This window comes from Arachis hypogaea, chromosome 9, assembly GCF_003086295.3.
Source record: "Arachis hypogaea cultivar Tifrunner chromosome 9, arahy.Tifrunner.gnm2.J5K5, whole genome shotgun sequence".
Taxonomy (NCBI): Eukaryota; Viridiplantae; Streptophyta; class Magnoliopsida; order Fabales; family Fabaceae; genus Arachis; species Arachis hypogaea.
In genome coordinates this window covers 67,552,153-67,624,241 of record NC_092044.1, presented here as the reverse complement: position 1 = coordinate 67,624,241, position 72,089 = coordinate 67,552,153, and the positions used below count along the sequence as shown (strand labels likewise).

General features: G+C 37.0%; 1 long non-coding RNA gene and 1 other non-coding gene across 51 annotated transcripts; both read left to right on the top strand.

The window, feature by feature from the left end:
- The first annotated feature begins 24,895 nt into the window (after positions 1-24,895).
- On the top strand, positions 24,896-30,471 carry LOC140175324 (uncharacterized). The gene is made up of 2 exons (XR_011865827.1): positions 24,896-27,322; positions 29,201-30,471. It is a non-coding gene; the product is annotated as an uncharacterized lncRNA (long non-coding RNA).
- A 4,509-nt stretch (positions 30,472-34,980) lies between these two features.
- On the top strand, positions 34,981-64,856 carry LOC112711013 (uncharacterized). Of its 50 annotated transcripts, none has more exons than XR_011865813.1 (20): positions 35,610-35,639; positions 35,790-35,936; positions 38,530-38,661; positions 39,479-39,548; positions 40,432-40,546; positions 41,359-41,433; positions 42,317-42,431; positions 43,244-43,318; positions 44,204-44,318; positions 45,131-45,205; positions 46,091-46,205; positions 47,018-47,092; positions 48,910-48,979; positions 49,854-49,967; positions 50,786-50,855; positions 51,709-51,822; positions 52,634-52,708; positions 55,254-55,589; positions 56,402-56,574; positions 58,945-64,856. It is a non-coding gene; the product is annotated as an uncharacterized protein (transcript). The 50 variants fall into 50 exon arrangements; XR_011865811.1 differs by having other exon boundaries at positions 39,474-39,548; XR_011865819.1 differs by lacking the exon at positions 35,610-35,639 and adding an exon at positions 37,593-37,667 and having other exon boundaries at positions 35,793-35,936; positions 38,548-38,661; positions 39,474-39,548.
- The last annotated feature ends 7,233 nt before the right edge of the window (positions 64,857-72,089 follow it).

The following is a 72,089-nucleotide window of genomic DNA, read 5'->3' as shown; positions in this document are numbered from 1 at the left end:
CCTTCATCCAAAAACATGTTAACACAATCCTCTAGCTACACCTTGTCTTAACCCGGTCAAATTCCATCATCAATCCATACTTCTCAACACCTTCACATACCAACTCCTACTCATGGAATCATCAAGCTCCAAGAGGTGAAAGGGCAAGGAACCGGTGGGGAGCATTCCTTTTGATGAAGGGAGATTCAAAACTGCATTCCATGAGCTCCAATTTGGATGGATAAAACACAATAAAATATTGCCAGAACTGACATTCTAGTTCAACAAGGATGAATATCCAAAGATTAGAGAGAAGATTGAACGAAGGAGCTGGCAAGAACTCACGAACCCAGTCACAAGGATAAATGCAAATCTCATCAAGGAGTTCTATGCCAATGCAGCTAGAGAAGATACTACCAAAGCCCCCACCCTCAAAAGTTATGTGAGAGAAACCGAGGTTAACTTCAGCCCCAACGCCATAATGAAAATGCTTCAATTGAGGCCAAGTCCCTTCGAGGAGCCCAGTTATCTATCAAGAATGAGCAGTGGCCCCGTCAATGACGAAATTGAAGAAATTGTGAATAACATATGTGTTGTGGGATCAGATTGGGTGAGATATTCAGATAGGAGACTACGGTTTAGTAGGAGAGGAGACCTCATTCCAGAAGCCAAGGGGTGGTTTGAGCTCGTGAGAAGATCTATCCTCCCAGCCTCAAACAATTCCGAGGTCAACATTGCTCGAGCTACTATGGTACATTGCATAATGATGGGTGGAGACATCAACGTACAGGAAATCATAGCTGAGGGAATGCAAGAGGCCACCGAGAAAAAGGATCCAAATGCTTGGCTTGGTTATCCCAGCACCATCCTTAGACTGTGTATAAAAGCCAAGGTAGTCTTCGAAGATAGCAATCCAATATGGATAAACCCTATAAGGTTAGTTACGCCACAGCGTATAACCTATGTGGCACCCGCCCAATAACAAAGAAGGCCTCAGAGAAGGAAAAAAACATCACAAGAAGAACCTCATCAAGAAGAACCTCATCAAGAAGAACCTCAAGAAGCAGAATACTAGCAAGAAGAGCAATATGATCCAACCAACATAAACCTGAATCACATTCAAGGAGCCATTGAGGATCTAGCCAGGAGATACATGGAGGGCCAAGAACAACAACTACATTTTCAATCCCAAAGGATGGATCGTCAAGAAGAATTACTCTCTAATTGGATGAATTAACAAGGGGAGTGGCATAAACAACAAATAGAGCAGCAACAGGAACATTACTCCCAGCTCACCCAAGCCATCAATCAAGTAACTGAAAGGCAAGATCTTCAAGATAAATACCTTCAAGAACTCAACCAACGTCAGTTAGCTCAGATGAAATCATTCAACGAGTTCAACGTGCTTAATGAAGGACAACAATTACACAGGGAAGAATTTAACATAAACACTCAGGCCAAGTTGACTTATGTGGCTGGGCATATACATAATTTGCAATCTGCCATCCCAAGGTATGATACAGTTCACAAAGACCTAACAGAACAAGAGGAGGGAAAGGTGAAACAATAGAAGGAAGCATTGAAGAGGAAGATGGAAGATGCTGGCTTCTGGAAAAAGTTGATCAGGAAGCGCAAAGAAAATGGGGATTTGAGCAATCAGGAAGGATCCAAAGACAAGGGAAACAAAGTGACATGAGCATCCCCATGAGTAAAAGGTGGTGGAGTTCCCTTTTCATTCTTTCTTTTTCAAGTTTAAATAAGGAAAATCATGTATGAAACAGAACATGCTTCCATAGTTGCTTAGGAATTTTCAATTCCGCCTTTAAGATTTCATTGCGTAGGTCTATGTCTGCTGGTCAAAGTTTCCGGTTTTCATCTTCATCCTGCTTAAATGTATGCTTGTCCTTTAAGCTAAATAAAACAAAATATTATGAAAAACCAGAGTGGAGTTCATCTTGTGTAGTAAGTTTTCAATGTTTGTGTTGTGGTAATTGTTTAGCTAAGTTGGTTCACTGATAAACCCCATTTTTAGGGTTTATCTTGTATTGAATTTAGAGTATTTTGATAACCTTTTGTCACATTTAGCCTATGAATTAGCATGGTTTTGTTATCTCTCCCATATTTATGCTTAAGTGTAAAAACATGCTTTTTAAGCCTTATTTTGATGAATTCTAATTTTTCCTTGATTCCATAAGATGCCTTGATGTGTTTGCTAGTAATTCCAGGATTGAAATAGGCTAGGCATAGATCAAAGGAAGCAAGGAAGGAAACATACAAGTGGAGAGAAGCATAAAAAGTCAAAGAAGAAAAGTCAGCCATGCACGCGCACGCGCACAAGGCGCCCGCGCGCACATTGCAGAATCGACCAGGGACGCGCACGCGTACCGTGCGCGCACGCGTCAATGACCGCACATGACTTCATTAAAGCAACACGTGCCTGGCGATTTGAGAGGGTTTCTGAACCCATTTTGGCACCAAATGCTGATAGAAAGGAATAAAAGGATCAAGGATTGAGGGGAAGGCAATCAATCTAGCATATAGCATAATTAGGATTAGTGAGATCTTCTCTCTAGAATTAGGATTAGGTTTAGGTTAATCTCTCTTCTTAGATCTAGGTTTAATTCATGCTTTGATTCACTTTTCATTTACCAATTCTTAATCTTCTCCTCCTCCTCTTTCTAGTTATGTGCTTTAATAATTGTAATTCTTCATTTTGTTTTGGATAGATTGTTGTTCCTTTGTTTTCTTTCAATAATGCAATTTGAGGTAATTCATGATAATTGTGATTTCCTTGATTGTTGTTGTTAATTCTTTGCAATAATTGTTGTTAGATTTTATTATTGTTCTCAATTTACTATGCTTTCCTTTTGTGCCTTCCAAGTGTTTGATGAAATGCTTGGTTGGATTTTAGTGTAGGTTTTGTTCCTCTTGGCCTAGGTAGAGTAATTAGTGACTCTTGAGATATCTAATTCCTTTGTTGATTGATAATTAGAAGTTGCTAATTGATTTGAATGCCTCTAAAGCTAGTCTTTCCTTTAGGAGTTGATTAGGACTTGAGGAATCAAATTGATTCATCCACTTGACTTTCCTCCATGGTTAGAGGTTAACTAAGTGGGAGCAATGGACAATTTTTCATCACAATTGAAGAGGATAACTAGGATAGGACTTCTAGTTCTCATATCTTGCCAAGAGCTTTGCTAGTTGTTAGTTTATTTTCTTTGCCATTTATATTTCTTGTCTAAAATCTTAAAAACCCCAAATATAACTCACAACCAATAACAAGACACTTCATTACAATTCCTAGGGAGAACGACCCGAGGTCCAATACTTCGGTTTATAAATTTTAGGGATTTGTGCTAGTGACAAATAACTTTTTGTATGAAAGGATTATTGTTTGGTTTAGAAACTATACTTTACAACGAGATTTCATTAGTGAAATTCTAAACCGTCAAAAATCCAATCATCAAAATGGCGCCGTTGCCGGGGATTTACAATGGTGTTATGTTATTGGTTATTGTACATATGTGCATAGTGTAAATAGTTTGTCTTCTGCTTGTTTACTAGATTTTGTTAGTTTTATTTTGTTTTTCCATAATGAATTCTCACTTTGGCTATGAGTTTGGTTCTAATTGTGTTGTAGGAAATGTGGACTTTAATGGCAACATGTACCAAGGATGGAACCAACAAAGATGGGAGGAGCCTCAAGGAATTGATCACTCCTATTGGCAACAACCTCCGGACACTTATAGGTATAATTTCCATCCTAATGCATGTCAATTTAACGGCTATGATGACTCTTTTTGTGACACTCAACAACCACCATCATATGCCTATGAATCTCATCCTCAACATGAACCTCAACCATTCTCACAAGCCTTTCCACATCAAGCACCTTCCTATAATCCATATCCACCATATGACCAATCACCCATACCACATCCTTGTGACCATTATGAGCAAGAACCTTTAGAACCACCACAACCCTATCAAGATTACTCCCAAGAACCACCTCAATACACACAATCTCCACAACCTTACCAAGAAGAATCAACACCTTCCCATTATGAACCCTCTCTCCAAAATAATGAACCTTCTTACTCACCCCAAGCCCCAATAGACGATCCTCTCACTTTGTTACTTCAAGGACAAGAAGCCATGAAGCGGGATACACTTGAGTTTGTGACCAATTTGACCAAGGTGGTGCATACTTTAGCCCACCAATGTTTGAAGACTCAAGGTACTTCCGTGACCACATGTGAAAGGTTAAAAGAAGAGCAAAGCATGAAGGAGAAATTGGAAAATCCGGTGGAGAAAGATGAGTCGAATTTTGTGCTGGAACAATTGGAGAAGCCTATGATCATTGAAGAGAAGGAAGAGGTGGTTGAAGATTTAGGAGATGTTGAAAGTCCATGGGAATGTAGCATTATGGAGAACTCTTCCAAGAAGCTTGATATTGATGTTGAAGAGGGTGCGCAACCTCCAAGGCATATCATAGTTGAAGACTTGGAAGAGGTTTATCAAGAGATGGATTCAATCATGGATGAATTTCTATCTACAATCGAATCCTCTCCCATTGGACATGGAGTTGAAATACCCTTGGTGAGCAATGAGAAAGAGAACTACCAAGAGGAAAACGTTGACATGGTGTATATCGAAATTGAAGAATATGAAGAGGTTGACCAAGAAATGGATTTATTCATCAATGAATTTCTATCCAAAATTGAATCACCTCCCATTAGGCAAGAAATCAAAGTTCTTGAAGACAACACCAAGCCACGTGAAAAAAGGGGAAAGGTTGAAATCGAGGAAGCTCGCAAAGAGGTGGAAATACACAAAGAAGAGCAAAAGGAAGTAGACCTTGCATTGTCTAAGTGTGGGGAGGTCTCCCTTCCCAAGTCACCATCCAACACAACATTCAAGTGGGTAAAACTCTTATCCCTAAGCTTTACTTTCTCACTTGAATATGGTTTAATTGAAAATGATGGTCAACTTAGAGCTCTTTGTGGAGTTAAAAGCATAAGAGAGTTGTGTAGTGGTTGCAAGTTAGGAATTAGGCTCATTAAGGTCAAAGCTTCAAGGTATAGGAACGATGATTGGAAGAATTCCACTCTACAAGGGTCTCAACGGAAGGCTTGGTATGTTAAAGAGAATTCTATATGTCAACCACCCGAAAAGAGAAAGTATGAAGATCAAATTGAAGACGGATGTGAGGATAAGATATGGGATCCCGGTTTGCTATGTGAAGACCAACTATGGGGACTCATATCTTGGGTAGAACTTTGCCCCAGCTTGATGAAAATGGTTGGAAATTCTGTCAACCAATTGAGAGGCAAGGATCCTTGGAGATTCAAGGATGAGTACAAACATAAGCCACCATGACAATAAGCGCCTCAACATGTCTAACTTAAGGACTTAAAAGTAAAAGTGCTAGGTGGGAGACACCCCACCATGGTAAACTCTTTCCATTCCCTTTTATTTTTGCTTAATAAGTGATTTGAGTTGCCATTGTAGGTAGATGTGTCATATAAATTTGTTGGTACAACTTAATTGTTAGCTAGTCACATGTATGTTGTGTTTAGTAGTAGATGAATAATATCAAATTGCATTTTTGTGAATTGTATGATGGTTGATTGAATAAAGAGTTGTGAGCAGTATGGGGAGCACCCAGCATAATTTTTCTGATAAAAAAAAAAGTAGAGAGGGGGTGGACGCGCGCGCACGATGTACGCGCACGCGTCCATGAGCGGATGCATCATCACCCACATCCCCGAGAGTTGGGCATCTCTTGGGCAAACACTATGCCCTGAGCCCAACATAATCCACGCTGACGCGCACTACGTGCGTGCGCGCCGATCATAAGAACAAGGACATGTACGCGGACGCGCACCTGCCGCGTCCGCGTCGATCTGCTGCTGCAACTTTTGAGCCAAGCCCCCAGAGAGTTATGCTGGATCTGGGCCAACTTTAAGCCGCTAGCCCAACTCAATCAGCGCGGACGCGCACTCGCCGCGTGCGCGCCCATATGCCTAAAGGAGGAATAGACGCGAGCGCACACATCGCGCTAGCGCGTCTTCCGACAAATTCTCAATATACGCGGACGCGCGCTCGCCGCGCGCGCATCGCTTATATGATGCCACTCCAGGCCTTTGGCCAGAGAGTTGGGCGTGCGTCAAGCCCACTCTAAGCCTCAAGCCCAACCCCATGTACGCGTGCGCACAATGTACGCGCACGCACCCTTGTATAGTTGCCAATCCACGCTTGCGCGCACTGCACGCTCACGCGTGGGTCCCTAGTTTCATCAATGTACGCGGACGCGCATGGTGCGCGCTCGCGTCGATTCAAAAATAGGATAACCCTAGTGCGCGAAGGACATTGCGCAGTCGCGCACTCTCTCTTCTCCCTCATCATCTTCTTCTTCTTCTCACCCTCAACCGCCGCTAACAGCAGTGCCGTCGCCACCGCCGCACGGCCAACCCCAACCTCCCTCTCTCACCATCAACCAACTCCCATTCGTCCTCTCTCTCTCTCACCCACTCACTCTGCCCTCTGCTCTCTCGCACGACCCACACGCCGCCGCAGCCGCCGCCATCTTCACTGCCATTGTCCACGACAGTGCAACTCGTTGCTTCTGTTGCTTCCTTTCCAGCCCCAATTCCCCTTTCCATTCTCAGTTCTTTCCAACTCTCAGGTTCCTGCTCAAAATCTGTTTGTTCTCATTTGTTTGATTCTGTTAGCTACTGTAATTTTCTGATAGTTAGTTAGAGATTGAATTTTGCATGTTAGGTTAGTTAGAAATAATTGCGGTTAGGTAGCTAGGACTAGATAGAGGACTCTAGGCCTGATAAGTGCTCCGTTTGTGTTCATATTCTGTTTGCTGACTTGTCTGATAAGTGCCACTTTTGAGTTGCTCTGTGTGCAATCTGTGTTGCCTGGATGCTATCTTATTGATGTTGTGATTAATTGATATTGTAATCATGCTAGTTGTGTTACGTTGCCATCTGGGAACGTCCAATTTTAAGCCGAGATGCTACCCAATTTTCAAGAAATTTAATTTCATTTTGGTCTTTATTATAATTTTGGGCTAATTCTCGTTACTTTTGACTTCTGGGATTGGCCTTGTACATTGTGAACATGAGCCACGACTCCTATTTTCTTTGAGCCTAAATGTCATCATGCCACTAATCCTCATTTTTCTTTTTAACTCACTAATTTCGTTAACCATTTAACTTCTACTCACGTTTAACTCTCTTTAACCATTCTTTCAAAGGTACGATGCTTTCATTGCTTAATGAATATGAGTTGTTGACTTTAGTGACCATCACATTGTATGCATTTTGTGAACCCTTTTGTTGGCAAGCTTTCTTTCGTCATAACACTAACTATCAATCTCACCTCTTACTCACTAACTTGTTTAATCTACTCATTTCAGTTCTCTTTACTCGATTCATTACCCATTCCTTTGAGTTGTGATGATGAACATGCCTATTCTTTAAAAGTGTATACTTTGTGGTTGTGTTGATTTCTTGGTTTATGTTTCCGTCTATGCTTATTTGCACACCAAGTTTTCAATACCTCATCTTACATCTTGAAGTTGCTCTTAATTGCTATATGCTACATGCTTTATTGCTTATATTCTCTCATATTTTTTTTTCAGGATGTCGGATAAAGGAAAAGCTATAGCCACCTCTTCCAAGAAAAGAAAACACTCTACACCCTCTATTCCCTCCATCTACAAGAATTATGCTAAGAATCCTCTGAATGACGAAGAAAAAAGAGAATCAGTTGTTACCTTCTACCGATCCAACCAAGTTCCCCAATCTTTACTGTGAGCTCCGCCTGTCCAAGTATCAGATGACGAAACTAAACACCGAGAAGAAACTTGTCCTTCCCAATAATGTGAGACGGTCAATTACTAGTCGGATCCTAGAGTTGGGTATGGATTTTGTTGACAGAGATTTGGGGGATATCAACATCTCTTGGGTGAAGGAATTTTATTGCAATTTCTTCCGTCCCACTTTGGATTCAGTTCAGTTGAGGGGTAGAGAGGTCATGATTACTGAGACTGCTATAGAGGAGGCATTGCAGTGCCGACATCTTCCTGATGGCACCTGCGCCCATCAGCAGGCTGAGTTGGCTATTCACAGCATGACCTTTGACTATGAGGCGCTTAGGCGCGTGATCGGTTTACCGGATGCTACATGGGTCATGGATGCGAACAATACTAAGCCTAAGGGGATGCTCTTTGCTCATCTGACTCGAGAGGTCAAGACTTGGCAGATGATATTTGCCCATTATGTCTTACCCACCACTCACTTCTCTGAGATCCCTATGGAGATGCTACTTTTGATTGGGTGTGTTATGGAGGGGAAGTAGGTCTATTTTCCTCGATTGATCCGACAGTGTATGTGGCGAGCACACATTCGTGGCCTACTTCCGTTCCCTACCTTGGTTACCAGCATGGCCGCCCTAGCTGAGGTCCCCTGGTTGGATGATGATGTGATACCACCACCCCCAGATGACGACGACAAGGAGGTTACTATTCCTTGGGGTGGTTGGGTGCACGAGAAACCCCCAGCTAGACGCCGTTCCAGGGCTAGAGCAGTAGTGGGGACAGCTGGACCATCAGCCTCTACAGCAGCAGCTCCATCTTCATCGACAGCCCCTCCTTCAGCACCTGAGCCTACCTACTTACTGGTCCAGCGTCTATTTCGGTTTTTAGAGCGCGAGAGGCTCCATGTCAGATGCCGACTGGATCGGATGGACCAGGCGCTCATCTCTCTTGGCGCTGAGTTACCTCCGCTTCCCGACTCTCTGGCCTTTGATGAGCAGGATCATCAAGAGGAGAATGCGGAGGCACCGACTCAGCAGGATGCCCCTCCAGCTGCTCCAGACACCACAGAGACACCACAGACCCATGCGGAGCCGGTCCCAGAGCCACAGCCAGAGCCTACCGTTGTACCTTCTACTGATCCTCCGGTTTAGCATCGAGGACGATGCTCGATCTTAAAGTGTGGGGAGGTCACCGGTAGCACCACCATTAGAGGACTGGTGAACATTTTGGCCACTTTCCTAGTTATCTTATTTTGCATACCTTTTTGTATATATTTGATGCATTTTGAGCTCATTTTAGATACTCTTGCTATTTTGGTTCGTTTTGGATACCTTTACTGCTTATTTTGGATTTTAGATATTTTGATGCTTGTGGATATCTTTAAATGTTTTAGATGATAGATTTCATACTTTTAGTTGGATTTTTCTTTATACATTTTTGCATATTTTTCTTTTTAGTTTGTGGTTGTGATTAGAAAACATACTTTGAATTGCAAAGACTTAGTCACCCTTTTTGCATAAGAAAGTGGTTTTAAGCGGAAAAGGAAAGGGTGAACTAAGGAAATTTTTTTTTTGAATTTTTCAATCACAACAATGCTTAGTCAAATATTAAGATTTTTGAAGAAATTTAATTATAGGGCACCAACCCAATTGATTGAAGAAAATTCTTGGTGAAACTTGCTTGAATTCATACCTTGTGAAGCATGTATTGAGCCTAGAACACAAGCTTGTGAGACTTGAGCCTATTGATGTGGTTACATTTTATAACCACTTATTTTCCATTCTTGTGTGAAATTGTTCTCTATCTATGATTGTGATCCTTGATTTGTTTGATTCTATATGTCCATTTATTTCTTGTACTCATGCATTTGTATGATTGAGGCCATTATTTCATTAGCCCACTTACCCAAATAGCCTACCTTTTACTCTCCATTGTTAGCCAATTTTGAGCATATGCTTAACCAGCTTATTCTCATTCTAGCACATTACAAGCCCAAGGCGGAAAACCAATGAAAGTCCCTTGTTTAGATCTTTGATTAGCCTAGGCTAGTGAGAGTGTTTATTATTCAAAGTTGGTGAGGCTTGGGAACATTGGATGGGATAAAAAGGGTAGTACACTTTCATATTTTAGAATTGGGAACATATTCATGTATTGATTGAATGTATAAGATCTTATGCATTGATGCTCTTGTATATAGGAAGAAAAAAATGAGAAAAACAAAAGAAAAAAATATATAGAAAATAAAAAAAAGAATAAAAGAAAAAGCAATAACAAGGGGACAAAATGCCCCAAAGCAAAGTGAAGCTCAATAAAGATCAATGCATAAGTGTTGTGAAATGAAAAGGAAATGCATGAGTATGTGGAAAAGTGAGGAATGGGTAGTTAGGTTAGAACTTAATTATATAGGATGTCATAGGTTAGGTGGGAAGTTTAAGCTTATCAAAGATTCAAATCTCGAGCTCACTTAACCATATATGCATCATACCTTGACCCTAACCCCATTACAACCTAAATGAAAGACCTCGTGATGAACGTATGCATGCATTGAATAAGTGTTGATTGTTAGAAGAAAATCAAATTTCGGTAAGCTTGATTAGAAGAGAATTGAGTGAATTAACCCTTAAACACTTGAGTGAATAGAGCGGATACACATCCGGTGAGGGTTCAAAAGTTTAATTACATGTATTCACCCATATTATCTATATTCTTGCAAGCTTGAATTTCTTTTTGATAATTCAATACAATTGTGGTTTGGACTTAACTCATATTGCCCTAACTATTGTGCTTACACATGTTCTCTTGGGAATTGATTTGTTTGAACTAAGCATTTGCATTTACTTTAGGTAGTTGCATTTAGATAGGACTCATATAGTTTACTTGCATTCAATAAATGTCACACCCCTTAGTTCCTTCTTATTTTAGCATGAGGACATGCTAAGGTCTAAATGTGGGGAGGTTGATAAACCCCCATTTTTAGGGTTTATCTTGTATTGAATTTAGAGTATTTTGATAACCTTTTGTCACATTTAGCCTATGAATTAGCATGGTTTTGTTATCTCTCCCATATTTATGCTTAAGTGTAAAAACATGCTTTTTAAGCCTTATTTTGATGAATTCTAATTTCTCCTTGATTCCATAAGATGCCTTGATGTGTTTGCTAGTAATTCCAGGATTGAAATAGGCTAGGCATGGATCAAAGAAAGCAAGGAAGGAAGCATACAAGTGGAGAGAAGCATAAAAAGTCAAAGAAGCAAAGTCAGCCATGCACGCGCACGCACACAAGGCGCCCGCGCGCACATTGCAGAATCGACCAGGGACGCGCATGCGTACTGTGCACGCACGCGTCGATGACCGCACATGACTTCATTAAAGCAACACGTGCCTGGCGATTTGAGAGGGTTTCTGAACCCATTTTGGCGCCAAATGCTGATAGAAAGGAATAAAAGGATCAAGGATTGAGGGGAAGGAAATCAATCTAGCATATAGCATAATTAGGATTAGTTTAGAGTTAGTTTTAGAGAGAGAAGCTCTCACTTCTCTCTAGAATTAGGATTAGGTTTAGGTTAATCTCTCTTCTTAGGTCTAGGTTTAATTCATGCTTTGATTCACTTTTCATTTACCAATTCTTAATCTTCTCCTCCTCCTCTTTCCAGTTATGTGCTTTAATAATTGTAATTCTTCATTTTATTTTGGATAGATTGTTGTTCCTTTGTTTTCTTTCAATAATGCAATTTGAGGTAATTCATGATAATTGTGATTTCCTTGATTGTTGTTGTTAATTCTTTGCAATAATTGTTGTTAGATTTTATTCTTGTTCTCAATTTACTATGCTTTCCTTTTGTGCCATCCAAGTGTTTGATGAAATGCTTGGTTGGATTTTAGTGTAGGTTTTGTTCCTCTTGGCCTAGGTAGAGTAATTAGTGACTCTTGAGTTATCTAATTCCTTTGTTGATTGATAATTAGAAGTTGCTAATTGATTTGAATGCCTCTAAAGCTAGTCTTTCCTTTAGGAGTTGATTAGGACTTGAGGAATCAAATTGATTCATCCACTTGACTTTCCTCCATGGTTAGAGGTTAACTAAGTGGGAGCAATGGACAATTTGTCATCACAATTGAGGAGGATAACTAGGATAGGACTTCTAGTTCTCATATCTTGCCAAGAGCTTTGCTAGTTGTTAGTTTATTTTCTTTGCCATTTATATTTCTTGTCTAAAATCATAAAAACCCCAAATATAACTCATAACCAATAACAAGACACTTCATTACAATTCCTAGGGAGAACGACCCGAGGTCCAATACTTCGGTTTATAAATTTTAGGGGTTTGTACTAGTGACAAAAAACTTTTTGTATGAAAGGATTATTGTTTGGTTTAGAAACTATACTTTACAACGAGATTTCATTAGTGAAATTCTAAACCGTCAAAAATCCAATCATCATTCACCAACAAGGTATACAGGCAACTAGATGTTCTGAATCATATGCTTGAAGTACATTCTATGAGACTAGCTAAACAACAAGATCCTAATAAGAAAAAGGAAAAGAATAGTGAGAGTTTGAAAAAGAAAGAAAAAGAATAAGAAATAAGGCTAGGCACCAAGGGTTTGAATCTTGAGGCATGTGGCTGTGGTGTTCTTGTGCAAAGGATCTGCTTGGATGAATAAGTTCTCAGGAGTGCTTCATCACTTGGTAACTTGGGTTAACTAACCTGGGATTATTAGTTGAAAATCCACTATCAAGAGCAACCTTGCTACAAAACACTTAGTAACCCAAAGAGGTGCTGGACACCAAGGCCTCAAGAAAAGAAAATAACAAACCATATGCCTGTGGTGTGCATGTATGGGGGAGAGAGACTTGAGGGAGTAGGTCCTTAGGGGTGTCTCAACACCTATCACCTTGAACCAACTGGTTCAAGAGTGTTGACTGAAAGCTTATCTTAAAGAGTTGCCCCCTCACAAAGCACTTAGCCTAAGAGAATGCAATAAACCCTGAAAAGAAAGGGGGGATCAATGAATAAGGATCTCATAGGATGCAATCGAGCAAGTATTCAAGAGCATGATGAGGACCTGAAAACCAGTAAAGGAATGAACCTAAGTTGCTATGCATGAAACCCCATAAACCAAGAACTTGACTTCTATAATAAGGACTTTTTTCTCTTGTTCTTTCATTCATCATTCTTATGCTTCAGTACTTGCTTAGGGACAATTGGTTTAAGAAAATTGTCGTGGTATAGAATTTCCTCAATTGAATGAATTCTCGTTGCAAGTATAGTTCTACACCAACAAACAATCCTCCCGATCAAAAATATTGGTTGTCACATGTACAAATCCCAATGAAAATTAACCGAAGTATTAAGACTCCGGGTCGTCTCACAAGGAATTGCAATGAAGTGCTTAATTATTGGCTATGGGGATCAAGGGGGGTTTGATTTCATATTGGGCAAGAAAATGTAAAAGCAAGAAAGTAAATGATACGAAAAGTAAATCAAACAAGCAATTAAAGGAAGCAATTAAAGAAAGAGAGACATTCATGGCAATGAATTGAGATCATAGGCTTTCTATCCTAGTCATGCATGATTAATTCATCTTATTTAGTCAACTCCAACAAATAGGGAGAAATTCAAACAAGATAATCAATCATATCACAATGATAAACAAGAATTTATCTCATTATGTCAACTCCAACAAATAGGGAAAAAGTCTAACGAGACTAGCTAATCTCAATCCAAAAGTCCTAATCGACTTACTAATTAAACTAGCAAAAGATTAGCATCAATGGAAATAATCTTCCATAACTCCTAATCAACTCACTAATTAAATTAGAAAAAGATTAGCGTCAATGGAAACAATACTAGCTAACAACTCTATATTACCAACATGAGTTGGGTTTTCATGACTCAAGATTGCCCAATCACTCTTTCCAAGCCAAGAATGCTCAAAATCTACTCTAACATCCTACCAAGCATTTTGTCAAACACTTGGTAGGCATAAAAGGAAAGCATAGTAAAATTGCAAGGAATGTAAATCTACACTACTCAATTGCAATGAATTAAACAACAACAAATCCAAATCAACAATAAAGGAACATAAATCATAAATTGCATTGAATTGAAAATAGAAGAACAAAAATGCATCAACATAAAGTAGAGGATTACATGAATGAGATACAAAATTAAAGAGAGAAAGAGTAGAGGAACAAGGAATTATAAAAGAAAAGTAAATCAAAGCATGAATTAAACTTAGATCTAAGATGGAAATTAACCTAACCTAATTCTAGAGAGAAGAGGGAGCTTCTCTCTCTATAAAACTAACTAAAGGCTCATGTTGGCTAAACTAATTGCTCCCCCTTGCTTGGACTTCAATTTTGCATGAAATACACTTAGAAACAAGTTGGAATTGGGCCTGGGCTGCTCAGAAATCGCCCCCAGCGATTTGCCTTTAAGTGGGCCAAGTAAGAGTATCGGCGCGCGCGCGCCATGTGCGCGTGCGTGTCGATTGGCAAATCCTCATCCGCGCGGAAGCGGTATGTACGCGTGCGCGTCCTTGTGGAAAACCACTTTTGCGCGTGCGCGCCTTGTACGCGTGCACGTCCATTAGTGCATTCTAAATCTTTGTTTCTTCATGCATTCTCCTCTTAGCATGCTTTCCTCTTCATTTCTTCCATCCAATACTTGCCTTATGGACCTGAAATTACTTAACAAACACATCAAAGCATCGAATGGGATTAAAGTGAATTAAAATCACCAATTTAAATCTAAAAAGCATGTTTTTACATTTAAGCACAATTCAAGGGAGAATTACAAAACCATGCTATTTCATTGAATAAATGTGGGAAAAAGTGGATAAATCCCCCAAAATAAGCACAAAATAAACCACGAAATCGGGAAAGAAGCAAGAAAAAAGCAAAGGGTATCACATTTATTCAATGCAAACTACTAAATGCAATCTATCTATATGCAATCTATCTACATGAATGCATCCACTTGGTCAAAACATGTCAATTTCCAAGAATACATATATAAGTATAAGGGCTAAAGCAATAGCAATCAAATCAACCCACAATTGAATTGAATCATTGAAAGATTTTACAAACTTGCAAGAAAAGATGATTAAGGGTGGAAACATGTACTTGAGCAATCGAACCCTCACCAGACGTGTATCCGCTCTAGGCACTCAAGTGTATAGGGTTGATTCACTCAATTCTCCCCTAATCATGCTTTCCAAGATTTGTTTTTTATCTAACAATCAACAATTACTTTATGCATGCATACAAATATCATGAGGACTTTTCCATAGGTTGTAATGGGGCTAGGGTCAAGGTAGGATGCATATGGTTAAGTGAGCTAGAAATTTGAATCTTTTATTAACTTAAACTTCCTACCTAACCTATGACAACCTATACAATTCTAAACAAACCTAACTACCCATTCTTCACTTTTTCACAAACTCATGCATTCCTTCTTGATCACCACACATATGCATTGATTATTATTGAACTTCACTTTGGGGCATTTTGTCCCCTTTTTATTGCAATTCTTTTTCTTTCTTTTTCTATATTAAATTTTTTTTCATCAAGTATATATACAAGTACCAATGCATATGGTTTCACATTTGATTAATACATGAGTATGTACCCAATTCCCAAGATTTTTCAACAAAGATGTAAACACACTTTTATCTCTACCCAATGTCCCCAACTCTCCCAAACTTGAATGATAAGCACTCTCACTAGCTTAAGCTAATCAAAGATCCAAACAAGGGACATTTATTGTTTTTCACTTAAGGCTTGTAATGTGCTAACATTAAGAACAAATGGGTTAGGCATAAGCTCAAAATTGGTTAACAATGGAAGATAAAAGGTAGGCTATTTGGGTAAGTGAGCTATTTGAACAATGGCCTCAATCATATAAATGCATGTATACACAAATAATGGACATAAAGAATCAAACAAATTAAAGATTACAATCATATGAAGAGAACAATGCACACAAGAATGAAAATAAGTGGCTATATGATGTAACCACATAATTAGGCTCAAATCTCACATGCTTGTGTTCTTAGCTCAAAAACATAATCCATAATTGTATAATTCAAGCAAGTTCTTAAAAAAAAATTTTTTTTCAATCAATTGGGGTGCCCTATAGATAAAATTCTTGGAAAATATCATGATTTTGGCTAAGCTTAATATATACATATGCAAAACAAGAAAATGCAACTAAAAATCCTAAAATGAAATGCAAAAGTGTTGGGATTGGAGACTTGTTACCCAAAAACGCCAACTGGTCGGACAACCTCCCCACACTTAAAAGTTTGCACCGTCCTCGGTGCATCCAAAGATGAGCAAGGGGGTACGGCGACTCTCCTAGTTGCTACCTTTAGCTGGTAGGTCAACCGGTTGCTGCGTGTTCTTCCTTCCGCTTCCATTTTTTCTTATGGTGCATCAATCATGAAAAACAAAATAAACACCGTAAGATGAGAAAATACAAAAGCTAGGAAGCGTACATTGTTGGAATGAGGTAAGAACCACTAGAATGGAGTGAGTGAATTAGTGTGGCATTGATGAAAAATAGGTGTGTGGGTTCTAAAATTGCGCGCGGTTTGGAACACACACACACACACTAGTATATATAAAAATATAAAAAAATTATGTCACAATTACACAAAAGAAAACATGCACTTCACTCATTCTAGTGTGCTTGAGATACTTTAAAAGACTTGTAGGCTTAAAACAACCCAACAAGTAATGAAGAAGCATAAAAGCATTCAAGCAAAAAAATCAAGCAATTGTGAAATTGGATAATGAATGGACATTGATTGATGTATAAGTAAACTTGGTGAACAAAATGGTAATAAGAGCTCACACAACAATCAATGACATATATTGAAGTTGTTGCAACACCTAAGTGACATAGAGGTGGACACATGAGTGCTATGGGCCTTAGAGAAAAGAATATAAAAGTGAAAATCAATCACATAGCCAGCAGGGCCCACAAAGCTTGGAAAGCTCAAAAATATGTTACTAGGTAAGCTTTCGATCCAATTTTTCAACCGCACAATTTCAATGCATGAAATAGGTGATATGAGTACAGGTAAATCATAAACAAGTATCGCCTAAAAAAAATGCAATGATAATGTACAATTGCCTAACAATGGATGATGAATTCATGGCGGCCAGAACATGCAATTCAAGAAGTTAAGATACATGAAGGCAATGTAACATGTACTTGGTATTCACAAATGTTAAACATGAAAATCCAAAACCAAGTAATAAATTGTAACCTCAACAAAGGAATCCAACAATGGCAATAACATAATGATGTTAAACTAACATCCTATCAGTAATAAGCAGCATTAAATAGTAAGCAAGATTAGTAATCTAATATTTATAATGGAAAACAAAAATTAAACTAACTAACTAACTAAAAGAAATGGTGTTACATGATGTTTAGTAGTGTTGGATGATGATTGGAGGGTGGAAAGAAAAGAAGGGAAGAGAGAAGAAGGAAAGAGGAGAAGAAAAGAAGGTAGGTGAAACAGGGCAATCCACGCGTGCACGCACTGTGCGCGCACGCGCGGATGGACGAAAGGGGAGGGGGTGCGAAGGCGCCAGGTGCGCTCACGCATGGGTATGGAAATGTGAAGGGGCGCGGGCGCGCACTATGTGCGTCCGCGCTGGTTTAGGCACAGAGTTGGCCCGGAGTTGGCACAACTCTCGGGTCCTTAGCCTGGAGGTGGAACTTCTAGATCCATGCGTACGCGTACATGGCGCGTGCGCGTGGATGGTCGAGAATTCATAAGGCACGCGTACACGTGCATGGCACATACGCGTGGGTTGGTGCTCTGTTTTTCAAAATTTTTCTATGTTCTTGCACCAAACCAAGCATTCCAAACCTCCAAACAACTACCAAAACATCATAAAACCTTATTTAACCTACTAGACTCCCAAACAAACTTAACAAATCAATCAAAACATGAAATTAAATCTAAATTACCAATATTTACAAGAAGAAAAGGGAAAGACGTTACCATGGTGGGGTGTCTCCCACCTAGCATTTTTGTTTATTGTCCTTAAGTTGAACTTATGGGGAGCTTCCATCAAGGTTAATAACTCCAAGCTTTGATGGAGTTCTTCACAAACCATAGGCTCCCAAAATTGGTCTTCCTTGTGCGATCCGGGATCCCACACTTTGTTTTCACACCCGTCTTGAAGTTGACTCTCATTATTAGCCCATCCGGGTGGTGAGCAAGGTAAATTCTCTATAAAGTGACCAACAATCCTCCTAGACTCAGCTAGGTGAGCACTACTCCAACCTTTATATCTCATTTTTGATGCATCAACCATAATGAGCCTTGATTTGCAACGCCAACCACGAAACATCTTTCTTTTATGCTTCATCCCACAAAGCATCCTAAGTTGGCCATCCGTTTCAAGCAAACCATATTCAAGTGGGATAATAAAGCTAATAGAAATGAGTTTCACCCACTCAAATGAAGGTGTAGATGGCAACCTAGAAAAAGGTGATTCCAAGGGTCTTGACAAGGCGTATTCAATTCCCATACTCCTTTTTCTAAGGACTTCCACCTCTCCACAAGATCTCTTAATTTCAATTCTTTGTTCAACAATTTTATCTAAACATTTTCCCTTACACAAATCATAAATGGGAGGATGAGAGAGATTTACCTCCACATTGCTATCAAATCCAATGGGGGAAGGTTCTTCATGTTCAAAGGATTCTTCACCACTAAGGGAACTCAATGCTTGCTCTATCCCATCCAAGGCTTCATAAGGGGTATGTGACGTTAGGATTTTTGCCAGTAAAGAATTTCATAAAAACAGTCGCGTTGTAGATATAGTCTCTAAACCGACAGAAATCCCTTCGTACAAACGTTTTGGTTGTCACAAGTAACAAACCCCTAAATAAATTGATAACCGAAGTATTTAAACCTCGGGTCGTCTTCTCAAGGAATTGCAGGGAGGTATGTTCTTATTATTGGCTATGAAAAAGGTAAAATTTGGGGTTTTGGAAGTAAGGTGCGAATATGTTATATGATAAGTAAAATAAAGTAATACTAATAAAATCTCTTGGCAAGGTATAAGAACTGGAGGTCCTATCCCAGTTATCCTTATCAATTGTGATGAGAATTGGATTCTTCTCCCACTTTGTTAACCTCTAACTATGAAGGTAAGTTAAGTGGATGAATTCCAATTTTCAATCAACAATGAGTTTAATAACTCTAGAGTCACCAATTATTTAACCAAAGCCAAAAGGAAAGAAAATTGAAACTGCTGGAATAAAAATGCCTTCAGATGGGAGGCAATAATCATGTAAATAAAAGAAAGTAATATTAAACTGAAATACCTCAAATTATAATAAATAGATCATTCAAATCTTAACATGAAAAGTTCATAAGCCAATTGGGCAATATAAATCAAATACAAATAAAAGTATTAGAGTAAATAAAAATAAAAGAGAAACATAAATAGGAACATTGAACCTAGATCGAGAGTCACTCTTAAAAACTAAGAGAAGTCCTAAATCCTAATCCTAGAGAGAGGAGAGAACCTCTCTCTCTAAAAACTACATCTAAAACATGAAAAGTGAATTATGAGTGCATGATTATGAATGGATGCATTCCCCCACTTTATAGCCTCTAATCTGTGTCCTCTGGGTCGAAAACTGGGTAAGAAACAGTTCAGAAATCACTTCCAGCACTTTCTTGTCCGTACAGGTCACGGAAAAGTGACGCGGCCGCATGGCTCATGCGGCCGCGCGGGTTGCGTTCCTGCCAGGTCACGCGTCCGCGTGACTCACGCGTTCGTGTCGTCTAGCGTCGGGGAAGCTATGGCAAATTATATATCAAATCGAAGCCCCGGACGTTAGCTTTCCAACGCAACTGGAACTGCATCATTTGGACCTTTGTAGCTAAAGTTATAGCCATTTGAGTGCGAAGAGGTCAGGCTGGACAGCTTAGCAATTTCTCCAACTTATTGTATTCCTTCCATTTTTGCATGCTTCCTTTCCATCCTCTGAGCCATTCCTGCCTTATAATCTCTGAAAACACTTAACACACATATCAAGGCATCTAATGGTAATAAGAGAGGATTAATAATAAACAAATATAAGATCAAAGAAGCATGTTTTCAATCAAAGCACATAATTAGGAAGGCAAATGTAAAACATGCAAATAGTATGAATAAGTCGGTAAAGAGTTGATAAAATCCACTCAATTGAGCACAAAATAAACCATGAAATAGTGGTTTATCAACCTCCCCACACTTAAACAATAGCATGTTCTCATGCTAAGCTCAAGAGAAACTATAAAGAGATGAAGAGGAATGATAGAATGTATGAGATGCAACCTATGAATGCAACTAAATGCAAAATGCTTCTACCTACTTGGTTAAAAGCAAATAAATCCCCAAGAATAAATATGAACTGGATTTCACTAATTCAAATCATAAAAATGAAGTACAAATAGACTTGTAGAAGAAAATAACTCATGAAAGCCAGGAACAAAGAATCGAGCATCGAACCCTCACTTAGTAGTGTATATCACTCTAATCACTCAAGTGTTTTAGGTTCGATTCTCTCAATTCTCTACTAACCTTGCTTTCTAAGGCTTGCTCTTCATCTAATAATCAACATAAATTTAATGCATAAATACACATATCAAGAGGTCTTTTAAGGGTTGTAATGGGGTTAGGGTCAAGGTAGGGTTGTATTTGGCCAAGTGGACTAAAATCTGAATCCTTAATTAACTTAAACTTTCCCACCTAACTTAAACAATCCATGTAATTACAATACAACATCTAACCATCCATTAACCATGTTTTCCACATATTCATGCATTCTAATTTCAAGTATAACTCATATGCATTGCTTTCACCGCTTACCTTGGGGCATTTTGTCCCCTTTTATTATTTGCTCTTTTTCTTTTCTTTTTCTCCTTTATTTTACTTTTTTTTTCTTTTTTTTTTCAATGCATATGATTAAAGTATTGAATGCATGAACATATTCTCAACATTCTTTCACATTTTCAGAAAATTCTAACATACTCAATTCTCAAACCAATTGTTTCCAAACCAACTTTTCCCACACTTAATTTATGAGCACTCTCACTAGTCTAAGCTAACTAAGGATTCAAATTAAGGATATTATTGTTTTCCGCTTAGAGTTAATGATGTGCTAAAGTAAAGAACAAAGGGGTAAAATAGGCTCAAATTGGTTTGCAAAGGATAATGAAAGGTAAGGCCATGTGGGTATGTAAGCTAAGTGAAACAAAGGCCTCAATCATATAAGTGCATGCATACATCAAATTATGGAAATATAGAATTAAGCAAGACAAAGATCACAATTTTAGAGAGAAAAATACACACTAAAACAAAATTTTTGGTTGATAAAATGCAACCAATTCAAATAGGCTCAAAAATCTCACAAGTTTTGTGTGTTCGAGTTCTAAACCATGTTCCAGTATAATATCTCTTCAAACAAGTGTAACATTAAATTTTATTCAAATTAGTGAAATTTTCTAAAAGGTTTCTTGAAAAAGAAAATATTACTTTAACCAAGTGGTAAAATATGCACAAAAATCAAACAAACATGCAAATGCAACAATGAACAAATAAATAAAATAAAATATTGGTGTTGAGTCAAGAAGTAACTAACCCATGGAGATCGGTATCGACCTCCCCATACTTAAAGATTTCACCGTCCTCGGTGCATGCTGAGATGTGCAGGTGGACGGGTTGCTCCAACTGACGCTTGTAGATGGAGGCGCCTTAGTTGGAGATCTCTTGGTTCCTTTCCTTGCTGGTGTCTTGTCAATGGCCTTCTCTTTTCCTTTCTTGGTACCCATGCCTAAGGAAGAAGAAAAAGGAAGAGTGTGAAATATAGAAAACTAAGACCAGAAGGGAGGAAATTCCAAGTGATAAAGAATGCCAAAGGAAAGATGATAGTCCATCTACATGGTAGCTACAACATGTAGGGAAGACAACAATAAAGAGCAATTCAAAATAATTAGATGCAAGAGGGTAAAAACATGCAAATAAGAGGCATGAGAGGCATAGCTCAAGCATCAAGTAATAAATGTGCCAAATTAAAGAGCACGTGTAATGATGACAATTGTGAATGATAATCCCAAATACATTGGGTGTGCAAGTTAAAATAGGGATGAAAATAATGTAATCCAAATGTATATGAGAGCCATAAGTAAATGTCAATTGTCAAATCTCTTCTCCAAGTAGCCACGTGCTCAAATAAAATAAGGCACTTATCCAAATAAAACTCCAACACCAATGAGAATAATGCAATGAATGAAATATGCAAATAAATGAAGTAAAATAAAATGAGAGGGGAAAAAGGAGGAGAAGAAAAAAGAAAGTGAGAAAGGAAAGAGAAGGAAGAAATTAGGATTAGAAAAGAGAAGATAAGAAAATTGGCACTAATCTGGATAGGTTGTGCGACGCTGGCGACGCGGTCGCGTGGGTGACGCGGTCGCGTGGAGCGCGATAAGGTTGGGTGACGCGGACGCGTGGGGCACGCGATCGCGTGACTCGATTTGTGCTAGTGGCGCGAGTGCAGGAGTCAGAGAAAGAAAGAAACATTACCTGTGGCTTTATACAAACCCACGACTGGGTTCACGTTTTGATAGAGTCAGAGGAAAATCGAAGTTGAAACCGCAACCGCCAAAGAAATTGGACTTGGTTGAGACTTTTAAACATCCTTTGGAAAATGGGATGGGGCTGTTTGATTAAATTAAATTATTTTAATTCTGCAGGAGAAAGAATCACGCAGTGATGATGCTATTGCTAACTCTAAAGCACAATGATGATGGAGAAGCTCTTGGATTAGAGACACCAAAAACATTGACACATGCCTTATTTATTGGAACAAAAGGCATGTATATAATAATTTCAAAACAGAAATTTCAAACTGACATTTAAGTATTTGACGAAATATGATTTTCCAAGAAGAAATGTTATTTTAATAGTTTAAAATTTAACAATTAATAACTAAAACTCAATTATCTAAATTATCTTTTAAAATTTCGTTAGTATTTAATAATTAAAGATAACTTAGATAAATTATTTGTTGCTTAGTTACCAAGTTACTTTTAATTGTCAAAATGGCTAAACCCTCTTAGTCCTACGAAACACCTCTGCTGTCTTCATTGCCTCTGTTGAGAACCCAATTGCCTCTTAGTCCTACTTATTTTATTTAAAATGCAACCTTTTCATAAGCAAGGTTCCAATTTTGGCCATAAAAAAGAGGTCTACAATCAGAAGAAATTTACATGCTCTGCGATATGGCAAATTCTTCATATAAATTCCAAAATATTAATGAAATGGAATTAACACTAAGTAATAAATATCAGCATGGTATATAAATCAGTTCATTGGGATCCAGAGGAACAAGCAACAAATGAAAGAGATCACAACAGCATATCAAACCTCTATTTATTATTTGTTTTCATCCTAATCTACGCATACATTTATTTTTCCACAAAATCAAACCTCGGCAGAAGACTCACCTCTAAAGAAGAAAAACTATCATTACGAAGTTGATCTTTGAGTCTTCCATCCTGCAAAAGAATATGATCTTTACAGTAAACAATCAAGAAGTACAATATAATTGATCAATTTATAAAATTCATTACTAAGGTAATATGTCATTCCGAACAAAATGCTAAATAAATTTTGCTAACTAAAAGTGGCAATATCAGATGATTGTCAATTACCAAATTACATTCTCAAAATCAGCACGCGATTTAATAGGATCCATATATTTGCTACAAAAGAAAAATGAAGTACATAGTAGATATCGTAAGAGAACATAAAATTAGAGAAAAAAACTATAGAGATTGGAATATTAAACAAAACAGAGGGTATTAGACAATATTAAAAATCTTGGAATCATCATCATCAAGGAGTCACCAAATGAAATTGATTTGCTTTTACAGTGAGATCAAAACTGAACTATATAACTAGTAATTCAATAGAAATGAGACTTGGAAATGAATTTGCACTAACTTCATCTTCATGTGGCCATATGTCTTTTAACTTTTTCATTCTCCTCAATTGGATCTCCTCTAACTGAGGAAAGATACAAACATGTTTTGATGTAATAAAAAGTCATTCAATAAGAGTCAGTTAATAATGATGAACATTAGCAAATAAAATGCATTGATACATGGCTAACTAGATCAGTGAGTAAATAAAATTATAATAAAAATCTATTACAAACTTTATCATCATCCTACATACTTGTGACTACTCATTGTTATTTCCTTCGGTGATGAGTAACTTTTCTAATAAAGAAAGATTATATATAGAGATGCTTTTCAATTTATTGAGATTGCAAGCCACAGACAATCAACATAAATATGTCAAGTTCCGACAATCTTCCAGAGTTAACTTTATTAAGTTCTGAAACCAACCATTTGAAGGTGGATTGCTCCATATCTTGTGAATCTTGATTGAAAATAACTTTAAGATTTCCATGTTTGGAATTTTGACCTGTAGGAAAGAACAACACACAAACCTTGTTACTTTATTTGGAATCATAGGTCTTAAAATGATAAATACATATTATTTTAAGTTGGAAGAAAGCTATACATTTTCATTAAAGAGAGAAAATGAAGTTGTACCATTCTGCTCATCCGTTGCTGGGACAATTTTCCTGCTAAAAAACAAGGTATTTTGGGAAGATTTGTTGAATGAACCTTGCCACCGCATAAGAATATTTACAAGTACAATGAAATCTCAATCATCTACATAATAGCAATCAACTTTCACAACTCACAAGAACATGAATTTCTTCTCTAAAAATCCCTAATAGAACTCGCTCATAAATCACTGCAAGCCATCAAAATGCGTAAAACCCTCAATATAAAGAAATAAACGAGAAAGGAATAAGAGGCATAACCTGCTAACATAGAAGATAGTGGCATGACGACGGCAGAGGAGAGACAGAGATAAGCCACAAAACGCAAACACACAAATTCTATTTATCATTTGAGGCATTTCCAGAATCAATCAATAGGCATGCCATCATATCATAGAGAACAATCTAATCAATAATCACACTTACTAAAACAACTGAATGAAAAATAGAAAACATAAAGATTGAAAAATAGAAAATCACTAAAGTTTGAAAGAAAAAAATAAGAAACAAAAGATCAATTTGAAGGGAATCGAAGATAACACATTTTCTAGTAGGCGAATTAGATCAGAGAATGAAGAAATCAAAAATAGAGATAAAAAAACCTGAAAACAGATTTGATTTGAGAGGAAGAGCGTTTTTATTTACCTCTTTAAAAGACCCTAAGCTTCTTCCTCCGTGAGCTTGCCTCAATGCAAACAATGAAAAGCGATAATTAGAAAAAGAATTCGAAAAGTCAAAGAGAGAGAGAGAGAGAGAGAGTAGTGGATGAATGTGTGAACCTGGCCTCCATTCATAACTCCAGCGGGCGACGGTCGATGGAGGAAACTTGGCGGCAACGGAGGCAAGTAGATGAATGGTGGTGGCGATGGAATCATGATTCTAGGGTTTCAGACTCTCCCTTATTCTCTCTCTCTCTCTCTCTCTCTCTCTCTCTCTCTCTCTCTCTCTCTCTCTCTCTCTCTCTCTCTCTCGAATAACTCTTTCATTCTTTTATGTTTGATATGGACTTTGTAAATATTTGCTTAGGTTGGGTTTTTTATAATTAATTGGGTTGAAAGGTGAAAACAAACTGTGGGAGTTTTTGTTAACTCTTTAAAAAAATTTGTTACAAATAAAATATATTGTGGAGGTTTTAACAACTCTCACTAAAAAACTTCCACAAACAAATAAGAATTTTTTAGTGATTTATTTTTATTGCAATTTAATATGATTTTATTTTCATGCACACTAAGTGATGTTTGATAAAATGCTTGGCTTAGTTTTTGCCTAGTTTTTCCTCACTCTTGGCTTAGAATTGAGGACTTTGGTGACCCTTGAGTCAATAATGTCCATTCTTGATTGATATATTAGGGTAGTTAGTTGATTTGGTTTCCACTAACTCTAAGTTTCCCATTAAGAGAGTTGGCTAGAACTTGTGGATTGAGATCAATTATGCCTATTTTCCTTATCCTCGATGTTAAGGTTGATTAAGTTGGATTAACTCTTCATAATCATCATATGTTTATGTTCAATGGCTAGGATAGGTAACTTTAACTCTCAATCCTTGTCAAGAGGTTTCTAGCATTTGAATTTCCATTCCTTTTGCTATATTGTCTTGAGTTTAATTGCCTTTGATATATAGTTATTGCATGCTTATTTAATTTCTTGCTATTTACATTTCTTGTCTCTTGCAATTTCAAACCCCCATTCCCCTATTGCCAATAATTGAGCATTTAATTACAACTTCTAGGGAAGATGACTTGGGAATTGAAACTCCCATTATTTTGTGTTGAATTGTGACAAATCTTTATTCTAAACTTTGATTGAGAGGATCCATTGTTGGTTTGGACTATACTTGCAATGGAAGTTAATTTTGTCAAAAATTCAAATTGGTATAATCCTCTCTATCAAGTTTTTGGCGCCGTTGCCAGAGAGTTGCAATGTGTGCTTATTTTTGGCTATTGTGCATATGTGAATATAGTGAATAACTTATTTTTTATTGATTAGTTGCTTGCTTTCGTTAGTTGTTAGGATTTGTTTTAGTTTCTCTTATTTGCTTTTGTTTTAATTTCCTATTTGCTCTATGAATTCTCACCCCTTTGGCTTGGAGTTTGGTTGTTATGATGTTGTTGGAAGTGAAAACCTCAATGATAAAATGCATCTTGGATTGTGGGATCAATTGAGTGAGGAGCCACATGCTTCTAGGTAACCCTCTTGGTAAGAACCTCCTCTACATCCTTATAGCTACTATCCACCTCTGGATGCATACCAATACCAATCAAACCCTCAACATTATGGTCAACCTTACTCATAAGCCACATCACACTATCACCAAATACCTCCATATGAGACAAACCTATACTCGCCATACCATCAACCTTATGTGCCTCATGAATAACCTTATGAACCACACTTAGAACTACCACAATTCCAACACCAATACCCCACACCACCTCAATACTCTTATCAATATCAAGCATCTTCTACATATGAGGACCTTTCCCCATATGATGAAAGTTCTTTTTGCCCACAACCTTCAATGGAGGAAGCCTTCCAATTCTTCTTTCAAGAGCAAGAATAGTACCAGAAGAGGCAGGACAACATTATGGCTACCTTAGCCGGAGCCCTATCCCACTTAGCCTCACTACACTCTTCCAACAATTCAATCACTTCCATGGATGAAAGTAAAGAATCAACTTTAATTGAAGCTTGTGGAGTGGAAGAGGGCTTGGAACTACAAGGGAAAGAAGAGGAATTATAGCATAAGTTGCAAGAGGAGGAGGTTGAGATCAAGGAATTAGAAGAAGTAGTTGAAGAATTTGAAGAGGTGGAGATTATACAAGAAGCACTCTCACCTCCTTCATTTAAGTGGGTAACATCCTTAACCTTGAGCTTCATCATTCCACTTGAATATGGTTTGATTGAAAATGATAGTCAACTTAGAAATATTTGTGGATTGGAAAATAAAGGAAAATTAGGTAGTGGTTGGAAACATGATCCTAGGTTCATAGAAGTTGAATCTTTGAAGTTTTGTTTTAATGGTTGGTGTAATTCTCAAGTAAGTAGATCATGGAGGATGTTTGGATGCTTGAGTGAGAGCTCTAGATGCTTGCCACCTGTATGGAATCATATGAGTCAACAAGAAGATCGGGTGCGCAAGATTTGGAAACCCAGAGGACATTGGAGAAACAAACATTGGTGGGGATTCAATAGGAAGAATTCAAGCACAAGCCACCATAGCTAAGGCTCTCCCAATTGTCTAACTAAGACAATAAATGAAAGTACTAGGTGGGAGACACCCCACCATTGTAACACCTTTCTAACCCCCTCTTTGTATATAGTTTTAATTCATTGCATTTTGTTTCTTATAGATAGCTTAGGTTTAGTTTAATTTCAAGCTTAGTTTGATTAAGATTTTTTTTGATCATTTGACTTTGAGAAATAATATGTTTGGGGCTGAAATATTGTTGAGCTAAGCTTTAGTACCTTAGAATTTGAGAAAACAATTTTAGGAAAAACAAGGCATCGTGCGTGCGCACACACTTGTGCGTACGTACACAATTTCTATATTTCGCGCTCTGTGCGTGCGCAACCCCCTGTGCATGCGCACACTAGCTTGTGTGTCTTCTATTGGGAGCGCTCGCACAGGTGCCAGCACGTGATCTCATTAATGCAATTCACTGGCAGCATTTTTTGGGCCTTTAGAACCCAATCCAACTCATTTCTGAAGCTATTTTAACCCTAATTCAAGAGGAGGCAAGGGGAGGGAAATTAGGTTTAGCTTAGTATCAGGTTGTAGGTCATATTCTAGAGAGAGAAGCTCCCCCTTCTCTCTAGAAATTAGGGTTATTAGTTTAATTTCCTTGTAATTTGTCTTTTAAATTCTTGTTTTCATCTAGTTTCTTCTACCTTTATTTGTTTTATTGTCTTAATTTTCTTAGTTTATCTTGTTATTTTCTCAATTTTGCCACTATTATGTATTTGAATCCTTTGTTAATTTTAATTTCATTTAATGCAATTTATATTTTCATGTTATTATTGCTCTCTTTAATTGTTGGCTTTTAATTTCTTGCATTTGGTAGCTTTAGAATTTGTTTTTATTGCAATTTAATATGATTTTATTTTTATGCACACCAAGTGATGTTTAATGAAATGCTTAGCCTAGTTTTTGCCTAGTTTTTCATCACTCTTGGCTTGGAATTGGGGTCTTTGGTGACCCTTGAGTCATTGATGTCCATTCTTGATTGATATATTAGGGTAGTTAGCTGATTTGGTTTCCGTTAACTCTAAGTCTTCCATTATGAGAGATGGCTAGGACTTGTGGATTGAGATCAATTATGTCTATTTGACTTATCCTCGATGTTAGGGTTGTCTAAGTAGGATTAACTCTTCATAATCATCATATGTTTGTGGTCAATGGCTAGGATAGGTAACCTTCACTCTCAATCCTTGCCAAGAGGTTTCTAGCATTTGAATTTCCATTCCTTTTGCTATATTGCCTTGAGTTTAATTGGCTTTGACATATAGTTATTGCATGCTTATTTAAATTCTTGCTATTTACATTTCTTGTCTCTTGCAATTTCAAACCCACATTCCTCTATAGCCCATAATTGAGCATTTAATTGCAACTCCTAGGGAAGATAACTCGGGAATTAAAACTCCCGGTTATTTTATGTTGAATTGTGACAAATCTTTATTCTAAACTTTGATTTAGAGGATTCATTGCCGGTTTAGTCTATACTTGCAACAGAAGTTAATTTTGTCAAAATTCCAAATTGGCATAATCCTCTCTATCAGCCGGCTCAATAGATATCTGGCAGATAGGTCGAACGACCCAAGGAAGCAAAGAAGGAAAGAGGCAGAGGGATGACAAGAATGCCCTCCTCACACCCCGGAGCGGCACATCCATATGATTGATGGAGGATTCGTAGCGTGAAGAATGACAAAATCCTCACGGAGATAGATCTAGGAAGCTTAGTTAACATTCTGTTCAAACCCGCTTTCGACAAGCTCGGGCTAGAAACAAAAGACCTAAAAGCATACCCTGACAGCTTGTTCGGATTTGGAGACACCCCAATCTGACCTCTTGGATATATCTCGTTATACACCACCTTTGGAAAGGGTACACAGTCAAGGACCTTAAGCATTGACTACATCGTAGTCGACATAAACTCAGCCTACAATGCTTTAATAGGTTGGACAACCCTAAACCGGTAATGAATCCACATTTCATGATATTTATTTGCTCTATTTGGGTGGATTTCATCAACTTTTCTTGAACTTATCCATTGAAATAGCATAGTTTCATGATTTCTTCCTAAATTGTGCTTGAAAGTGAAAACATGCTTTTTAGGCCTTTTAATTGTTAAATTTTTTTCACTTTAATACTATACGGTACCTTGATGTATTTGTTAAGTGATTTCAGGTTTCCAAGGCAAGTATGGGTTGAAGAAGTGAGAAAAAGAGCTTGCAAAAGAGAAGAAACCATGAGGAAATGGAGTTTGGAAGATTCAGCAGCCGTGCGTATGCATAGTGATGCGTGCATACGCTCAAGTGTAAGCTCATGGCAATGCGTACGCGTGAGGATAAATTTTGCCAGGTGACGTGTATACGCTACCCACACGTACGCGTGACCCTTGTCACGTGAGCTCATTAAATGCAAATTGCTGGGGGCTAATTATGGGCCTCCAAAACCCAGTTCAACTCATATCTGAAGCTAGTTCATGCCAAAGTGAAGAGGAATGAAGTGGGGAGCAATTAAGTTTAGCTTAGTATAATATTGTAGGTCATTCTAGAGAGAGAAGCTCCCCATTCTCTCTAGAAATTAGGGTTATTGGTTTAATTTATTTGTAATCTCTCCTTTTAATTCTTGTTTTCATCTAGTTTCTTTTACCTTTCTTTGTTCTATTGTCTTAATTTATTTAGTTTATCTTATCATTTTCTCAATTTTGCCAGTTTTATGTATTTGCACTCTTTGTTAATTTTTTAATTTCTATTAATGCAATTTATGTTTTATGCTCATTTAATGCTTGTTTGAGTGATTGTCATTTTTTTCTTGTTTTTGGTAGTTAGATTTTTTTAATGCAATTTAATATTATTTTGTTTTCATGCACACCAAGTGTTTGATAAAATGCTTGGCTTAGTATTTACCTAGTTTTTTCTTCACTCTTGGCTTGGAATTGAGGAATTTGGTGACCCTTGAGTCATTGATGTCCATTCTCGATTGATATATTAGAGTAGTTAGTTGATTTTGTTTCCACTAACTCTAAGTCTTCCATTAATAGAGTTGACTAGGACTTGTGGATTGAAATTAACTATGCCTATTTGACTTATCCTCGATATAGGGTTGACTAAGTAGGATTAACTCTCCATAATCATCATGTGTTTGTGGTCAATGGCTATGATAGGTAACCTTAGCTTTCAATCGTTGCCAAGAGGTTTCTTAGCACTTGAATTTTCCTTTCTCTTGATCAATTGCCTTTGATTGCTTTTGATATTTAGTTATTATTTGCTCATTTACTTTCTTGCTATTTATATTTCTTGCTTCTCTTGCCATCAGCCCCAATTCCCTCATAGCCAATAACTGAGCATTTCATTGAAACTCCTAGGAAAGACGACCCGAGACTTAAAACTCTCGGTTTATATTTGTTTTGAATTGTGACATCTTTGGAATTAAAATTTGATTTGAGCATTACTTGTCGGTTTGTAACTATACTTGCAACGAAGTTATTTCCTCTAACCGACAAGAAAACTCAAAGCCAATGGTTTTTCTTTAACAAATTTTTGTCGCCGTTGCCGGGGAGTTGCAATGTGTGCTTATTGTTGGCTATTGTGCATATGTGAACGTTGCCGGGGAGTTGCAATGTGTGCTTATTGTTGGCTATTATGCATATGTGAATATTGTGAATAGCTTGTTTTTAGTTGATTAGTTGCTTGCTTTTGTTAGTTGTTAGGAGTTTATTTTAGTTTCTCTTAGTAGCTTTTGCTTTTAGGGTAATGTACTAAATTGGTCCCCTATGTTTGGGTGTAATTATGTTTTAGTCCTTAAGGTTTAAAGTGTCCTATTTGAATCCAAAAAAGTTTCATTTAGCATCAATTTAGTCCCACAGTGAGGTCAAACTTAAACAATTAACGGAATGTCCTACATAACAACAGTACAAGAACAAAATTGATAATCTAGAGAACAAGTACAAGTTCCAGAGGCACAAAATCAACCGTTGATGCATCAATATATTTATTTATTATTTTTCTTATAATATAAATAAAATATTTTTTATAGAACTAAAGAGAATGATAAATAAATGTATTGATGCATCAACGGTTAATTTTGTACCTCTGGAGCTTGTACTTGTTCTCCAGATTATCGATTTTGTTCTCGTACTGTTGTTATGTAGGACATTCCGTTAATTTTTTAACTTTGACCTCACTGTGGGACTAAATTGATGCAAAATGAAACTTTTTTGGATTCAAATAGAACACTTTAAACCTTAAGGATTAAAACAGAATTACGCCCAAACATAGGAGATCAATTTAGTACTTTATCCTTGTTTTTATTTCCTCTTTGCTGTATGAATTCTCACCCTTTTGGCTTGGAGTTTGGTTGTTATGGTGTTGTAGGAATTGAGAACCTCAATGATAGAATGCATCATGAATTGTTGGATCAATTAAGTGAGGAGCTATATGCTTCTAGGCAACCTCTTGGCAAAACCCTCCTCCATACCCTTATAGCTACTATCCACCTCCTGATGCATACAAATACTAATCAAACCCTCAACATTATGATCAACCTTACTCACAAGCCACATCACACTATTACCAAACACCTCCACATGAGCCTATCCTTTACCCACTATACCATCAATCTTTTGTATCTCATAAACAACCTTATGAACCACACTTAGAGCTACCACAATTCCAATGCCAGTACCCCATACTACCTCAATCCTCTCATCAATACCAACCACCTTCAACATATGAGGTCCTCCTTTCACATGATGAGCCTCCTTTTTTCCCATAACCTTCCACAGAGGAAGCATTCCAATTTTTCCTTCAAGAGCAAGAAGAGTACCAAAAGAGGCAAGATAATATCATGGCTACCTTAGCCAGAGCCCTATCCCATTTAGCTTCACTATAATCTTCCAACAATTCAAGCACTTCCATAGATTAAAGTAAAGAATCAACTCCAATTGAAGCATGTGGATTGGAAGAGAGCTTGGAACAATAAGGGGGAGAAGAGGAAATGAAGCATGAGTTATAAATGGAGAAGGTTGAATTGAAGGAATTAGAAGAAGCGGTTTAAGAAATTGAAGAGGTGGGGTCATTCAAGAAGAGAAAGAGGAATTGAAACTCACATTGCCAAAGATATTTGAAGTCTTTTCTCCTAAGTCACTATCTCCTCCTTCATTTAAGTGGGTAACATCCTTAACCTTGAGCTTCATTATTCCGCTTGAGTATGGTTTGATTGAAAATGATTGTCAACTTAGGAATATTTGTGGATTGGGAAATAAAGGAGAATTAGGTAGTGGTTAGGAACATGATCCTAGGTTCATAGGAGTTAAATCATTGAATTTTGCTTTAATGGTTGGTGTAATTCTCAAGTAAGTAGATCTTGGAAGTTGTTTGAATGCTTGAGTAGGAGTTCTAGATGCATGCCACTTGGATGGAATCACATGGATCAACAAGTTTGGGTGCGCAAGATTTGGGATTCCAGAGACTTTTGGAGATGCAAACATAGGTGGGGATTCGAGAAAGAATTCAAGCACAAGCCACCATAGCCAATGCTCTCCCAATTGTCTAACTTAAAGACAATAAATAAAAGTGCTAGGTGGGAGATACCCCACCATGGTAACACCTTTCTAACCCTCTCTTTGTATGTATAGTTTTAATTCATTGCATTTTATTTCTTGTAGATAGCTTATGTTTAGTTTAATTTCAAGCTTAGTTAGGTTAAACTTTTAGTTTGGATAATGTAGTTGTGCAACGTTGGATATTTTGCGATTAAAATCGTTTTGTTGAGCTCCTATGGGCATGCACCCAGCTGTGCGTACGCACATCCCTTTGCACAGCCCCTATTCAAAGCTCTTGCACGCCTTGTGCATGGGTGACCCTTTGTATTTTGTGCTCTGTGCGTGCACACATGCTTGTGTGTACGCACACAACCCTCTTTTCGCACACCCTGTGCGTGCGCACAGACCTGTGCGCGTCTGTGCGCGCGCACACCAGCTTCTACCCCTTCTGCTAGGAGCATTCGCACGCCTCGTGCGTATGCACAGTTGTCGAATTTTGATGTTTCTTTTTCTTAAAAAAAAAAAACAGCTTTCTGTGTGTGCGCACAATACATGTGCACACGCACATTTCACCCCCCTCTCTAAAAAAACTCTCTATCGTGCATTCGTACACATGTGTGCGCGCACACGCCAAATTTCACCTTCTGCCCGAGGATCTCGCACAAGCTTATGCGCGCGCACACCCCTGTTTCTCGTGCGTACGCACACCTATGTTTTCTCACCACCTTACTTCTTTTCTTCTCTTATCTCTATTTCTTCTCTTCTTTTCGCTTCCCCTCTCTCCTTTCTCTTTTCCAACCACCGTCATCACTATAATTCACCACCCACCATACTCACCTTTAGTTAGTGAGTTAGTTAGTTAGTGTTTAGTTAGTTAGTTAGTTATTGCATTAGTTAGTTTAATTTTCTGTTTTGGTGTTAAGTGTTGGATGATTAAATTGATTGGTTAAATTTGTTGAGGTATTGCTGCTGAATTATTGATATTGTTATTGCTAGTTATTGTTAGATATCTTCATTGAGGTCATACATTGTTGCCTGATATTGTGTTCTTCATGTTTAATTTTGTGCATACCAAGTACTCATAACATTGCCTTTGAGAATGCTTTTGGATTTCCAAATTGCATGTTTTGGCCACCATGTGATTTGATTTCATTATCTATAGATAGGCAATTTGGTCTTAGTTGATGCATTTTTTGTTAGGTGATGCTTGTTTATGGTTGATTTTTATTTAAGTCACCTATTTGATGCATTAACATTAAGAATTGTGAAATTGGATCATAAGCTTACCTAATGACACTTTTTAAGCTTTTTAAACTTTGTGGACTATGCTTGCCATGTTTTCTACTTCATGTCAATTAGGTGTTGCAAACAAAATTTCTTCTATCATCCAATTCACAATTCCTTTCATTACAAGAAAAAAGGCCTGTTGGTACACTTTTTTCTTGCCACACTTTTAAAGCGTGTCCAAAAGTGGTCTATGGCCACGCTTTTGCAAGGGTGGCCACTGAATTGTGATTTTGCCACGCTTTTTTTCCACGCTTGAAAAGCGTGGCCATAGAGAGAAATCAGCACGCTTTTACAAGGGTGCCCACTTACATGAAAATTGGCCACGTTTTTTTACTGCCACACTTGAAAAGCATGGTGACAGAGGGCAAGGGGCACGCTTTTACGAGGGTGCCACTAATTAAAAATTTGGCCACCTTTTTTGTCACGTTTAAAAGCATGGCGATAGAGGGCAACCGGCACGCTTGTAAAGCGTGCCCATATTTTGTATATTTTGACACCCCACAAAAAAAACATACCGATAAAATTCCCTCCCCCAAAATTTAGTTTTCCACCCAATTTTTTTCCACACTTAACATTTTTTTCCTTAGCTTTCAATTTTAACCCAAACAACATCACACACTAATTTTAACCCTAAAAGTGATCCAGTCACAAAAAAAACCCTAAAAGTTACCCACGCCGTCATCATCCTCAAACAACATCTCCATCTTCATGGTTCATTACCCAAGCCTTTCCTCTAACCCAGACCTTCGCACCCATGGCTTTCCTCTAACCCTCTCTCTGTCGAACCCTAAATGTAAAATCACCCTCCCCACACTGGAACCCTAACACCCTAAGCCTCTTCTCTCGCTCTCTTATTTGCCTTTCTGTGTTCTCTTCCGTCACTCTCTTCTCTCCCTTGCACACGCCAGAACCGCCGTCGCACAGAATCCCCTTCGCACATGCCATCGCAGACTCGCACTTCTAGAGTGTGTTCCTCGTCATGTCGTCTCTATCCCGTAAACGTCTGCGTCTGCATCCTGCTCTCCCGTCCTGTGACCATCACTGTCCTCCCCGTCCCGTGAACGTTGCTGTCCTCCCCGTCCCATGAATGCCGCTGTCATTCTTCCTGATTCCTGGGTTTGTGAAATTCTCCTTTTAACTACTCTATTTTTTAAATCTTCTAGACCTCTCTTCTCTCTGTTAATCTTCTATTTGTTCTGGTTCTTTTATTAAATTGGTTTCCCTGTGTTTAATTTGCTATTAATCTTCTATTTGTTCCCCAACCAGTCACTCATCCCTCGCGCCGTTGGCTTTGGTGGCGCCATTTTGCTGTGCGTAGCTTTGGCCTACTTCATCTTTGACCGCCGTTGGACGAAGAAGAAATCGATTATGAAGAAAAGCAGAGGAGTGGTTGCTCTTCAAATTATCCAAGAGGTACGAATCCTACTATTTTTTAGGGTTTTAATTTATCATATTCATATTTGAAGTCTGAATAAATAAAATATTTAGATAAATTCATAGTTTGTTACAAATTACACTAAAAGAAAAAAGCCCTGTCTTCAGTGGGATTTGCATGGAAAACTATCAAGTCACTACTGGTATATGAATTATACTAATTTCTTATATTGGAGTATATGAAATTTATTTCAACTTGGATAATGAGATTCATTCACTGGTATTCTTTTAATCTTAGTATATGAATTATACTTTATTATGACACGCATGCATTTGTTCGAATAGTACAGATACTTGATACAAGGTTTGAGTGATATGATCGTTTGTTATTTTGTTTGGTTATGATGTAAATTCCTTATTGAAATGGTTTCTGTTTTTTGTGTTTAATTTTTTTTGGTAAAGAAATACTAAATGGGGGTTTCTTGAGGGTGTGAGTGTGTCTGGTGCACCGTCACCTAGAACGGTCTTGGTGCAGCAGTGTATCCTTTATGTGTTGGAAGTTCTATGCAACTATGATGCTATCAGTCTACTAAAATTAAGGTCTCTTCTATAGTGGCTAACATTTACTAATAGACTTTAAAAAATAAAGAGGTGAGTCTTACTTTAATCTATCTCTACTTTAGATAACAATGTGTTTTTCGAAATTTATGCATCCTCAAAAATCAAATTGCTTATGTATAAAAATGAATTAAAATGCACTGTTCTTTTAATATGTATTCTTGCTATATGCTAATACGAAACACCCCTTTTCAAGGTTTTTCCCTTTCTTTTTTTTGAAAAATCCATTTTGTCCATATTGTTAAAGTTCCGGAGTTACTGTGTTTATGACTTAATATAATAAAAATGTATTAAGTAAACACACTAAAGTTTAGTTAATATATTGGTTACTATGAACCTTTCATTTCTATGCATATACAAATTAGACAAATTAAACCAAGGTTTTCTAAACTATAATTGGAAGTTTCTAACCAAGTAATTTGGATGATCATTGAAAGTACAAAACAAAGAACGAATAGGACTCGAGAACTTGTACAGGAAACAGGGTTTTCAACCTTAGCATGATGGGGTTTGAGTGGTCATTTTTAAATAGGAGTCTTGATTTTCAGTGGTCATTTTTAAATTGGAGTCTAGATTGAGTGTTCAGTCTTACAGCAACTTTGGAAAACTCTAACTGCAAAATACTAAAGTTGAGATAGCTGAGTTGTTCCTTTCATAATTTTAGTTGTAGGTCATGGATTGAGGCCAGGCATTTTTTACAATTTAAAATGTGTTATCTCAGGTGTCTAAGGAGGTGCTCCTTCAAGGAATACTTAAACAAGATCTATATGTTTTTGAGAACGTGTATATACCTAGACAGATTAATGAATTCAAAGTGTTTCAATCTTTTCTTGCTATGTATAAATCTAATTTAGAACTTGGCATAGAAGATTAGGACATCCATCACTTATTATTTTTGAGATTATTCTTAGACACTGTAATATATTAAAATAAAACTGAGTTTGATTCTGTTGTGTGTGAAGCTTGTGCAAAAGGCAAAATGCATACCTTACCTTTCTCTTTGTCTAATATTGTTTTTATTTCTCCTCTTGAATTAATTTACATTGATGAATAGATTCCAGTCCTAATTTTTTCCAGATCAGAATTACTATTCAAGCAAAAGCAAATTAAGGGATCTCCTTGACAGCTCGAATAGCGTGCTTAGCTTTGGGAGTAAATTTGTCTTTTATGGTTTGATTTTTAGAAGAATGTCAATTACTTGAAGGAATTATGTTACCATTGTTGCTTGTTTTTGTTGTTCGTTATAATTTTTTAGTTTTAAACCAAAAGAAATATAGGACAGCTTTCTAATTAAACAAGTTAGCAGTTTCCTCCATTTTCTTTCTTTCTTTCTTGATAATAATATATGTAAGGTTATCAAAGCAAAATTTGCATCACCCTTCAGTGTTTCTACTTTCTTTCTTAAATTAGGCACTGCATTTTCTTTATTAATGCTATGTGTTTGCTGTGTTGGAAATGATGAGGTTAAACAAATTTGATGCTAATAAAAATGATGGGGTTAAACAAATTTGCTATGTGAGAATTGAAATTCTGCTACGTACGAAGTCGGGTTTACTAATTCTATTCTTTTGCTGTTGTTGTGGCCTGTTAATTTTGTTCTTTTGCTGTTGTTGTGGCCTGTTATTTCTCACTTGTGACTGATTTTTATTATTTGATCGAGCATGAGGCTGCTCATTTTTGTTGAAATCTTTTCACTAGTTAACTACATTATTTTTTAGGTTACAGTCGCTATCTAACCATAAAGCCAAATTTACTAATCAGAAAATAATAGAATACACCCAGTTAATTTGATTTCAGTCTTGTTACCACAGATCACGGTCTTTTGTGGCTCAGATGTGTGTAGATTTTAGAAATTTTTTTGTTTAATATGATTATAATGATCATGATCATCGACACCGCTCCAGACTAATGCTACGTCTTTATTTTCAATTTTTTAAACCCCTTTAAATTGTCTGTTTATATTTTGTTTTTTGATTCGTTCTCTTTGCCTAACTAGTGTAATTAACTAGTGCAGGATCTACTGCCTTTACAGGGTTGAAGTGTCTAGCACGAATTGCAAATGGGATTGCAGGATTACCAGTTTTATCAGTTAAAGACTTAAAGGGATTTCCTGTATTGTCTGTTGTCCCAGCTGCAAAGTAAAAAAGTATGTTAGTATGTTACCCTCTACATAATAGAGTTAGATAAAATTAAATATAGTGAAGGGTCACGTTGAGAATATTAGGGTCAATTACATTTGGAACCCTGCTAGAGAATGAGGCCACTGAGGGTGTTTGTTTGGTATTCATGACAGTTGTTCCGGGTAGAATATATGCCATTGGATTAGAAGAAGAATTGATGTAGTGAATGAGTTTCAAGACATTGTGATAGGACACTTGAGTGGAAGGAATGAAGTGAGCGTCACTTGATAGATCATTCCCAAGTAGTTCGTTGTTTCCTAGGATGAAACCAACACCACCAGCACTTTCAACTTCTAATCCCTTTCTTATTCTTCCTCCTTCCCCTCTCATGCACACAACTATCTTCCCCTTGGCCTTGTTACGATCTAGGCTGTTGTCCAAACAGAACTTGGATATATCATTATACAAAACTAGTATTTACTTTTTTCTACCATTGTTTGCCATGTCATATACTAATCAATATATACAACAGTAAAATTGAAAACTGTTTGTTTGCTTGAACTGAATCTTGTGTTTGCTTGATTGCAACTGAATCTTATTAGTGTTGATTTAATTCTATTTTTTTTAATACAGGCTTTTAATCCATCACTTATTATTTTTGAGATTATTCTTAGACACTGTAATATATTAAATTAAAACTGAGTTTGATTCCTTTTTGTGTGAAGCTTGTGCAAAAGGCAAAATGCATACCTTACCTTTCTCTTTGTCTAATATTGTTTTATTTCTCCTCTTGAATTAATTTACATTGATGAATGGATTCCTATCCAATTTTTTCCAGATCAGAATTACTATTCAAGCAAAAGCAAATTGAGGGATCTCCTTGACAGCTCGAATAGCGTGCTTAGCTTTGGGAGTAAGTTCGTCTTTTCTGGTTTGATTTTTAGAAGAATGTCAATTACTTGAAGGAATTATGTTACCATTGTTGCTTGTTTTTGTTGTTCGTTATAATTTTTTATTTTTAAAACAAAAGAAATATAGGGCAGCTTTATAATTAAACAAGTTAGCAGTTTCCTCCATTTTCTTTCTTTCTTTCTTGATAATAATATATGTAAGGTTATCAAAGCAAAATTTGACATCACCCTTCAGTGTTTCTACTTTCTTTCTTAAATTAGGCACTGCCATTTTCTTTATTAATGCTATTGTGTTTGCTGTGTTGGAAATGATGAGGTTAAACAAATTTGATGCTAATAAAAATGATGGGGTTAAACAAATTTGCTATGTGATAATTGAAATTCTGCTACGTACGAAGTCGGGCTTACTAATTCTGTTCTTTGCTGTTGTTGTGGCCTGTTAATTCTGTTCTTTTGCTGTTGTTGTGGCCTGTTATTTCTCTCATGCTGACTGACTTTTATTACTTGAACGAGCATGAGGCTGCTCATTTTTGTTGAAATCTTTTCACTAGTTAACTACTTTATTTTTTGGGTTACAGTCGCTATCTAACCATAAAGCCAAATTTAGTAATCAGAAAATAATAGAATACACCCAGTTAATTTGATTTCAGTCTTGTTATCACAGATCACATCTTTTGCGGCTCAGATATGTGTAGATTTTAGAAAGTTTTTTTGTTTAATCTGATTATAATGATCATGATCATCGACACCGCTCCAGACTAATGCTACGTCTTTATTTTCAATTTTTTAAACCCCTTTAAATTGTCTGTTTATGTTCTGTTTTTTGATTCGTTCTCTTTGCCTAACTAGTGTAATTAACTAGTCAAGGATCTGCTTCCTTTACAGGGTTGAAGTGTCCAGCACCAATTACAAAATGGGATTGCAGGATTACCAATTTTATCACTTAAAGACTTAAAGGAATTTCTTGTGTTGTCTGTTGTCCCGGTTGTAAAGTAAAAAAGTATGTTAGTATGTTACCCTCTACATAATAGAGTTAGATAAAATTAAATATAGTGAAGGGTCACCTTGAGAATATTAGGGTCAATTACATTTGGACCCCTGCTAGAGAATGAGGCCACTGAGGGTGTTTGTTTGGTATTCATGGCAGTTGTTCCGGGTAGAATATATGCCATTGGATTAGAAGAAGAATTGATGTAGTGAATGAGTTTCAAGAAATTGTGATAGGACACTTGAGTGGAAGGAATGAAGTGAGCGTCACTTGATAGATCATTCCCAAGTAGTTCATTGTTTCCTAGGATGAAACCAACACCACCAGCTCTTTTAACTTCTAATCCCTTTCTTATTCTTCCTCCTTCCCCGCTCATGCACACAACTATCTTCCCCTTGGCCTTGTTACGATCTAGGCTGTTGTCCAAACAGAACCTGCATATATCATTACACAAAACTAGTATTTACTTTTTTCTACCTTTGTTTGCCATGTCATATACCAATCAATATATACAACAGTAAAATTGAAAACTGTTTGTTTGCTTGAACTGAATCTTGTGTTTGCTTGGTTGCAATTGAATCTTATTAGTGTTGATTTAATTCTATTTTTTTAATACAGGCTTTTAATCCATCAATAATTATTTTTGAGATTATTCTTAGACACTGTAATATATTAAAATAAAACTGAGTTTGATTCTGTTGTGTTTGAAGCTTGTGCAAAAGGCAAAATGCATACCTTACCTTTCTCTTTGTCTAATATTGTTTTTATTTCTCCTCTTGAATTAATTTACATTGATGAATGGATTCCTGTCCAATTTTTTCCAGATCAGAATTACTATTCAAGGAAAAGCAAATTGAGGGATCTCCTTGACAGCTCGAATAGCGTGCTTAGCTTTGGGAGTAAGTTTGTCTTTTCTGGTTTGATTTTTAGAAGAATGTCAATTACTTGAAGGAATTATGTTACCATTGTTGCTTGTTTTTGTTGTTCGTTATAAATTTTTATTTTTAAAACAAAAGAAATATAGGGCAGCTTTATAATTAAACAAGTTAGCAGTTTCCTCCATTTTCTTTCTTTCTTTCTTGATAATAATATATGTAAGGTTATCAAAGCAAAATTTGACATCACCCTTCAGTGTTTCTACTTTCTTTCTTAAATTAGGCACTGCCATTTCTTTATTAATGCTATTGTGTTTGCTGTGTTGGAAATGATGAGGTTAAACAAATTTGATGCTAATAAAAATGATGGGGTTAAACAAATTTGCTATGTGATAATTGAAATTCTGCTACGTACGAAGTCGGGCTTACTAATTCTGTTCTTTGCTGTTGTTGTGGCCTGTTAATTCTGTTCTTTTGCTGTTGTTGTGGCCTGTTATTTCTCTCATGCTGACTGACTTTTATTACTTGAACGAGCATGAGGCTGCTCATTTTTGTTGAAATCTTTTCACTAGTTAACTACTTTATTTTTTGGGTTACAGTCGCTATCTAACCATAAAGCCAAATTTAGTAATCAGAAAATAATAGAATACACCCAGTTAATTTGATTTCAGTCTTGTTATCACAGATCACAATCTTTTGCGGCTCAGATATGTGTAGATTTTAGAAAGTTTTTTTGTTTAATCTGATTATAATGATCATGATCATCGACACCGCTCCAGACTAATGCTACGCCTTTATTTTCAATTTTTTAAACCCCTTTAAATTGTCTGTTTATGTTCTGTTTTTTGATTCGTTCTCTTTGCCTAACTAGTGTAATTAACTAGTCAAGGATCTGCTTCCTTTACAGGGTTGAAGTGTCCAGCACCAATTACAAAATGGGATTGCAGGATTACCAATTTTATCGCTTAAAGACTTAAAGGAATTTCTTGTGTTGTCTGTTGTCCCGGTTGTAAAGTAAAAAAGTATGTTAGTATGTTACCCTCTACATAATAGAGTTAGATAAAATTAAATATAGTGAAGGGTCACCTTGAGAATATTAGGGTCAATTACATTTGGACCCCTGCTAGAGAATGAGGCCACTGAGGGTGTTTGTTTGGTATTCATGGCAGTTGTTCCGGGTAGAATATATGCCATTGGATTAGAAGAAGAATTGATGTAGTGAATGAGTTTCAAGAAATTGTGATAGGACACTTGAGTGGAAGGAATGAAGTGAGCGTCACTTGATAGATCATTCCCAAGTAGTTCATTGTTTCCTAGGATGAAACCAACACCACCAGCTCTTTTAACTTCTAATCCCTTTCTTATTCTTCCTCCTTCCCCGCTCATGCACACAACTATCTTCCCCTTGGCCTTGTTACGATCTAGGCTGTTGTCCAAACAGAACCTGCATATATCATTACACAAAACTAGTATTTACTTTTTTCTACCTTTGTTTGCCATGTCATATACCAATCAATATATACAACAGTAAAATTGAAAACTGTTTGTTTGCTTGAACTGAATCTTGTGTTTGCTTGGTTGCAATTGAATCTTATTAGTGTTGATTTAATTCTATTTTTTTAATACAGGCTTTTAATCCATCAATAATTATTTTTGAGATTATTCTTAGACACTGTAATATATTAAAATAAAACTGAGTTTGATTCTGTTGTGTTTGAAGCTTGTGCAAAAGGCAAAATGCATACCTTACCTTTCTCTTTGTCTAATATTGTTTTTATTTCTCCTCTTGAATTAATTTACATTGATGAATGGATTCCTGTCCAATTTTTTCCAGATCAGAATTACTATTCAAGGAAAAGCAAATTGAGGGATCTCCTTGACAGCTCGAATAGCGTGCTTAGCTTTGGGAGTAAGTTTGTCTTTTCTGGTTTGATTTTTAGAAGAATGTCAATTACTTGAAGGAATTATGTTACCATTGTTGCTTGTTTTTGTTGTTCGTTATAAATTTTTATTTTTAAAACAAAAGAAATATAGGGCAGCTTTATAATTAAACAAGTTAGCAGTTTCCTCCATTTTCTTTCTTTCTTTCTTGATAATAATATATGTAAGGTTATCAAAGCAAAATTTGACATCACCCTTCAGTGTTTCTACTTTCTTTCTTAAATTAGGCACTGCCATTTTCTTTATTAATGCTATTGTGTTTGCTGTGTTGGAAATGATGAGGTTAAACAAATTTGATGCTAATAAAAATGATGGGGTTAAACAAATTTGCTATGTGATAATTGAAATTCTGCTACGTACGAAGTCGGGCTTACTAATTCTGTTCTTTTGCTGTTGTTGTGGCCTGTTAATTCTGTTCTTTTGCTGTTGTTGTGGCCTGTTATTTCTCTCATGCTGACTGACTTTTATTACTTGAACGAGCATGAGGCTGCTCATTTTTGTTGAAATCTTTTCACTAGTTAACTACTTTATTTTTTGGGTTACAGTCGCTATCTAACCATAAAGCCAAATTTAGTAATCAGAAAATAATAGAATACACCCAGTTAATTTGATTTCAGTCTTGTTATCACAGATCACAATCTTTTGCGGCTCAGATATGTGTAGATTTTAGAAAGTTTTTTTGTTTAATCTGATTATAATGATCATGATCATCGACACCGCTCCAGACTAATGCTACGCCTTTATTTTCAATTTTTTAAACCCCTTTAAATTGTCTGTTTATGTTCTGTTTTTTGATTCGTTCTCTTTGCCTAACTAGTGTAATTAACTAGTCAAGGATCTGCTTCCTTTACAGGGTTGAAGTGTCCAGCACCAATTACAAAATGGGATTGCAGGATTACCAATTTTATCGCTTAAAGACTTAAAGGAATTTCTTGTGTTGTCTGTTGTCCCGGTTGTAAAGTAAAAAAGTATGTTAGTATGTTACCCTCTACATAATAGAGTTAGATAAAATTAAATATAGTGAAGGGTCACCTTGAGAATATTAGGGTCAATTACATTTGGACCCCTGCTAGAGAATGAGGCCACTGAGGGTGTTTGTTTGGTATTCATGGCAGTTGTTCCGGGTAGAATATATGCCATTGGATTAGAAGAAGAATTGATGTAGTGAATGAGTTTCAAGAAATTGTGATAGGACACTTGAGTGGAAGGAATGAAGTGAGCGTCACTTGATAGATCATTCCCAAGTAGTTCATTGTTTCCTAGGATGAAACCAACACCACCAGCTCTTTTAACTTCTAATCCCTTTCTTATTCTTCCTCCTTCCCCGCTCATGCACACAACTATCTTCCCCTTGGCCTTGTTACGATCTAGGCTGTTGTCCAAACAGAACCTGCATATATCATTACACAAAACTAGTATTTACTTTTTTCTACCTTTGTTTGCCATGTCATATACCAATCAATATATACAACAGTAAAATTGAAAACTGTTTGTTTGCTTGAACTGAATCTTGTGTTTGCTTGGTTGCAATTGAATCTTATTAGTGTTGATTTAATTCTATTTTTTTAATACAGGCTTTTAATCCATCAATAATTATTTTTGAGATTATTCTTAGACACTGTAATATATTAAAATAAAACTGAGTTTGATTCTGTTGTGTTTGAAGCTTGTGCAAAAGGCAAAATGCATACCTTACCTTTCTCTTTGTCTAATATTGTTTTTATTTCTCCTCTTGAATTAATTTACATTGATGAATGGATTCCTGTCCAATTTTTTCCAGATCAGAATTACTATTCAAGGAAAAGCAAATTGAGGGATCTCCTTGACAGCTCGAATAGCGTGCTTAGCTTTGGGAGTAAGTTTGTCTTTTCTGGTTTGATTTTTAGAAGAATGTCAATTACTTGAAGGAATTATGTTACCATTGTTGCTTGTTTTTGTTGTTCGTTATAAATTTTTATTTTTAAAACAAAAGAAATATAGGGCAGCTTTATAATTAAACAAGTTAGCAGTTTCCTCCATTTTCTTTCTTTCTTTCTTGATAATAATATATGTAAGGTTATCAAAGCAAAATTTGACATCACCCTTCAGTGTTTCTACTTTCTTTCTTAAATTAGGCACTGCCATTTTCTTTATTAATGCTATTGTGTTTGCTGTGTTGGAAATGATGAGGTTAAACAAATTTGATGCTAATAAAAATGATGGGGTTAAACAAATTTGCTATGTGATAATTGAAATTCTGCTACGTACGAAGTCGGGCTTACTAATTCTGTTCTTTTGCTGTTGTTGTGGCCTGTTAATTCTGTTCTTTTGCTGTTGTTGTGGCCTGTTATTTCTCTCATGCTGACTGACTTTTATTACTTGAACGAGCATGAGGCTGCTCATTTTTGTTGAAATCTTTTCACTAGTTAACTACTTTATTTTTTGGGTTACAGTCGCTATCTAACCATAAAGCCAAATTTAGTAATCAGAAAATAATAGAATACACCCAGTTAATTTGATTTCAGTCTTGTTATCACAGATCACAATCTTTTGCGGCTCAGATATGTGTAGATTTTAGAAAGTTTTTTTGTTTAATCTGATTATAATGATCATGATCATCGACACCGCTCCAGACTAATGCTACGCCTTTATTTTCAATTTTTTAAACCCCTTTAAATTGTCTGTTTATGTTCTGTTTTTTGATTCGTTCTCTTTGCCTAACTAGTGTAATTAACTAGTCAAGGATCTGCTTCCTTTACAGGGTTGAAGTGTCCAGCACCAATTACAAAATGGGATTGCAGGATTACCAATTTTATCGCTTAAAGACTTAAAGGAATTTCTTGTGTTGTCTGTTGTCCCGGTTGTAAAGTAAAAAAGTATGTTAGTATGTTACCCTCTACATAATAGAGTTAGATAAAATTAAATATAGTGAAGGGTCACCTTGAGAATATTAGGGTCAATTACATTTGGACCCCTGCTAGAGAATGAGGCCACTGAGGGTGTTTGTTTGGTATTCATGGCAGTTGTTCCGGGTAGAATATATGCCATTGGATTAGAAGAAGAATTGATGTAGTGAATGAGTTTCAAGAAATTGTGATAGGACACTTGAGTGGAAGGAATGAAGTGAGCGTCACTTGATAGATCATTCCCAAGTAGTTCATTGTTTCCTAGGATGAAACCAACACCACCAGCTCTTTCAACTTCTAATCCCTTTCTTATTCTTCCTCCTTCCCCGCTCATGCACACAACTATCTTCCCCTTGGCCTTGTTACGATCTAGGCTGTTGTCCAAACAGAACCTGCATATATCATTACACAAAACTAGTATTTACTTTTTTCTACCTTTGTTTGCCATGTCATATACCAATCAATATATACAACAGTAAAATTGAAAACTGTTTGTTTGCTTGAACTGAATCTTGTGTTTGCTTGGTTGCAATTGAATCTTATTAGTGTTGATTTAATTCTATTTTTTTAATACAGGCTTTTAATCCATCAATAATTATTTTTGAGATTATTCTTAGACACTGTAATATATTAAAATAAAACTGAGTTTGATTCTGTTGTGTTTGAAGCTTGTGCAAAAGGCAAAATGCATACCTTACCTTTCTCTTTGTCTAATATTGTTTTTATTTCTCCTCTTGAATTAATTTACATTGATGAATGGATTCCTGTCCAATTTTTTCCAGATCAGAATTACTATTCAAGCAAAAGCAAATTGAGGGATCTCCTTGACAGCTCGAATAGCGTGCTTATCTTTGGGAGTAAGTTTGTCTTTTCTGGTTTGATTTTTAGAAGAATGTCAATTACTTGAAGGAATTATGTTACCATTGTTGCTTGTTTTTGTTGTTCGTTATAAATTTTTATTTTTAAAACAAAAGAAATATAGGGCAGCTTTATAATTAAACAAGTTAGCAGTTTCCTCCATTTTCTTTCTTTCTTTCTTGATAATAATATATGTAAGGTTATCAAAGCAAAATTTGACATCACCCTTCAGTGTTTCTACTTTCTTTCTTAAATTAGGCACTGCCATTTTCTTTATTAATGCTATTGTGTTTGCTGTGTTGGAAATGATGAGGTTAAACAAATTTGATGCTAATAAAAATGATGGGGTTAAACAAATTTGCTATGTGATAATTGAAATTCTGCTACGTACGAAGTCGGGCTTACTAATTCTGTTCTTTTGCTGTTGTTGTGGCCTGTTAATTCTGTTCTTTTGCTGTTGTTGTGGCCTGTTATTTCTCTCATGCTGACTGACTTTTATTACTTGAACGAGCATGAGGCTGCTCATTTTTGTTGAAATCTTTTCACTAGTTAACTACTTTATTTTTTGGGTTACAGTCGCTATCTAACCATAAAGCCAAATTTACTAATCAGAAAATAATAGAATACACCCGGTTAATTTGATTTCAGTCTTGTTATCACAGATCACAGTCTTTTGCGGCTTAGATGTGTGCAGATTTTAGAAATTTTTTTTGTTTAATCTGATTATAACTATCATGATCATCGACACCGCTCCACACTAATGCTACGTCTTTATTTTCAATTTTTTAAACCCGTTTAAATTGTCTGTTTATGTTTTGTTTTTTGATTCGTTCCCTTTGCCTAACTAGTGTAATTAACTAGTCCAGGATCTGCTTCCTTTACAGGGTTGAAGTGTCCAGCACCAATTGCAAATGGGATTGCAGGATTACCAGTTTTATCAGTTAAAGACTTAAAGGGATTTCTTGTGTTGTCTGTTGTCCCAGCTGTAAAGTAAAAAAGTATGTTAGTATGTTACCCTCTACATAATAGAGTTAGATAAAATTAAATATAGTGAAGGGTCACCTTGAGAATATTAGGGTCAATTACATTTGGACCCCTGCTAGAGAATGAGGCCACTGAGGGTGTTTGTTTGGTATTGATGACAGTTGTTCCGGGTAGAATATATTCCATTGGATTAGAAGAAGAATTGATGTAGTGAATGAGTTTCAAGACATTGTGATAGGACACTTGAGAGGAAGGAATGAAGTGAGCGTCACTTGATAGATCATTCCCAAGTAGTTCATTGTTTCCTAGGATGAAACCAACACCGCCAGCTCTTTCAACTTCTAATCCATTTCTTATTCTTCCTCCTTCCCCTCTCATGCTCACAACTATCTTCCCCTTGGCCTTGTTACGATCTAGGCTATTGTCCAAACAGAACCTGCATATATCATTACACAAAACTAGTATTTACTTTGTTCTACCTTTGTTTGCCATGTCATATACTAATCAATATATACAACAGTAAAATTGAAAACTGTTTGTTTGCTTGAACTGAATCTTGTGTTTGCTTGGTTGCAACTGAATCTTATTAGTGTTGATTTAATTCTATTTTTTTTAATACAGGCTTTTAATCCATTACTTATTATTTTTGAGATTATTCTTAGACACTGTAATATATTAAAATAAAACTGAGTTTGATTCTGTTGTGTGTGAAGCTTTTGCAAAAGGCAAAATACATACCTTACCTTTCTCTTTTCTAATATTGTTTTTATTTCTCCTCTTGAATTATTTTACATTGATGAATGGATTCCTATTCCAATTTTTTCCATATCAGAATTACTATTCAAGCAAAAGCAAATTGAGGGATCTCCTTGACAGCTCGAATAGCGTGCTTATCTTTGGGAGTAAGTTTGTCTTTTCTGGTTTGATTTTTAGAAGAATGTCAATTACTTGAAGGAATTATGTTACCATTGTTGCTTGTTTTTGTTGTTCGTTATAATTTTTTATTTTTAAACCAAAAGAAATATAGGGCAGCTTTATAATTAAACAAGTAAGCAGTTTCCTCCATTTTCTTTCTTTCTTTCTTGATAATAATATATGTAAGGTTATCAGACATCACCCTTCAGTGTTTCTACTTTCTTTCTTAAATTAGGCACTGCCATTTTCTTTATTAATACTGTTGTGTTTGCTGTGTTGGAAATGATGAGGTTAAACAAATTTGATGCTAATAAAAATGAAGGGGTTAAACAAATTTGCTATGTGAGAATTGAAATTCTGCTACGGACGAAGTCGGGTTTACTAATTCTGTTCTTTTGCCGTTGTTGTGGCCTGTTAATTCTGTTCTTTTGCTGTTGTTGTGGCCTGTTATTTCTCTCATGCTGACTGATTTTTATTATTTGAACAAGCATGAGGCTGCTCATTTTTGTTGAAATCTGTTCACTAGTAAACTACTTTATTTTTTGTGTTACAGTCGCTATCTAACCATAAAGCCAAATTTACTAATCAGAAAATAATAGAATACACCCATTTAATTTGATTTCAATCTTGTTATCACAGATCATAATCTTTTGCAGCTCAGATGTGTGCAGATTATAGAACTTTTTTTTGTTTAATATGATTATAATGATCATGATCGTCGACACCGCTCCACACTAATGCTACGTCTTCATTTCCAAATTTTTAAACCCCTTTAAATTGTCTGTGTATGTTTTGTTTTTTGATTCGTTCTCTTTGCCTAACTAGTATAATTTACTAGTCCAGGATCTGCTTCCTTTACAGGGTTGAAGTCTCCAGCACCAATTGCAAATGGGATTGCAGGATTACCAGTTTTATCAGTTAAAGACGTAGAGGGATTTCTTGTGTTGTCTGCTGTCCCAGCTGCAAAGTAAAAAAGTATGTTAGTATGTTACTCTCTACATAATAGAGTTAGATAAAATTAAATATAGTGAAGGGTCACCTTGAGAATATTAGGGTCAATTACATTTGGACCCCTGCTAGAGAATGAGGCCACTGAGGGTGTTTGTTTGGTATTCATGACAGTTGTTCCGGGTAGAATATATGCCATTGGATTAGAAGAAGAATTGATGTAGTGAATGAGTTTCAAGACATTGTGATAGGACACTTGAGTGGAAGGAATGAAGTGAGCGTCACTTGATAGATCATTCCCAAGTAGTTCATTGTTTCCTAGGATGAAACCAACACCACCAGCTCTTTCAACTTCTAATCCCTTTCTTATTCTTCCTCCTTCCCCTCTCATGCACACAACTATCTTTCCCTTGGCCTTGTTTCGATCTAGGCTGTTGTCCAAACAGAACCTGCATATATCATTACACAAAACTAGTATTTACTTTGTTCTACCTTTGTTTGCCATGTCATATACCAATCAATATATACAACAGTAAAATTGAAAACTGTTTGTTTGCTTGAACTGAATCTTGTGTTTGCTTGGTTGCAACTGAATCTTATTAGTGTTGATTTAATTCTATTTTTTTTAATACAGGCTTTTAATCCATCACTTTTATTTTTGAGACTATTCTTAGACACTGTTATATATTAAAATAAAACCGAGTTTGATTCTGTTGTGTGTGAAGCTTGTTCAAAAGGCAAAATGCATACCTTACCTTTCTCTTTGTCTAATATTGTTTTTATTTCTCCTCTTGAATTTATTTACATTGATGAATGGATTCCTATCCCAATTTTTTCCATATCAGAATTACTATTCAAGCAAAAGCAAATTGAGGGATCTCCTTGACAGCTCGAATAGCGTGCTTAGCTTTGGGAGTAAGTTTGTCTTTTCTGATTTGATTTTTAGAAGAATGTCAATTACTTGAAGGAATTATGTTACCATTGTTGCTTGTTTTTGTTGTTCGTTGTAATTTTTTATTTTTAAACCAAAAGAAATATAGGGCAGCTTTATAATTAAACAAGTTAGCAGTTTCCTCCATTTTCTTTCTTTCTTTCTTGATAATAATATATGTAAGGTTATTAAAGCAAAATTTGACATCACCCTTCAGTGTTTCTACTTTCTTTCTTAAATTAGGCACTGCCATTTTCTTTATTAATGCTATTGTGTTTGCTGTGTTGGAAATGATGAGGTTAAACAAATTTGATGCTAATAAAAATGATGGGGTTAAACAAATTTGCTACGTGAGAATTGAAATTCTGCTACGTACGAAGTCGGGTTTACTAATTCTGTTCTTTTGCTATTGTTGTGGCTTGTTATTTCTCTCATGCTGACTGACTTTTATTATTTGAACAAGCATGAGGCTGCTCATTTTTGTTGAAATCTTTTCACTAGTTAACTACTTTATTTTTTGGGTTACCGTCGCTATCTAACCATAAAGCCAAATTTAGTAATCAGAAAATAAAAGAATACACCCAGTTAATTTGATTTCAGTCTTGTTATCACAGATCACAATATTTTGCGGCTCAGATATGTGTAGATTTTAGAAAGTTTTTTTTGTTTAATCTGATTATAATGATCATGATCATCGACACCGCTCCAGACTAATGCTACGTCTTTATTTTCAATTTTTTAAACCCCTTTAAATTGTCTGTTTATGTTCTATTTTTTGATTCGTTCTCTTTGCCTAACTAGTGTAATTAACTAGTCCAGGATCTGCTTCCTTTACAGGGTTGAAGTGTCCAGCACCAATTGCAAATGGGATTGCAGGATTACCAGTTTTATCAGTTAAAGACTTAAAGGGATTTCTTGTGTTGTCTGTTGTCCCAGCTGTAAAGTAAAAAAGTATGTTAGTATGTTACCCTCTACATAATAGAGTTAGATAAAATTAAATATAGTGAAGGGTCACCTTGAGAATATTAGGGTCAATTACATTTGGACCCCTGCTAGAGAATGAGGCCACTGAGGGTGTTTGTTTGGTATTCATGGCAGTTGTTCCGGGTAGAATATATGCCATTGGATTAGAAGAAGAATTGATGTAGTGAATGAGTTTCAAGAAATTGTGATAGGACACTTGAGTGGAAGGAATGAAGTGAGCGTCCCTTGATAGATCATTCCCAAGTAGTTCATTGTTTCCTAGGATGAAAGCAACACCACCAGCTCTTTCAACTTCTAATCCCTTTCTTATTCTTCCTCCTTCCCCGCTCATGCACAAAACTATCTTCCCCTTGGCCTTGTTACGATTAGGCTGTTGTCCAAACAGAACCTGCATATATCATTACACAAAACTAGTATTTACTTTTTTCTACCTTTGTTTGCCATGTCATATACCAATCAATATATACAACAGTAAAATTGAAAACTGTTTGTTTGCTTGAACTGAATCTTGTGTTTGCTTGGTTGCAACTGAATCTTATTAGTGTTGATTTAATTCTATTTTTTTAATACAGGCTTTTAATCCATCACTTATTATTTTTGAGATTATTCTTAGACACTGTAATATATTAAAATAAAACTGAGTTTGATTCTGTTGTGTGTGAAGCTTGTGCAAAAGGCAAAATGCATACCTTACCTTTCTCTTTGTCTAATATTGTTTTTATTTCTCCTCTTGAATTAATTTACATTGATGAATGGATTCCTGTCCAATTTTTTCCAGATCAGAATTACTATTCAAGCAAAAGCAAATTGAGGGATCTCCTTGACAGCTCGAATAGCGTGCTTAGCTTTGGGAGTAAGTTTGTCTTTTCTGGTTTGATTTTTAGAAGAATGTCATTTACTTGAAGGAATTATGTTACCATTGTTGCTTGTTTTTGTTGTTCGTTATAAATTTTTATTTTTAAAACAAAAGAAATATAGGGCAGCTTTATAATTAAACAAAGTAGCAGTTTCCTCCATTTTCTTTCTTTCTTTCTTGATAATAATATATGTAAGGTTATCAAAGCAAAATTTGACATCACCCTGCAGTGTTTCTACTTTCTTTCTTAAATTAGGCACTGCCATTTTCTTTATTAATGCTATTGTGTTTGCTGTGTTGGAAATGATGAGGTTAAACAAATTTGATGCTAATAAAAATGATGGGGTTAAACAAATTTGCTGTGAGAATTGAAATTATGCTACGTACGAAGTCGGGCTTACTAATTCTGTTTTTTTGTTGTTGTTGTGGCCTGTTAATTCTGTTCTTTTGCTGTTGTTGTGGCCTGTTATTTCTCTCATGCTGACTGATTTTTATTACTTGTACGAGCATGAGGCTGCTCATTTTTGTTGAAATCTTTTCACTAGTTAACTACTTTATTTTTTGGGTTACCGTCGCTATCTAACCATAAAGCCAAATTTAGTAATCAGAAAATAAAGAATACACCCAGTTAATTTGATTTCAGTCTTGTTATCACAGATCACAATCTTTTGCGGCTCAGATATGTGTAGATTTTAGAAAGTTTTTTTTGTTTAATCTGATTATAATGATCATGATCATCGACACCGCTCCAGACTAATGCTACGTCTTTATTTTCAATTTTTAAACCCCTTTAAATTGTCTGTTTATGTTCTATTTTTTGATTCGTTCTCTTTGCCTAACCAGTGTAATTAACTAGTCCAGGATCTGCTTCCTTTACAGGGTTGAAGTGTCCAGCACCAATTGCAAATGGGATTGCAGGATTACCAGTTTTATCAGTTAAAGACTTAAAGGGATTTCTTGTGTTGTCTGTTGTCCCAGCTGTAAAGTAAAAAAGTATGTTAGTATGTTACCCTCTACATAATAGAGTTAGATAAAATTAAATATAGTGAAGGGTCACCTTGAGAATATTAGGGTCAATTACATTTGGACCCCTGCTAGAGAATGAGGCCACTGAGGGTGTTTGTTTGGTATTCATGGCAGTTGTTCCGGGTAGAATATATGCCATTGGATTAGAAGAAGAATTGATGTAGTGAATGAGTTTCAAGAAATTGTTATAGGACACTTGAGTGGAAGGAATGAAGTGAGCGTCACTTGATAGATCATTCCCAAGTAGTTCATTGTTTCCTAGGATGAAAGCAACACCACCAGCTCTTTCAACTTCTAATCCCTTTCTTATTCTTCCTCCTTCCCCGCTCATGCACACAACTATCTTTCCCTTGGCCTTGTTACGATCTAGGCTGTTGTCCAAACAGAACCTGCATATATCATTACACAAAACTAGTATTTACTTTCTCTACCTTTGTTTGCCATGTCATATACCAATCAATATATACAACAGTAAAATTGAAAACTGTTTGTTTGCTTGAGCTGAATCTTGTGTTTGCTTGGTTGCAACTGAATCTTATTATGGTTGATTTAATTCTATTTTTTTAATATAGGCTTTTAATCCATCACTTATTATTTTTGAGATTATTCTTAGACACTGTAATATATTAAAATAAAACTGAGTTTGATTCTGTTGTGTGTGAAGCTTGTGCAAAAGGCAAAATGCATACCTTACCTTTCTCTTTGTCTAATATTGTATTTATTTCTCCTCTTGAATTAATTTACATTGATGAATGGATTCCTGTCCAATTTTTTCCTGATCAGAATTACTATTCAAGCAAAAGCAAATTGAGGGATCTCCTTGATAGCTCGAATAGCGTGCTTAGCTTTGGGAGTAAGTTTGTCTTTTCTGGTTTGATTTTTAGAAGAATGTCAATTACTTGAAGGAATTATGTTACCATTGTTGCTTGTTTTTGTTGTTCGTTATAAATTTTTATTTTTAAAACAAAAGAAATATAGGCCAGCTTTATAATTAAACAAGTTAGCAGTTTCCTCCATTTTCTTTCTTTCTTTCTTGATAATAATATATGTAAGGTTATCAAAGCAAAATTTGACATCACCCTTCAGTGTTTCTACTTTCTTTCTTAAATTAGGCACTGCCATTTTCTTTATTAATGCTATTGTGTTTGCTGTGTTGGAAATGATGAGGTTAAACAAATTTGATGCTAATAAAAATGATGGGGTTAAACAAATTTGCTATGTGAGAATTGAAATTCTGCTACGTACGAAGTCGGGCTTACTAATTCTGTTCTTTTGCTGTTGTTGTGGCCTGTTAATTCTGTTCTTTTCCTGATGTTGTGGCCTGTTATTTCTCTCATGCTGACTGATTTTTATTATTTGAACGAGCATGAGGCTGCTCATTTTTGTTGAAATATTTTCACTAGTTAACTACTTTATGTTTTGGGTTACAGTCGCTATCTAACCATAAAGCCAAATTTACTAATCAGAAAATAATAGAATACACCCAGTTAATTTGATTTTAGTCTTGTTATCACAGATCACAGTCTTTTGCGGCTCAGATGTGTGCAGATTTTAGAAATTTTTTTTGTTTAATCTGATTATAACGATCATGATCATCGACACCGCTCCACACTAATGCTACGTCTTTATTTTCAATTTTTTAAACCCCTTTAAATTGTCTGTTTATGTTTTGTTTTTTGATTCGTTCTCTTTGCCTAACTAGTGTAATTAACTAGTCCAGGATCTGCTTCCTTTACAGGGTGGAAGTGTCCAGCACCAATTGCAAATGGGATTGCAGGATTACCAGTTTTATCAGTTAAAGACTTAAAGGGATTTCTTGTGTTGTCTGTTGTCCCAGCTGCAAAGTAAAAAAGTATGTTAGTATGTTACGCTCTACATAATAGGGTTAGATAAAATTAAATATAGTGAAGGGTCACCTTGAGAATATTAGGGTCAATTACATTTGGACCCCTGCTAGAGAATGAGGCCACTGAGGGTGTTTGTTTGGTATTCATGGCAGTTGTTCCGGGTAGAATATATGCCATTGGATTAGAAGAAGAATTGATGTAGTGAATGAGTTTCAAGACATTGTGATAGGACACTTGAGTGGAAGGAATGAAGTGAGCGTCACTTGATAGATCATTCCCAAGTAGTTCATTGTTTCCTAGGATGAAAGCAACACCACCAGCTCTTTCAACTTCTAATCCCTTTCTTATTCTTCCTCCTTCCCCGCTCATGCACACAACTATCTTCCCCTTGGCCTTGTTACGATCTAGGCTGTTGTCCAAACAGAACCTGCATATATCATTACACAAAACTAGTATTTACTTTTTTCTACCTTTGTTTGCCATGTCATATACCAATAAATATATACAACAGTAAAATTGAAAACTGTTTGTTTGCTTGAACTGAATCTTGTGTTTGCTTGGTTGCAACTGAATCTTATTAGTGTTGATTTAATTCTATTTTTTTAATACAGGCTTTTAATCCATCACTTATTATTTTTGAGATTATTCTTAGACACTGTAATATATTAAAATAAAATTGAGTTTGATTCTGTTGTGTGTGAAGCTTGTGCAAAAGGCAAAATGCATACCTTACCTTTCTCTTTGTCTAATATTGTTTTTATTTCTCCTCTTGAATTAATTTACATTGATGAATGGATTCCTGTCCAATTTTTTCCAGATCATAATTACTATTCAAGCAAAAGCAAATTGAGGGATCTGCTTGACAGCTCAAATTACTATTCTAGATCTCAATTCCTTCCTTGATCCAACAGAAAACAACTTGTAGAAGAAAATAAAATGAAAGCAGTAAAGGGAACTCATATTCAATTCTTGGAACAATTGAGAAGAGAGGTAAAGATGATTCTCAAATGTTGAATCAATGAAGCTCTTCAATCTCAATTCAAATTTCAAAACAGAAAGCAAAAGTAGCAGAAGAAATAAAAATGAAAACAGAAAGCTAAATCCAATTCCCAAAGATGAATTGTAGATCAATGATTGAAACAGAATTTCTTCAATCTCAATCTAAAATTCATAAACAGAAAGTAAAAAATGCAAAAGTAAGAACCAGGAGGAGAGAACTCAGCTCTCAATCCCAATTCAAAGCTAAAATGTAAAAGTGAGCTCAAAATAAAACTAAAAATAAAATAAGGTTCAAAAATGAAAGTACAGTAAAATCCTTTCTAAATTTAACTAACTTCTATTTATACACTTCCTATTTTTGGATCACAGAATTTGGAGTGGGACTTTTTATTTGGTGAAGACTTGAATTAATTTGGAATTTTGCTTTAATTTTTAGCCCATGGGTGTTGCTCCCAGGGCAAGGATCAGTTCATAGCATGAGCGCAGCATTCCCTTGCCTTGGCCGTGTCAAAGTTGCGCGCACTAAGCCTTGTGACACACTCCCTAGCGCTCGGTTCTCCCCAAGAGCGCAGATTCCTTGCTTGAGGAATGAGGTTCCCGGTTCGAGACTTGCTGGGTGCATTTTGGAAAAAATCCTTGAAGAGTAGCGCTCCTTTTGGGTCTTCCATATCTTGGGTTTGAAACTTGTGGAGTGCATTTTGGCCAATTTTGGCTTATTTTCCTTTGTGAGTAGCGCCCCTTTCTCTCCTTTGGTCATGGGTTCGAACCTTATGGCCTTCACTAGAAAACCTTTTCCTTGAATTTATTTTTGGAAGGCCCCCGATAAAGCTCTTGGCACCAACCGAGCTTTGAACAATTTTGCCTTGCTCCCTTGTTATTGCGTAGCTCTCGGTTCACAAGGAGAGCTTAGCTTTCCCTTTGCTTGGCCTTGGTCCCTAGAGTAGTGCTCCTTATGAGAGCGCTGAGCTCTTGGTAAGAGCTCTATGGCCCTTGTCCTTGATTGTGCCACGCTTTTCTCTTCCCTTAGGCTACACTTTCTTCATTTCCTTCTTTTCTTCACCTACAAGTAATCAAAACAACCAATCAATGTATCACCAAATTCACAAGATTTAAAATTCATTTAAAAACCAATTAGTTTTGGCTTAAACCTCATGATTTTGTGTCAATTAAAGGGTGGTTGATTTATTCAATAAAACCATGTAATTCCACTCCAAATTACTTACTTACAATGCAAGAAAGTGCATAAAACCTAATGAAACAAGTGAAAAATGAGCATATGATGACTTGTCATCACAACACCAAACTTAAACCTTGCTTGTCCCCAAGTAAGCATCAAACATAAGAGAAAATAGAATGAAACAGATAAGTATGCATATCCTTATTTAGCAGATAGTTGAACTTGGTTCATGGGGTTTTATGCAGACAATGATAGCTCATTTATTACTTGCTGTTACATAAGATATGTTTCCTCAAAGGTTCACTAAGGTTGCTGCTATAATGCTTCACTTTTGCTTGTTCCCTTGCTCATTTTTGTTTCCTTATTTTGCTTAAAGAGCTTATTATTCATTGAAGGCTTGGTGGCAAATGTTGCAGCAGCCTTTGGCTTAGTTTTGCTCAACATTCCTTCACCACAGATACATGGCTCACCTTTTCTTCCTAGGATCATTGATACCCAGCATCTCTTTGGATTACAAAGTGTTTTGTAGCTAGGTTGCTCTTGATGGTGGACTTTCAGTTGGCAATCTCAGATCAGTTGATCTAAGTGGCCAAGTTTTGAAATATTCCTCAGAACTTACTTGTCCAAGCATATCTTAGTACAAAAACACCACAGACATGTGTCCTAGGGTCCAAGCTATTGGTGTCTAGCCTTATTGTTTGTTTCTTTCCCATTGTTTGGCTTTCTCTTTCTTTTTCTTTTTGTTTTGATTCATTTTCAAGGGATTTTCAATGATACAAGGCTTCATAACAGCAAACCAGTTCACACTTCTAGGAAAATGTCATTATGCAGCTTTTATTTTATGAGTTATGCATTAAATCAAACAAATACCACCACCAATTTTCATTCTAACTTTTGCAACATTGGATATTCACTTTCTAATTCAAACATTTTTCTTTTATTCAAGCAGAAGGAAAAAAAAAACAAAATTCAAGATAATGAAGGATGACAATTATTATGTGGATCACTTTCAAGCTAACTACTCAAAACATAAAAATGCAAAACAAAGAGTAATTGGAGGCATATCATGTTTCAGATATATATCTTCCTTATTTATATTGAAATGATGAAAGAACTTCACCACCTTCTAGTTGTTATGTCTCTGATTTTTGCTTGATTCTCCCTTCTTCTTCTTTCTCTTCCAGAGCTTGGAATAGTCCTGAGTTTCTTCACCAGGGCACCTTCTATCCCAGACAGAGTCTATGAGACCTGAGAGTCCTGCCGCCTCCAATCTTTGATGCATCCATGATGAATGCCTCTCGGTCTTTTCCCTCTGACGGTCTCTTAACTCTTGGCATTGCTCAAACGGTTTGATTTGTGGATTCAATGCTGGCATGCTATGGGTCAAATAATCTAAATTTGCTTGTGTATCCTCATCATACTATATTCTATCTGTGTGTCTACTTTCTTCAATGGTATGATTATATTCTTCTACTGATACAAGTTGTGAGTATATTCCCCATACTTGGATTGACTCAAATACAATTTATCATATGATTCTCTAAAATCTTTTGATTGTTCCTTCTGCCCTTCAAGAATTCTTGTTTGAAATTCTTGTTGTTGGGCCATCATTTGTTGCTGCCAGCTCTCTTGTCTCTCCTCCATTCTGCGCTGCGAAGCTTCATTTTGCTCTCTATCCTTCAAATATTACTCCCAGTGCTATAGATATTGCTCTTGTTGTGCTTGCATGAGTTGTTGAGATATTTCCTCAATTGTTCTTCTCATTTCACTCAACTCTAATGCACTAGGAGCTTGTTCTTCCCCTCTTTGTGACCTGTTCCTTCTGGGAGCTCTTACCTTCTCTTGGTCATCCTCTTCATTGATCCCTTTCATGCTTTTCTTTGTAATTCCCTTTCCTACTTTTACTTTCTCTGTGTCTTCGTCTTCAAAGAATACTCAAGCCCTATTACACAACCTTAGAATGGTGCTTGGATGACCCAGCCTACCCGATTTGCTTCTGTTTTCCGCCATTTCTTGAATATTGTCAGCTATGATTTGTGAAAGATCGATTTCTCCTCCATGTAGGATACAGTATACCAAGAGTGCACGCTTGACTATGACAGTTGAGGTGTTTCCAGTAGAAAATATAGATCTTCTTACTATCTTATACCACCCATTGGCCTCAGGCGTGAGATCCATTCTTTTCAAGTGACTTGAGGTTCCCTTTGAATCTCTTTCCCAGTCTGAGCCTTCCAAGCATATCCCCTGCAGTATCTCATCAGGGTCATTCTGTCCCTGCATTTTTCTTTCAAAGCTGAGTTCTTCATATGTTATCTTTCTTAACTGCATGACTCTCATGACTGTGGCTGGGTTGAAGTCTACTTCAACACCTCTAACAAAGCTTTTGTAGGGAGGGCTGTTTTCACTTTCCTTCATAGCATTTGCATAAAATTCTCGTATCATAACTGCACTAATGTTAATGAAAGGTACACATAGAAGTTCCCATCTCCTATCTTTGGTAATCTGCCTCATGATGGGATACTCCCCCTCCTTCAAGTTGAAGCCCATCTCATGAATGATATGCTTTGTTTTCATGAGCCTATGATATCTTGCTTCATGAAATTGAGATCTAAATTTATTGGCATCATAGGTAGGAGGTTTGGCCACCATTGGTTCCTTGCCCTTTCTTCTCCTTGAACTTGATGAGGCCATGGATTCAAAGAGAAGGAAGACGCAAGGGTGAATTTGTGGTTGGTTGAGGTACAGTTTTGTAGTGCAAGGAGGGTGAAGAAAGGAATGTTGCTGTTGAGTGGGGAATGTGACGTGTTTTTGGGTATGCAAGAGGTAGAGCAAAGGCTTATAATTGTGAGGAGGGCTTGTAAGAATATGTGATGCATTGAATGTCTCAAACTATTTATAGGCAAGGCATCATAGCTTTGGACAAAAACTCATTTGGAGAAAAATTTCAGTTGAGAGCATGAAGGGTGAAGATTGAGCTAAATATGATCGGAAGCTCATGAGATGAACGCTCTGCATGCTTTATTGAAGATTGACAAGGATTCTCTCCCCATTGGTTGCATGAGGCTCGGGCTCCAAGGGTGCTAGCATGCAGATTTTGTTTCCCAAGGAGCACACTTCTCTAAGCACATGTGACCTTTCTCCTTTGTCTTGTCATGGCCGTGCCTTCTCTTCTTGTCTTCACCTCAATCTTTTTTTTTTCATATTCAATTAACTTAAAATGGTAAGCTTTGGGATAAAAGTATAGCATGGTAATGTAGTGATGAATGCTTAAAATTATTTATCATGTTCCTTAGTCATAAAGAACCAATTGTGCTCCTTAGACAGTGAACCAAGAATTGGTGAACACCAAACTTGTCTCTTGCTAAGGGATTAATGTAAAATGCAAGTAATTCATCACAGTTGGTATCTTCATCATAAGATACATTTTATTTTCTATCATGAATTCCTAAAATGAAACAATGTATGATCCATTCATGCATGACTTTGATTTTATGAACAGAAATTAATTCTTCTGAAAATCAATGCATGTGTAGACACCAAACTTAATTGTTTGGCCATATACTTTATCAAAATGATTAAGCATATAGTCTAAGAAAGCTTGAAAAGTCATTTTGGAGTGCCTTCAGACACACCAAACTTAGAGGTCTAGCATATGCTCCAAAATAGTGCATGCAACTATCAGGTATGTTCATGAGAATTCAAAATCATGCTATAATGATCATAGATTATTGAATTCAAAACAAGGCAAAAATCTTAATCATGGGTTGCCTCCCATGGAGCGCTCTTTTATTGTCATTACTTGACATTGGCCCCTCATTAGGGTGGTAGATGACTGTAGTGTCTCAGCTTGTCTCCCCTCAATGTGATCCTCCTTTTAGTGCATTGATGCTCAATTTCAGCATGCTCTAGTGAGAGTATTTTACTGACAGTGTAGTAGTCATCAGCTTGTTGGCTTGCCCCCAATTGTTGGTAGATTAACTGCACTTTATCCCCTTTTTAAAATCCCTCAGTTGGGATATTTTTGTTCTTCCACCCCTTTTTACCCCTTTTCTTCCTTTTATTCTTTCTGTGTGTGGATCCTTCCCCTTTGACAATGGACTGCATCTTTGGACTTTCCTTCTCAGTAACTAACACTTCAATTTCTTCCTATTTTCCTTCATCACTCCGCACAGTTTCATTCTCTTTTTGCCCTGCTGTGTTGTTTGTTTCTTGCTTTGGAAGGTAACCAATGATTGTCTTGTTGGTATTTTTCTTCCATTGCAAGTCTCCTTTATTAGTCTCCATGCATTTTCTCTTTTCATCAATGTGTTGTGTTTCTGGAAAGACATTCAAGGTGATGATTTCATCATGCATTCTGAGGGTCAGCTTTCCTTGCTCCACATCTATAATGGCCCTTGCTGTGGCCAAGAATGGTCTTCCAAGTATAATAGAATCACCTCCATCTTCATCTAAGTTTAAGACCACAAAATCTGCAGGGAATATGAATTTGTCCACCTTAACTAGAAGGTTTTCAATCACACCCCTGGGACATATCACTAACTTATCCACCAATTCTAGAGACATTTGTATTAGGTTCACTTCCTCTATGCACAACTTTTTCACCAAAAAGGAGGGCATTAGATTGATACTCGCCCCTAAATCACACATTTCCCTGTTGATGATCATACTTCCAATTGTACAAGGCAAAAAAAAAAAACACTTCCAGGGTCTTCAAGTTTAGGGGGAAGCCCTTTCTGGATTAATGCACTGCATTCTTCAATGAGCAATATAGTTTCCTTCTCATTCCAACTTCTCTTTTTGTTGATAAGCTTCAAGAACTTGGCATATAGAGGCATCTGCTCTAATGCTTCAGCCAGTGGAATATTTATCTCTAATTTCTTGAAAACATGAAGGAGCTTGTGAAAGTGTTGATCCTTTGCTTCTTTGTTGAATCTTTGGGGGTATGACAATGGAGGTGTGAAAGTTTTCCCCACATGCTTTTGTCCTTGGGCTAGTTCTTCCTTTTCTCCCCTTGAATTGTGTGGCTGGTTGTCCTTCTCTTTGAGCTTCTTTGGAGTATGATTGCTTGCTGTCACATCCTTATTGTTAGCTTCCTCTTTCTCTGTTGGCTCTTTGTTGCTTTCTATAGGCTTCTTGGTTGCTTCTTTGTTGTCCACCAATGTCTTTCCACTCCTTATCTGTATAGCTTTGCACTCTTCTTTTGGATTAGGAATGGTGTCGCTTGGTAATGAGCTTGATGGTCTCTCAATAGCAATTTGCTTGGAAAGCTGTCCAATCTGCCTTTCCATATTTTTCATGGAAGCGTCCAGATTTTTGCTTGTAAGCTCTTGGTTCTTCATCATTTTCTCCATTAAGATCTCCAGATTGGAGATTCTCTGAGAGTCTTGCGAGATTTATGGTTGCTTGTGGGATGTTGAGGGTTGATGATAAGTGTTTTGGTTAGTGGTTTGGTTATTGGATGGATGAAAGTTGGAGTTGGGGTAGTTATTTTGCGGTTTTCTGTATGAATTTTGACTGGTGTTTTGCTTGTTATTTATTGGGTAGTTTTGGTTTGAATTTCTTTACTATGACTGTTGGGTTTGATTGTGGTTATCTCCCCATCTAAGGTTTGGATGGTTCTTCCAGGATGGATTGTAGGTGTCACCATACACTTTATTCTGTCCAAAACCTTGGTTGTGCACATATTGGATTTGTTCTTGCTGATCTTCTTGGTTTTCTTCATTCTATACCCATGTGGTTGATGGTTGGCTTGTATTCACAGCTGCAACTTGGAGGCTATTAATTCTCTTGGCCATTTGCTCAAATTGTTGCTGAATCTGCTGCTGTATTACCTTGTGTTGAGCCAGCATTATGTCTACTCCTTCCAAATCTAGCACTCCTTTCCTCTATGATGGTTGGTATTATCTCTGATGAGTAAAGCAATATTGGTTGTTTGCTACCATATCAATGAGATTCTAGACTTCCTCTGCAGTCTTTATGAGTTGTAAGGATCCTCCTGCTGAGTGATCTAGTGCTTTTTGAGCTTTTAGTGTCACACCTTCATAGAAATTCTGCAATATATCCCATTCATTGAACATTTCAGGGGGACACTTGCTAATTAGAGCCTTGTATCTCTCCCATGCCTCATATAGAGATTCAGCATCCAATTGTGTGAATGTTTGCACTTTAGTCTTCAATCTAATAATCCTCTGAGGTGGGTAAAATTTGGCAAGGAACTTGCTCACTATATCTTCCCAAGTGTTGATGCTATCTCTTGGAAATATCTCCAACCATTGAGTAGCTTTGTCTCTGAGGGAGAATGGAAATAGCAACAGCTTGTAGATGTCAGGATATACACCATTAGATTTGACAGTATCACAAATCCTCAGAAAAGTGGATAAGTGATGCACGAAAACTTGTCTCTCAACAAATTTTTCTTTGGCAAGTATATCGAATTGTCGTCAAGTAAAAACTCACAATAGAGTGAGGTCGAATCCCACAGGGATTGATTGGTCAAGCAACTTTAGTTAGAAGAGTATGCTAGTTGAGCTAAACAGAGTATAGTTTGAGAATTGCAGAAAATTATATGGCGGGAAAGTAAATAGCAAAAAATAAAGTGCAGAATCTTAAATGGGAATTTGGGAAAATGAGCATGGAAATAAATGGCAGAAAGTAAAGAGAATGGGTAAGATCAGAAATGGGAATTCATTGGGCTTAGGAGATGTTGCATTCTCCAGATCAAATTCATTTTCATCTCTTCCTCAATCAATGTACCTATTGATCTCCTTGGCAATCTTAAGTGATTGGATCCCAATTCCTTGGTAATCCAATCTCTCTAAGCTTGAACCATTACCCAATTCCTTGATTCAATTGCTCATGGGAAGAGATGAAGTATGGTCACTGAGTATACCACATGTATTTACAAATCAAAGTGTTGGGAGGATTACATGTCACTATATCCGCCCAGACCCCAATTTGGTCCAACATGAGAAAGCATTTCTAGCATGATCTCCTCATCCCTTTTCCAAGGCTCAGAGGAGATCCAATTATGGAGAGTTTCTTTTCCAAGACAACTAACCAATTGAATTAAGATCGAAAGATTTCTAGTAAATCAAAAGAGAAGAAAGAAGAAGAAGAATGAAAACTATAATTGATCCATCAAATTACAACAGAGATCCCTAACCCAATGAAAGGGGTTTAGTTGTTCATAGCTCTGGGAATGGAAAATGGCATAAAAGAATACATCCTTCACTAGTAAAATTGCAGAAAAGTAAATATACAGAGGGTAGTTCTCCAAAGTGCCAAGCTTCTCTATCGTTCAAAACTACTTCTATATATACTACTCCTCTTGATCTTCTAGTGAGTTCTTCAAGTCTTGGATGTGGGCCTTAGATCTTGAGTTAAAGCAGTTACAATCTTTAGTGGGCTCAGCTTGTAGAAAAGTGTGAGTTAGGCATGGGCGTTAGTGATATTAACGTTAAGTGAAATTGTGGGTTCGAGAACGTTAGTGGCAATCACCTTTTTCACTAACGTTCCAACCCCATATAGTCCACGTTAACCTCAACGTTAGTGGCACTAACGTGACCACTAACGTTGCCTTATGAACCTTCGCAAGCCTTATTGGGAATCACCTTTCCCAATAACGTTGCCTTGTGCCCCTCTTTCCCTACGTTAGAGTTCACGTTAGTTAGGTTAACATGGCCACTAACGTGGTAGTGAATGCCATCTCTAACGTTAGTGACAAAGGTGAGTGTCACTAACGTTGGCTCATCAATCTTACCTCCACGTTAACTTTCACGTTAGTGGTCTTAACATGACTCCTAACGTGGGCAATGCTAGCTTGATCCAACATTAGTGACAAAGGAGAGTGTCACTAACGTTGGCATTGTTCCTCCCTTCCCCGTTAGAGTTCACGTTAACTAAGTTAACGTGACTATTAACGTGTCTAATTGCCAACTTTTGGAGCGTTAGTGGTGTTCACGTTTACCACTCATGCTGGAGCTCTCTTTATCTCCACGTTAACTACCACGTTAACCTAGTTAACGTGGCAATTAACGTGGGCTTATGATGGCTTCGCAGGCGTTATTGATGATAACTTTTCTCATTAACGTTGCAAGCTCAATCCCATTCCACGTTAGTGATCACGTTAACTAGATTAATGTAGCTACTAACGTGGTTCTTCCATGCTTCCTTTGTCCTGAAATCAAGCAAATAAAGTGCATCAAAGCTCTAGCCCAAGTCATGAGATTATGCATAATCAATTTGTCATTTAATCCATGCAAAATCCTTATGAAATCATGTAAAATTCACAATAGTTGCTTGAATCAAGGTGTAAGTGTATTTTCATCCAAAACTTGCCTTATTCACTAAGAAAAGGCATGAATCTACCCTAAAACAGTAAAGAAAAGGTCAGTGAAACTGGCCTAGATGCCCTGACATCACAACACCAAACTTAAAGCTTGCTTGTCCCTAAGCAAGTACTAAAACATAGGAAGAATGAATGAAAGAAACAAGATGATCAATATAAAAGTAAAATTCCTAGTTTATGGGGTTTCATGCATAGCAACTTAGGTTCATTCCTTTACTGGGTTTCAAGCCTTTATCATGCCCTTGATCACTCTCTTGATTGCATCCTTTGAGACTTCCTAGTTGTTGATCCTTCCTTCTTTTCCAAGGTTTATTGCATTCCTTTTTAGGCTAAGTGCTCTGTAAGAGGGCGACTCTTTATGATAAGCTTTCAGCCAACACTCATGAACTAGTTGGTTCAAGGTGCTAGGTGTTAAGACACCCCTAAGGACTTACTCCCTCAAGTCTCTTTCCCCATACATACACACCACAGGCACATGGTTTGTTATTTTTCTTTCTTGAGACCTTGGTGTCCAGCACCTCTTTGGGTTACTAAGTGTTCTGTAGCAAAGGTCACTCTTGATAGTGGACTTTCAGCTAATAATCCCGGATTAGTTAATCCAAGTTATCAAGTGATAAGGCACCCTTAAGAGCTTATTCATCCAAGCATATCCTTTGCACATGAACACCACAGACACATGCCTCAATCTTCAAACCCTTGGTGCCTAGTATTGTTTCTTATTGTTTTTCTTTTCTTTTCAACTTTTATTGCTCTTTCTCTTTTCTTATTGGGATCTTATTATTTGGTTAGTCTCATAGAATGTGTTTCAAGCATAGGATTTAGGATAGATAGTTGCCTTCCTACCTTGTTGGTGAACCAACTTAGCTAATTAATCATCCTACCACAAACATTCAGAATTCACTTCACAAAATAACTCCACTCTTGTTCTTTTCATGACATCTTCTTTTGATTAACTTAAAGGACAAGCATACAAGTAAGAAAGGTGAAAATACAGAAGGGACATTAGACTAGTAAACATAAACCTAAGCAATGAAAACTCTAAAGGTAGAATTGAAACTCCTAAGCTACCATGGAAGCATGTTCTATTTCATACATGATTTTCCTTATTTAAAGCTTGGAAGAGATAAAACTAAGAAAGAACTCCACCACCTTTCACTTATTGGGGTGTTCATGTCCCTTTGTCTTGGGATCCTCCTTGATTGCTCGAGTCCCCATTTCCCTTGCGCTTCCCGATCAGCTTTTTCCAAAATCAGCATCCTCCATCTTCTTCTTTAATGCTTCCTTTTGTTGTTTCACCTTTCTCTCTTCTTGTTCTGTTAAGTCCTTGTGGACTGCCTCATAACTTGGAATGGCCGGGTGCAAGTTATGCATATGCCCAGTCATATAAGTTAACTTGGCCTGCGTGTTTATGCTAAACTCTTCCCGATGCAATTGCCTTCCTTCGTTGAGCACGTTGAACTCGTTGAATGTTTTCATTTGGGCTATCTGGCGTTGATTGAATTCTTGAAGGCGTTTGTCTTGGCTCTCTTGCTTTTCTGTCACTTGATTAATGGCTTGGGTGAGTTGGGAGTAATGATCTTGTTACAACTCCATTTGCTGTTTCTGCCACTCTCTTTGTTGATCCATCCAACTAGAGAGTAATTCTTCTTGACGATCCATCCTTTGAGATTGAACATGAAGTTGTTGTTCTTGTCCCTCCATATAGCTCCTTGCCATATCTTCAATGGCTTCCTTGATTTGAAACAGATTTATATTGGTTGAATCATATTGCCCTTCTTGCTAGTACCGTGTTTGTTGGGGTTCTTCTTGGTGAGGTTCTTCTTGGTGGGGCTCTTCTTGTGTAGTTCTTTTCCTTATATGAGGTCTCCTTTGCTATTGAGTAGGTGTCACATAGTTTATGCGTTGGAGCGTGACTAACCTCCCAGGATTTACCCATTGTGGATTGTTGTCTTCGAATACCACCTTGGCTTTCATGGATAGTCTCAAGATGGTAGCTCGAGCAATATTGACCTCAGAATTGTTTGCGGCTGGAAGGATAAACCTCCTTACTAGCTCAAACCATCCCTTGGCTTCTGGGATGAGGTCTCCTCTCCTAATGAACCTTGGCCTCTTGTCTGAATACCTTTCCCAATCAAACCCAATAACACACATATCATTCACAATTTCTTCAAGTTCATCTTCCTTGGGAGCATTACTTATTCTTACTTGATAGCTAAGCTTATCAAAATATGGTGATTTCAGCTGAAGAGTCCTTGTTATAGCGTTGGGGCTGAAGTCCACCTCTGTTCCTCTCACGTAGCTTTTGAAGGTGGGAGCCCTAGTACTGTCTTCTCTGGCCACATTGGCATAGAACTCCCTGATGAGGTTTGCATTTATCTTCGTCTCTGGGTTGGTGAGCTTTTGCCAGCCCCTCTGTGCAATCTTCTCTCTAATCTTTAGGCACTCATCCTCGTTGAATTGGAATGTTAACTCTGGCAATATTTTCTTGTTTTTGATCCGTTCATATTGAAGCTCATAGAAGGCGGTCTTGAATCTCCCGGTGTCGAAAGGAAGCTACTCCATAGGCTCCTTTCCTCTTCTCCTTTTAGAGCTTGACGAGGCCGTGCGGGAGACTTGGTGTGTGAATATATGTTTGTTGCTCACAAGACGCAGCCAGGAGAGTGTGTATGGAACTTTTGGTGGAGAATGGAGTATGTGTGTTCGAGAGAAGGAAGAGAGATGGATGGGAGTGATGATTGCGTATGAAAAGGTTGCAGAATAGGGATCATTTATATAGAAGGATGATGGGTGTTTGAAGGGTGGATTGATAGTGTTGTTTAATGATGGACGGTTGGGGTTTGCCATTGGATGAGTACAGGGATCACCTTTTTTATGAGGGTCTTGGTTCGGTCTCCAAGGTTATCCAACTCCCAATGTTGCATGGCAACACTTTCCAAGATACTCCCCTTGAAGACAAGTGTGTAAGTTCCTTGGTATAGTGGCCGAATCTCCCTTCTTTGATTGTCCTATCAAGTGCCATCAATACCCTTTTTGATTTCCTATACAAGACAAAAGGAATGCAAAAAGTCAAAAATTATTGGTGGGGCAAATTAAAATGTGAAATAGCTCCTATTAAAATCTTTTTCTTTTGTTTTTAGAATAACTAAATAACTAAATGCTTTTCATGGATACAAATCAATCGACCACTCATTCTCCCATGCATGCAACGTTGGTAACACCAAACTTGTTTGTGATCATATGTTGCAACAAGATTCGAAAGGAATCTCGTACCCCTTGAGTGTGTTCAAGCCCTCTTGGTGTGCCTTGAACACCTAACTTGTCATGTACTATATGCTGCATGTAGGGATGCTTATGTTGTTTGTCGAAATTGATTTAGAATCCATGAACTTTACTTTATTACTACTATTAGAGATTAAAAAGAGAGGGTATAGAACATGGGTTGCCTCCCATGAAGCGCTTCTTTAGCGTCATTAACTTGACGTTTGGCCCTAGTCAGGGTGGTTGGTAGTGCTTCAAATCTTCCCCCTTGCCGTGAACCTATTTCCATTGGCTTTATTAAGAAGTTCCACATGTTCTAAGGACAAGATTTTATTGATAGTGTACACTGGTGGCAGCTGAGATGGAATAGTGGGGAGGTGAGGTGGTATAGATGGAAAGTATGTAGAGACCACTTCATCTCCTGGAGAGAAATCTTCTGTAGGAATTTTCTTGTTTTTTCATCCCCTTGGGACTTTTTTTTCTTGTGTTCCTTGATGTCCTCTTGTTCCTTGTGGTTTCTTCTTTCAGGAGGGTTCTGTTGCTTGTCTTGTATGACTCTGATGGGTCTAGTTCCTCTTGGATTACACTTGGGTGTTGCTCATTCTGATCACACTGGTTGTTACTAATGAGGGGTTTTCAGGTGTGGTACTTGTGCTCCCTTGTTTGGCTCTTCCATCAGCTCTTTCTTGTGCTCTTCCTCTAACTCCTTGTTATCATGATCTGCTTCTTGTGAGGGTTCGAAAACATTGAAGGTGAGCTGTTCATCATGCATTCTCAATACTAGCTCCCCTCGCTCCACATCTATAGGTGCTCTGGCTATGGCTAAGAATGGCCTCCCAGAATGATGGGGTGAATAGGATTCTCTTCCATTTCAAGGATAACAAAGTCTGTGGGGAGGAAGTAGTTCCCAACCTTTACTAACACATTCTCAATCACTCCTATTGCCTGTTTTTGGGTTTTGTCAGCCAGTTTGATGATTACATCTGTGGGTGTTAGCTCATTGATTTGAAGCTTTTTCATGAGGGACAGAGGCATTAAGTTGATGCTTGCTCCGAGGTCACAGAGCCCTTTATCAAACATTATCTCTCCTATAGCACAGGGAATGTGGAAACTCCCTGGATCCTTCTTCTTTATAGGTGGTCCTGTTTGGATAATAGCACTGCACTCCCTGTTCATCTTTATTGTTTGTCCACCCTTCAATGAACTCTTTTTGGCCAGTAGCTCCTTTATATACTTGATGTAGGAGGGCATTTGCTGGAGGGCCTTAATAAATGGTATATTTACATCAAGAGATGCAAACATGTTGAGAAATCTTGAATACATTCTCCTTGCTACACCTCCTTTGAGCCTTTGGGGAAAGGGTGCATATGGGTTCAGTGTCTCCCTTTTCTTTAGCTCTTCCCTGAGTGTAGGTTGGGGTGCATGGTTTCTTTCTTCATGATTTTCCATTCGACTGTCTTGGAGGTGTTCTACTTCCTCCATACTCCTCTCATCACTTGTGGTGATCATCTTGCATTCTTTCCACCTTACTTTCTTTGTTTCTCCTATTGGGTTCTTCTCTGTGTCACTTGTAAAACCATCAGTGGGTTTGGGAATTTGTTGAGATAGATACCTTACTTGGGACTCCAGTCTCTTGATGGTTTTCCCTTGGTTTTTGATATTGGCTCGCACTTCATCCTTAAACACCTTGTTGTCTTGGACTTCTCTATATATGTCTTCAAGTAGACTCTCAATTTTGGAAAGCCTATCCTCGGTTAGTGATGGTGAGTTGAGATTAGGTGGTTGTTAATAGGATCTTTGTGAGGGATGCTGGTGAGTTGCATTGTTGTTGGGATTGTGGTTGTGACGTCTCTGGTCTTGGCCTTGGTCTTGTTGATTTTTCCATCTAAAACTGGGCGATTTCTCCATCTAGAATTGTAAGTTTTGGAGTATGGATCATGGATTTGTCTAGGTGAGTTTCCAACATAGTTGGCTTGTTCCCAGTCAGCCTCTTCTACTATATTCACTCCTTCTTGAGCTCGTGATGAGGTGATGACTGTTGCAACTTGATTTTCTTCCACCTTCTTAGTGAGATCTGCTAGCTGCTTGGTGATCATCTTATTTTGAGCCAGCAATGCATCCATGTGGTTCAGCTCCATTACTCCTTGAGTGTTACTTCTTTCAGAGGCTGGTGCACGAAATTGTGCTCATCAACAATGGTGCCAAAAACTTGGTAGCGCTCTCAAACGTGAATCATACTTAGTCACAACTCTGCACAACTAACCAGCAAGTGCACTGGGTCATCCAAGTAATACCTTACGTGAGTAAGGGTCGATCCCACGGAGATTGTTGGTATGAAGCAAGCTATGGTCATCTTATAAATCTAAGTTAATTGGATAGTAAATGTTATGGAGTTTTCGAATAATAAATAAAACAGAAAATAAAGATAGAGTTACTCATATAATTCAATGGTGGGAATTTCAGATAAGTGTGTGGAGGTGCTTGTCCCTCTTTCAATCCTTCTTATTCCTTTCCATGGCAAGTTGTATGTATGGCATCACTGTTGTCAATGGCTACATCCCATCCTCTCAGTGAAAAAGGTCCAAATGCTCTGTCACGGCACGGCTAATCATCTGTCGGTTCTCGATCATGTTGGAATAGAATCCTTTGATTCTTTTGCGTTTGTCATCACGCCTAACAATCGCGAGTTTGAAGCTCGTCACAATCATTCAATCCCTGAATCCT